The sequence below is a fragment of the Thalassophryne amazonica genome, chromosome 23 (assembly GCF_902500255.1).
Source record: "Thalassophryne amazonica chromosome 23, fThaAma1.1, whole genome shotgun sequence".
Classification (NCBI taxonomy): Eukaryota; Metazoa; Chordata; class Actinopteri; order Batrachoidiformes; family Batrachoididae; genus Thalassophryne; species Thalassophryne amazonica.
In genome coordinates, this window is record NC_047125.1 from 24,705,712 (window position 1) to 24,777,800 (window position 72,089).

General features: G+C 39.5%; 4 protein-coding genes across 6 annotated transcripts; 2 read left to right on the top strand and 2 right to left on the bottom strand.

The window, feature by feature from the left end:
• The first annotated feature begins 1,587 nt into the window (after positions 1–1,587).
• LOC117505219 (ubiquitin thioesterase OTUB1-like) lies at positions 1,588–22,307 on the top strand. The gene is made up of 7 exons (XM_034164805.1): positions 1,588–1,704; positions 8,899–8,960; positions 18,201–18,299; positions 18,399–18,517; positions 19,680–19,764; positions 19,940–20,134; positions 21,779–22,307. The coding sequence occupies exons 1-7, from the start codon at positions 1,662–1,664 to the stop codon at positions 21,974–21,976; spliced, it is 801 nt and encodes a 266-aa protein (XP_034020696.1). The 5' UTR covers positions 1,588–1,661; the 3' UTR covers positions 21,977–22,307.
• A 9,093-nt stretch (positions 22,308–31,400) lies between these two features.
• cskmt (citrate synthase lysine methyltransferase) lies at positions 31,401–32,115 on the top strand. Its single transcript, XM_034164482.1, is given in 2 exon segments — positions 31,401–31,497; positions 31,500–32,115. Coding segments are annotated over 2 exon segments (666 nt in total). The 5' UTR covers positions 31,401–31,416; the 3' UTR covers positions 32,085–32,115.
• An 11,532-nt stretch (positions 32,116–43,647) lies between these two features.
• Positions 43,648–50,133, bottom strand: LOC117504759 (ependymin-like). Of its 2 annotated transcripts, none has more exons than XM_034164257.1 (6): positions 49,978–50,133; positions 49,838–49,872; positions 49,618–49,752; positions 44,303–44,479; positions 43,970–44,064; positions 43,648–43,880 (listed from the first exon to the last, which is right to left on the bottom strand). In XM_034164257.1, exons 1-6 carry the CDS (start codon positions 50,045–50,047, stop codon positions 43,751–43,753), a joined length of 642 nt encoding a protein of 213 aa, XP_034020148.1. In that variant the 5' UTR covers positions 50,048–50,133; the 3' UTR covers positions 43,648–43,750. The 2 variants fall into 2 exon arrangements, with proteins under 2 accessions (XP_034020148.1, XP_034020147.1); XM_034164256.1 differs by having other exon boundaries at positions 43,970–44,057; positions 44,293–44,479.
• Positions 50,134–56,451: 6,318 nt separating this feature from the next.
• On the bottom strand, positions 56,452–69,425 carry alpk1 (alpha-kinase 1). 2 transcript variants are annotated; one of them, XM_034164254.1, is made up of 14 exons: positions 69,408–69,425; positions 66,885–67,038; positions 65,900–66,054; positions 65,584–65,782; positions 64,751–64,810; positions 64,578–64,664; positions 64,399–64,475; positions 64,202–64,297; positions 62,877–62,981; positions 60,672–62,760; positions 60,403–60,550; positions 60,013–60,175; positions 57,706–57,892; positions 56,452–56,644 (listed from the first exon to the last, which is right to left on the bottom strand). In XM_034164254.1, exons 2-14 carry the CDS (start codon positions 66,994–66,996, stop codon positions 56,460–56,462), a joined length of 3,663 nt encoding a protein of 1,220 aa, XP_034020145.1. In that variant the 5' UTR covers positions 66,997–67,038; positions 69,408–69,425; the 3' UTR covers positions 56,452–56,459. The 2 variants fall into 2 exon arrangements, with proteins under 2 accessions (XP_034020145.1, XP_034020146.1); XM_034164255.1 differs by lacking the exon at positions 69,408–69,425 and having other exon boundaries at positions 66,885–67,055.
• Positions 69,426–72,089: the final 2,664 nt, after the last annotated feature.

Genomic DNA, 72,089 nt, shown 5'->3' on the forward strand with positions numbered 1-72,089 from the left:
TTTTTTTTTTTTTTTTGTCCATTTTAAAGCACTGGAGATCATTGTAGATGAACAGCCTATAATTTTTTGCACCTGCGTATAAGTTTTCCCCTCTCCAATCAACTTTTTAATCAAACTACGCTGTTCTTCTGAACAATGTCTTGAACATCCCATTTTCCTCAGGCTTTCAAAGAGAAAAGCATGTTCAACAGGTGCTGGCTTCATCCTTAAATAGGGGACACCTGATTCACACCTGTTTGTTCCACAAAATTGACGAACTCACTGACTGAATGTCACACTACTATTATTGTGAACACCCCCTTTTCTACTTTTTTTTTACTAATAGCCCAATTTCATAGCCTTAAGAGTGTGCATATCATGAATGCTTGGTCTTGTTGGATTTGTGAGAATCTACTGAATCTACTGGTACCTTGTTTCCCATGTAACAATAAGAAATATACTCAAAACCTGGATTAATCTTTTTAGTCACATAGCACTACTATTATTCTGAACACAACTGTAGCTTACAGAGTCCATAAAGTCAGCTATTGACAGCTTTCCAGTGACAGATTTCTCCTGGAGATGCTTGATACGTCTATCTGCTTTTGCCACTTATTCCTTTTGGCCACTGTGTTGTCCTCCACTCAGCAGCTGCTGCGTCTTGAACCCTGAGATGCTCCTCTCCTTCGGGAGGAGTGTGCAATGAGTTGAAACAAGTTGGGGTCCCGGCCGGCAAGACAGCTAAGGTGACCAGATGTTCCACTTTATGCCACAAGTTGAGATGGTTTCTGGCATTGTTATTGACAGTCAGGCTTCAGTTTTGAAATGCTTGTTTAAAACATGCATTTTTAAAACACGCACTTCAAAACTGAATTATCAATTTGTGGCACAAAGTGGGACATGGCCACCCTAAGTACGGTTAAGCCTGTTATGCCAAACGTCCAGGTGGTTGTTGGTACGGTAGACAGTAGACTCAAAGTGGTTCCATCCTCACTTGAAAGTCCTTCATCCAGGTTGAGGAGAAGTATGCAGTGAAGTCTTTTGCAAATGAGGAGTTAGCCATGTTGAGCTTGATAGTACTCCAAGCGAGGCGAACAGTCTGCGGTGGATGGAAATCCAGGGCTGCTGAATGGTTGACGAGTGCTTTGAACTCTTCATCTTCCTGATACAGAACAACATGCCCGTTGTTCTGCACCCACCTCCAAAGGCACTGCAACCCATATTTAGAAATTCAACACTTTTGGGTAGTCGACAACCTAGGAGTAGAGGATATGGGAATAGTGGTCAAATGGAATATAGACGAAATGGGTGTAGACCAAACGGGAGTAGTAGACCAAACCAGAATTTTGCCTAGGATGACATGAGAGTCGACCAAATGGTAATAAACCACTGAAAAAGCAACAAGGGGATTTTTAAAGACTTGTTTTTGGCGTGCTGGGGACCCCAGCAGCTCGAGAGGGCCAAGGGGACACGTTGCCATAACGACAGCTGAAGAAACACAAATAAGTAATTCTCTCGCAAAGATATATTTAATTCACTTGAGGCAGAAACAAGGCCAATTCAAATAATAACAATAATAATAATAATAATAATAATAATAATAAGTCGCTTGACCGTGACGTCGCGCGTAAGGGTTGACGTCACACCGAAGGCGGAAACCCACATCCAAATCCAAAGCTAAGATGGCGGAGGAGCAGCAGGAGTCTTCGCAGGGAGAGATGGAGGGTGAGGGAAGCGCTTCTAATACCACAAATATAAAACGCACCTCACTTTAAGTTATGCGGGAAGCTGCGTGAGCGTCCGCTGACATTTGAAGCGTTTCCCTGTGTGCATAAAGCAGCGGGCGACAGAGGCCATAGCTGGGCTGCTAGCGTTAGCTGTGCTACACAAAAGAACACAACGCTTCTTTAGACTCTGACAAAACGTCAAGAAATGACAGTGCCGCACTTTTACACCTAAGACAATGTAGTAGGTTCTCACTGGTTTGTGACGTTGGCGCTTTCACCGGGCGAAAGTTGTGTTATTCGTCGTGACTAACCGTGTTGTTGTCGAGCTAGTCAAGTTTAGCTGACGCTAGCCTGTGTTGTGTGTTATCTGGTGACTGTTATATTTTAATACTGCTGCCTGTGTAAAGTTTTGACGCGTACAATGATGCTCTGTTTCCAGGTCACTGCAACACACTAAAATAATTCAGAATTTATGAAAATATTATCTATAGAGATTAAAATGTGGAAAAATTGTGAAAAATGGTCATGGCCTGAAGATGTTTTACTTTGTCTTTAACCTAAACACATTCTTTTAACAGCATGATAGGAGTAAAGAGACTAGTACAATAAACCAGAAAGTATTCACATAAAATAGAATTGGGATATTCTTTAAAAAAAGTGAAAACAATTAATCAGGCATGAAAGTAGTTGATTAATTTCATAGTTGATTAATAATCAATTTGTCATTTCAGCTCTCATGTGACAGAATTGTTAGGTGAACTTGTATCCCAAATATCTTGTGAGTATAATGATTTTGTGTCAAGATGTGATGCACCAAAAGTTTATTTTTACATATTGACCCAGTTGTGACTAGGAAAAGGTAGTGTGGTGTTTTTGTTGAATCCCGCTTAATTACTATAAATGATTGTGTGTTATGAATGAATGAGTGAGTGAGGGAGGCAGGGAACGAGGGAAGGAGCAGGCAGTCATGCAGATGAATTTGTATTTTCATGTTCTCTTTCTGGGAGTGTCATTTAAAGTATTTCTGCCAAACTATTTAACATTCTGTTAAGACACTTCTGTTATTGATATTAAGTGTTGATCGCTACTGTTTTGTTGCCTGGGCCTAACCAGTGGTGGGGAAAGATTTGCTGATCTTGACTTCACGGATGATTCTGTGATCTTTGTGAAATCAATGGATGTCATAATTGCAGCACTGAGAAGTGTATGGAATTGGAGTGTTTGGGTTTGTGATTGTCCCGGATTGAGACTAAGATCCAGGCTTTCAGTGACTTCTGCATTGTATGCCATGAAAGTCTCAGTGATGATGGTAGTGACATTCTTCTTTCTAGAAGTCAAGAGGTATTTAGTGATGCCAGTGCCTTTGCAGGGAAATGAAGGTCCAAATCTTAAGGGTCTTGGTCAGGTTAGAGAAATATTATTTGAGCCTACTGGTCATGACCAGTAGCACTAATTTTGTTACTGGTCCTCCTGGTCCAAGGTAGTGGCCCCAGGTATTTTGAAGCTCAGAGCATCTGACGGCAAGCCTCAGTATAGCATAAATCATCACATCATGCGCATGTACAACCCCTGGCAATAATTATGGAATCACCGGCCTTGGAGGATGTTCATTCAGTTGTTTAATTTTGTAGAAAAAAAGCAGATCACAGACATGACACAAAGCTAAAGTCATTTCAAATGGCAACTTTCTGGCTTTAAGAAACACTATAAGAAATCAGGAAAAATAATTGCGGCAGTCAGTAACGGTGACTTTTTTAGACCAAGCAGAGGGAAAAAAATATGGAATCACTCAATTCTGAGGAATAAATTATGGAATCACTCTGTAAATTTTCATCCCCAAAACTAACACCTGCATCAAATCAGATCTGCTCGTTAGTCTGCATCTAAAAAGGAGTGATCACACCTTGGAGAGCTGTTGCACCAAGTGGACTGACATGAATCATGGCTCCAACACAAGAGATGTCAATTGAAACAAAGGAGAGGATTATCAAACTCTTAAAAGAGGGTAAATCATGACGCAATGTTGCAGCTGTGTCTAAACTCTGGACCAAATACAAACAACATGGGAAGGTTATTAAAGGCAAACATACTGGTAGACCAAGGAAGACATCAAAGCGTCAAGACAGAAAACTTAAAGCAATATGTCTCAAAAATTGAAAATGCACAACAAAACAAATGAGGAACGAATGGGAGGAAACTGGAGTCAACGTCTGTGACTGAACTGTAAGAAACCGCCTAAAGGAAATGGGATTTACATACAGAAAAGCTAAACGAAAGCCATCATTAACACCTAAACAGAAAAAAACAAGGTTACAATGGGCTAAGGAAAAGCAATCGTGGACTGTGGATGACTGGATGAAAGTCATATTCAGTGATGAATCTCGAATCTGCATTGGGCAAGGTGATGATGCTGGAACTTTTGTTTGGTGCCGTTCCAATGAGATTTATCCTGAAGAGAACATGTAAATTTCCACAGTCATTGATGATATGGGGCTGCATGTCAGGTAAAGGCACTGGGGAGATGGCTGTCATTACATCATCAATAAATGCACACGTTTACGTTGATATTTTGGACACTTTTCTTATCCCATCAATTGAAAGGATGTTTGGGGATGATGAAATCATTTTTCAAGATGATAATGCATCTTGCCATAGAGCAAAAACTGTGAAAACATTCCTTGCAAAAAGACACATAGGGTCAATGTCATGGCCTGCAAATAGTCCAGATCTTAATCCAATTGAAAATCTTTGGTGGAAGTTGAAGAAAATGGTCCATGACAAGGCTCCAACCTGCAAAGCTGATCTGGCAACAGCAATCAGAGAAAGTTGGAGCCAGATTGATGAAGAGTACTGTTTGTCACTCATTAAGTCCATGCCTCAGAGACTGGAAGCTGTTATAAAAGCCAGAGGTGGTGCAACAAAATACTAGTGATGTGTTGGAGCGTTCTTTTGTTTTTCATGATTCCATAATTTTTTCCTCAGAATTGAGTGAGTCCATATTTTTTTCCCTCTGCTTGGTCTAAAAAAGTCACCGTTACTGACTGCCACAATTATTTTTCCTGATTTCTTATAGTGTTTCTTAAAGCCAGAAAGTTGCCATTTGAAATGACTTTAGTTTTGTGTCATGTCTGTGATCTGCTTTTTTTCTACAAAATTAAACAACTGAATGAACATCCTCCGAGGCCGGTGATTCAATAATTTTTGCCAGGGGTTGTATTCAATCAATATTGTATTTGCAAATCTACAGCATGATAGAATGTTTTCATTTGGTGTTGAATGTATGTAAAGTTATAAACATTTTCTTACATGGTCCTCTGCTTTCATGTGAATGTACTATGCACCTTGTACTTTGCTTTTCTGTAATTCTGGCCTTGTGCTTGTCTTATGCAGCCCAAACATAGAGCTTTTTAATCTTGTTCCTTAATCCACTTGTCTATTCTAGCTGTGTAAGTAGTGATTTTTTTTTTGGGGGGGGGGGGGCAATAATTAATTCTTGCTTCTCAAACTTGTATGATCAAAATTTTATGAATGGGTCAGGGTGTCTGCAACCTTTACTGTAAAAGCCATTTTTGTCCCGTCTTCCACAAATCAAATTTTTGTCAAGCCACAAAACATATTTGACCTTTAAAATGAATGAATAAAGGAAACACAGCTTACGACGTTTTCGTATATACAGTTCAAATGTGTTTTTAATTGTATTTTTTGGTTTTGTTGTTTATAACTCGAAATCAGAAAAGTTTGGATGATATGAAAAAAGTGGTGGTGGTGGTGGACCCATAATCATCCTCACATTTTCTTTAACTTCTATTTACTGCAGACTGTGAAACCAACATATTTCATGTGTTGTGAGGTCAGCTTGATTTTATTTAATATATGTCCATTCCTGCATTTAAGGCCTGCAGCATTTTACAAGGAAAAAAAAGGTCGGGACAGGGCAGTTTATTCTAAATGTAAGAATTAATCATTTTTCCAGTCAGTTTTCTTGAGAAATGTCAGGGGATGAAAACATGAACATTTCCAGCTCACTGAATATTTCTTAGACTTCATTTACATCAGTCATTCAGAAATACAAACAGTTTGGTACTTGATGGTAAATCTGTGTCAGGTAGGCAGTTCTCAAAAACTAAATGACCATGCTGGAAGGAGACAAGTGAGGGAAGCCACCAAGAAACAACTGTGGAAAAACTTTTTGCTTCTGTGGGTGTGAGTGGCGAAACTGGGAAAATGCAGCATTTTTATTTTCATCTTCATTTTACATATAGTCCCAACTATTTCTGATTTGTGGCTGTTTACTGAAGCATTTCTGAAATTACAGTACTGCTATAAAGAAATGTGTTAACATTTTTATTGTTTTTTCAAACTTTGTCGAACTGATGTAAACACCTTGATATAAACTGAACAGAAGAAAATAGGCTGATTTGAATCTCTATTCTTTTATTTTTTTATTTTGAAAATAAGAATAAAATAAGAGGTAACTCACTTTGAAATAAATAAAACATATAGCTGCAGCCGAATAACTTTGAAAAATAACATAAATTAGCTTGTATTTTTATTCTGGAGTTCATTTTAGTGTGATGATGGAATTCATATTTTTCTCCTCCTCAGTCATGTTTTGTGCTTGGACAAAACAACAGCAATGTTGTTAGAGGAGGTGATGGTCTTGTGGTTAAAGTGTTGGGCTTGAGACCAGAGGATTCCCTGTTCAAATCCCAGCCAAATCACTAAGGGCTCTTGGGCGAGCTCTTTAATCCCCTATTGCTCCTGGTGTGTAGTGAGTACCTTGTATGGCAGCACCCTCACATTGGGGTGAATGAGAGGCATTATTGTAAAGCGCTTTGAGCGTCTGATGCAGATGGAAAAGCGCTATATAAATGCAGTCCATTTACATTAACTAATGATCTAAAATAAATACGTTTAAAAAATAAAAGCTTTTTAAAGTTCAGAGTTCTCACCTGCTTAATGTGAGAACCTGTGCTTTGAGACAGTGCTCCGTTCAGCCCCCTTGCACTCTCCCTGCGTGTGTGTGTGTGTTCAATCACGCAAAGACTAGTAGTGGAGCAGATAACTAACAATTGTTCATTTCTGGAAAGAAGCACCAAAGTTGGCACAAATACTCCTTAGACATTACTCTCTTGAAAAAACTGAGTAGTCACTTGAATTTTCAGTAGGTGGCCAGGTAGGGGTCAATTGAAGAATTACACTGGGGTCAAAATTTAAAAATGCTCCAATCATATTGAAAGCTATACCACATTATTTGTCTGATCACAACGATACCAAAACGGTATATTTTGGACTATCTATGACTGAATGTTATGGAGTTATGGGGTAAAAACAACAAGAATGGTGACAAAGGTCAATTTCAGTTTGTACAGGGGTCAAAAGTTAAAGTTGCTCCCATTTTGGTAAAAAGTGGTGCTAAATTATTGGTTGAACTAATAGGATTAATAAATGAAATAGTTTTGACTGTGTCGAATGCTTGGTCTTCAAGGTAAAGATAGAGCAAGGTTGACGTCCATTGGATTCTATGACGTGACATATGCTACCCTGTAACATGATAACTAAGCATGCCACATAGTGCAAACTATTCCTTTTTAAAACCCTGTTAACCAATAATTTGCATCACATTTTACAATATTTAGAGCAACTTTAACATCTGACTCCTGTACAAACTAATGCTGACCTTTGTTACCATTCTTGCTGTTTTTACCCCATAACTCCATAACATTCAGTCATAGATAGTCCAAACTATACCTTTTTGGTATGGTTGTGATCAGACAAATAATGTGGTATAGTTTTCAATATGATTGAAACATTTTAAAATTTTGACCCCTGTGTAATTCTTCAATTGACCCCTGCCTGGCCGCCTACTGAAAATTCAAGTGGCTACTCAGTTTTTTCAAAAGAGTAATGTCTAAGGAGTATTTGTGCCAACTTTGGTGCTTCTTTCCAGATTTGAAGGATTCCTCTGTAAATATTCTGTTATCTGCTGCACTATGGGGAGAGCTGACATTTGCCGTTTGGGATGCATCTGGATTTTGGGTCAAGGATGAATGCTGTGAAAAGGAATGTTGACAGGAGATTTTTTTTTTTTTTTTTTGGAGAAAAGAGCAATGTTAACTAACCAAAAACAATGGATGCTGTGCTGCATTGCACCATGGGAGTTCAGGGTTTTGGGGTTTTAAATGTTATTATGGTTTGTGTTGGTTTAACAGCATTGTTTGTGGTATTGATTTGTGTTTTTGTACCTCAATTGGTTTTATCAGTTTAGATAAGTCTCATGTTGCTTGTGCCACGAGTTACTTAAGTTTCATGTTGGTATCTTGAGTGAAATGTGGTTTTAATGTCTTCAGCCACTGTCTTTGTCAAATTAAAACCACTTGCTTGCAGCAGCTGTGCATGTGTGCAACTTTGATCAGGAACAAACAGAGCATAGCTGATTTATGCTGTTTGGTGTGCTTATGTATTTTGAGTCAAGGATGAATGGTGCCAAATGGAGCACTGAATAGGTTTAATAGTTTTGGAGAAGCTATGAACATTATCTAATGATGATAATTACATTTTGGACTAACGCCTTTTCAGCAGGGGGCAGTAAATCATCTTTATATTAAAAATGTGAGTGTAAGTGCATATAATGGTAAATACGTTAAAAATACATGGATGGCACAAGAAATAACACTTATAAATGAGTGTTTTCGCTTTCTTCCCATTGTGGCCTTTTAAAAATCAAATGCCAAAAATAGAAGAAATAATAAAATAAAAATAATAATGTTGATGATATTAATAGTGTGTACATGATAACAACAACCTCAACAAAATTATTGAGGTTGTTGTAAAATACGTTACGTTAAATACGTTACGATAGTGAATTAACATTAAAAATTACATAATTAACAGGAAAAAAAAGGGTTTGGTTCCTCTACTGCTATAAATGGTTGAGGTTTAAGGTTCTAAAAACATTCTGGACTTGCATGCCATTCCAACTCATTGCTTTTATTTATTACCACCCTTGAAAAATGTCAGCTATCTATTTTATAAACACTATCCAATCTAGAGCCCATGGATCCCCATTGGCGAGATTGGTATACTACAGCATTTAATCTTATACTTTAAGTGTAAAAATAAATAGTAAGGAATAGAGTATGTTTTTGCAGTTTGAGTTTCTTGCAGTGATACATGATGTCTTCTCTTGCAGGAGTGAATTGTCTTGCATATGATGAGGCCATAATTGCTCAACAGGATAGAATTCAGCAGGAGGTGAGGTGTTTATTTTACTTTAACCTATAAACAGCTGCCATAAATTGCAGCTTTTTATTTGGGGTGGGGGGTAGGGGGTGGGTGGTCAACTAGTTTCAACGGGTAGCAATTTTTGGGTTGATTATAGATCCAGGGACCATCTGTCCACAAACTATCCTTGTAATCTGTTAACCACTTTTTGCCTTTTAGCAACAACATTCAGGGTGTTTTTCAGGCTTTTTACAGATTTCTTGGGACTAAAAGGATCCAAAATGGTTCCTGTTTCATTTTTACATTCATTTTTTGTAAAACATGCAAATTAGTGTGCAGCAGTAAGGGTTATATATAGCAGCCTTTGCCAAGGATGGTTCCAGTATCTGCCTCCTCAGTCCTTTGGCTTTCACTGGAGGACAAATTCAAATGCCTGGAGAATATGTGACCCAGTTCATTAAAATGCTACAGACATTACACACATTAAAGGAGGCAAAATACACAAAGATTTGATGAGGCTCTGATATCATACAGTATTTTGCGATAAACAGGTTTCCTCATCAAAAACTGTCTGTGTAAATAAAAATACAGCAGTAAGAATTAGGGATGCACCGATCCCGGTACCAGTATCGGGTATCGGCCCGATCCTGTATTCATTTACTCGTACTTGTAATCATAAAACCTCTCCAATACTATGACACCTGATACCCTTTTCCAGCAGCGTGATGTCAACCTCTTGATGGGGGATTTTCATGCACATGCTCCGTAATTTCCAGACTGTAAGCCACTACTTTTTCCATACATTTTGAACACTGCAGTTGAAACAATGCTGCAGCTAATTTATGGATTTTTACAGGCTTTCATGTCATTTACTCACAAGTCGAAATCTGTCTGTCACTGCAGTCCGTTGATTGGCTGAAAGCCGCAGTCCTCATGTGAAGTAAATTCACACACAGAGTAAATAAAAAGTCTTACCTGTTTGTGGACTTCATCATCACATAATCCTGCGTTTGGAAAACAACATCTGAAAATACTTTAATTCCTCGTGTGGCTGAAAAAAAAAGTTCCTCTGTGACACCGCACTTGGCGCCATAGTTCCTCCCTCAGAACTCAGATCACGGTTTCAGCGGTGGAGATGCTCTATCAGGTTGGTGAGTTTCAACCCTTGGTGTGGCTGTCTGGGAGACCCGGACAGCCTCACCAGGAGAACGGGTGTAATCTGTTTGTTGAATGTCCGTGGCGCTGCGTTCAGATCTGATTTGCTCCCCTCCATGGGGTGCACTTTGCCCCTCAAGTTCATTCATTAACATCTTATTTACCACAGGCTTCAGGCCATTCTGTGTGCACATGATGAAATGATTCCAAGATCTCCAAAGAAAAAATAAAATGTAAGAATTACTCTGTTTTGCCTCTGTATGGTGCGGAGATGCTGCGCAACACCGTTTGTGTGTGTGCGCCCACGCTGTGCTCCTCCAGTAGTTACATGTTCCACCTTTGGGGAACAAAACATTTACGGTATGTATTTGTGTATGTTACCTGTATGCATTTAATTAAAAGTAAAAAAAAAAAAGAATATATAGTGTGGACCGTAAACAGCTGTTTAGTTGAGTGTCGCACATTGTAGATAAAAACAAACAGGCTCATAGCTGATAACACAGAGAAGCTTCTTTTCATCAAAAAGAATCTGGCCCTCACATTTTCAAAAAAGGCTTGAGATGTCTGGCAGTGTCATGTTTGTTAAGAAACACACGGTTAATATTAAAGGAGAATTTGTTGTAGTCAAAAAGTGAAGTTACATGATTTAAGCGAAATGTTTGTAAATAAAAACTAATAGCTAAGCTAATGATATTGGTAGCAGTTACAGTCAAAAAGGAAGGAACAACTGATGAATAAAAACATGCTTTCAAAGTCATCATAAAACTGTAATGGTATCATTAAGTATTTGTATCGGTACTCTGTATCGACAAGTACTCGAATGTATGTACTTGTACTCAGTCTGGAAAGAAGTGGTATCGGTGCATCCCTAATAAGAATTTTTTATGCTCTACATCTTATATTTGGATTGTCCCAGTTCATCCAGCTGTAAATGGTTACAGGAAGTAACCTACAGTGGGCTAGTAGCCAGTCCAGGGGGACACGTGGAATCTAATCCGCCTCACGTATCCAGGGAGAAGCACTGATCCTCAGGGCCTGCATCTGGTTTACTTCCTTTTGAGTAATTTATTATTTAACAGTTAAAAAGTTGTAAGTACATGAAATGATACTTTGTCAATGTCCATCACTCAGGATATTTTTCTTTAGAGATGTTTATAAGCTGCATGTGGTGTACATGACCGTATATTAAAAGATATTTGTAAGCATGTGTAGATGTATGCTGGCAGTGTCGTCAGCTCTGTTGGCATGCTGCCAAAGGTGATATGTGGCAGACTTATTTAACAGTCGAAACACATTACATAACGTGCACAGAACCTACATGGTTAAGGGCCACAGTCGAGAGGCTTCAAACATACAAAGTGCAGGATGCTAAAGGTGATTTGTCAGACTTTTTTTTAATGAACTGAAAACTTTACATGATGTGCACAGAAGATGCACGGCTGTTGGCCATGCAGTTGAGTCTTCAAATGTATGGATGGCAGGCTGCTAAGGGTCATTTTTCACAGTTGTTTTTTTTTTTTTTTTTTTTTTTTAATGGATTAAAGATGTTCTGTCATGTGCGTAAACATGCATTACTGGAAAGTAAGGAGGCTTCAGAATTGCAAAGTGCAGGCTGCTTCGGCCAAAGTTACGTCCGCCAAGGAGGTTCTGTTTTCAGTCGTGTTTATTTGTTTGTTTGTCTGTCTGTTTGTCAGCAGGATAACTCAAAACGTTTTGAACGGATTTTGATGAAATTTTGTGGAGTGGTTGCTAATGACAAGAGGAACAAGTGATTAAATTTTAGTGGTGATCCAGATCACGATATGGATCCAGGATTTTTTTTTAAAGGATTCTTCACCATTGCGGGATAGGGGGAATTTTGACATTCTAGTTTCTAGCTCCACAAAAACAAGGCAGAAAGGCTTGAAAAAAATTAGGGTGTAACATAGTCAAATGTTCTATCAAACAACAAAGTTTGGTGATGATCGGATCCGGATTCCGGATCTGGTGATCCAGAATATGCAAAATTATAGGGAAAATAGAAAATGTGTCAGTGTGAGGTGATAAATGAAGCTAGAGATGCACAACTAACACCAAATTGTAGCTGAATCTGTACTGATTCAGTAAGGTGTCATCAGATTTGATGTAGCTTCAAATGTTGTGGAGCTCGATCCAGAAGAAAACCGCCATTACCGAAAAATCATTTTTATACAATAACTTTTGAACTAATAAAGACATAAAAGTGATTCCAAGTTCTAGTCGTATGTTTTCATGGTCAAGGATGTCAAATATAAAGGAAAATGGCAAAGGAATAATGGCAAAGCTTCTGGGGAAAACCTGGTCTTGTTAGGAGAGACGGCATCCATCCCACTTTAGATGGAGCAGTTCTCATTTCTAGAAATCTGGCCAATTTTCTTGGATCCTCCAAACTGTGACTGTCCAGCGTTGGGACCAGGAGGCAGAGCTGTGGTCTTATACACCTCTCTGCAGCTTCTCTCCCCCTGCCATCCCCTCATTACCCCATCCCCGTAGAGACGGTGCCTGCTCCCAGACCACCAATAACCAGCAAAAATCTATTTAAGCATAAAAATTCAAAAAGAAAAAATAATATAGCACCTTCAATTGCACCACAGACTAAAACAGTTAAATGTGGTCTATTAAACATTAGGTCTCTCTCTTCTAAGTCCCTGTTGGTAAATGATATAATAATTGATCAACGTATTGATTTATTCTGCCTAACAGAAACCTGGTTACAGCAGGATGAATATGTTAGTTTAAATGAGTCAACACCCCCGAGTCACACTAACTGTCAGAATGCTCGTAGCACGGGCCGGGGCGGAGGATTAGCAGCAATCTTCCATTCCAGCTTATTAATTAATCAAAAACCTAGACAGAGCTTTAATTCATTTGAAAGCTTGTCTCTTAGTCTTGTCCATCCAAATTGGAAGTCCCAAAACCAGTTTTATTTGTTATTATCTATCGTCCACCTGGTCGTTACTGTGAGTTTCTCTGTGAATTTTCAGACCTTTTGTCTGACTTAGTGCTTAGCTCAGATAAGATAATTATAGTGGGCGATTTTAATATCCACACAGATGCTGAGAATGACAGCCTCAGCACTGCATTTGGTCTATTATTGGACTCTATCGGCTTTGCTCAAAAAGTAAATGAGTCCACCCACCACTTTAATCATATCTTAGATCTTGTTCTGACTTATGGTATGGAAATAGAAGATTTAACAGTATTCCCTGAAAACTCCCTTCTGTCTGATCATTTTTTAATAACATTTACATTTACCCTGATGGACTACCCTGCAGTGGGGAATAAGTTTCATTACACTAGAAATCTTTCAGAAAGCGCTGTAACTAGGTTTAAGGATATGATTCCTTCGTTATGTTCTCTAATGTCATATACCAACACAGAGCAGAGTAGCTACCTAAACTCTGTAAGGGAGTTAGAGTATCTCGTCAATAGTTTTACATCCTCTTTGAAGACAACTTTGGATGCTGTAGCTCCTCTGAAAAAGAGAGCTTTAAATCAGAAGTGTCTGACTCCGTGGTATAACTCACAAACTCGTAGCTTAAAGCAGATAACCCGTAAGTTGGAGAGGAAATGGCGTCTCACTAACTTAGAAGATCTTCACTTAGCCTGGAAAAAGAGTTTGTTGCTCTATAAAAAAGCCCTCCGTAAAGCTAGGACATCTTTCTACTCATCACTAATTGAAGAAAATAAGAATAACCTCAGGTTTCTTTTCAGCACTGTAGCTAGGCTGACAAAGAGTCAGAGCTCTATTGAGCTGAGTATTCCATTAACTTTAACTAGTAATGACTTCATGACTTTCTTTGCTAACAAAATTTTGACTATTAGAGAAAAAATTACTCATAACCATCCCAAAGATGTATCGTTATCTTTGGCTGCTTTCAGTGATGCCGGTATTTGGTTAGACTCTTTCTCTCCGGTTGTTCTGTCTGAGTTATTTTCATTGGTTGCTTCGTCCAAACCATCGGCATGTTTATTGGACCCCATTCCTGCCAGGCTGCTCAAGGAAGTCCTACCATTATTTAATGCTTCAATCTTAAATATGATCAATCTATCTTTGTTAGTTGGTTATGTACCACAGGCCTTTAAGGCGGCAGTAATTAAACCATTACTTAAAAAGCCATCACTTGATCCAGCTATCTTAGCTAATTATAGGCCAATTTCCAACCTTCCTTTTCTCTCAAAGATTCTTGAGAGGGTAGTTGTAAAACAGTTAACTGATCACCTGCAGAGGAATGGTCTATTTGAAGAGTTTCAGTCAGGTTTTAGAATTCATCATAGTACAGAAACAGCATTAGTGAAGGTTACAAATGATCTTCTTATGGCTTCGGACAGTGGACTTATCTCTGTGCTTGTTCTGTTGGACCTCAGTGCTGCTTTTGATACTGTTGACCATAAAATTTTATTACAGAGATTAGAGCATGTCATAGGTATTAAAGGCACTGCGCTGCGGTGGTTTGAATCATATTTGTCTAATAGATTACAGTTTGTTCATGTAAATGGGGAATCTTCTTCACAGACTAAAGTTAATTATGGAGTTCCACAAGGTTCTGTGCTAGGACCAATTTTATTCACTTTATACATGCTTCCCTTAGGCAGTATTATTAGACGGTATTGCTTAAATTTTCATTGTTACGCAGATGATACCCAGCTTTATCTATCCATGAAGCCAGAGGATACACACCAATTAGCTAAACTGCAGGATTGTCTTACAGACATAAAGACATGGATGACCTCTAATTTCCTGCTTTTAAACTCAGATAAACTGAAGTTATTGTACTTGGCCCCACAAATCTTAGAAGCATGGTGTCTAACCAGATCGTTACTCTGGATGGCATTTCCCTGATCTCTAGTAATACTGTGAGAAATCTTGGAGTCATTTTTGATCAGGATATGTCATTCAAAGCGCATATTAAACAAATATGTAGGACTGCCTTTTTGCATTTACGCAATATCTCTAAAATTAGAAAGGTCTTGTCTCAGAGTGATGCTGAAAAACTAATTCATGCATTTATTTCCTCTAGGCTGGACTATTGTAATTCATTATTATCAGGTTGTCCTAAAAGTTCCCTAAAAAGCCTTCAGTTGGTTCAGAATGCTGCAGCTAGAGTACTGACGGGGACTAGCAGGAGAGAGCATATCTCACCCGTGTTGGCCTCTCTTCATTGGCTTCCTGTTAATTCTAGAATAGAATTTAAAATTCTTCTTCTTACTTATAAGGTTTTGAATAATCAGGTCCCATCTTATCTTAGGGACCTCGTAGTACCATATTACCCCATTAGAGCGCTTCGCTCTCAGACTGCGGGCTTACTTGTAGTTCCTAGGGTTTGTAAGAGTAGAATGGGAGGCAGAGCCTTCAGCTTTCAGGCTCCTCTCCTGTGGAACCAGCTCCCAATTCAGATCAGGGAGACAGATACCCTCTCTACTTTTAAGATTAGGCTTAAAACTTTCCTTTTCGCTAAGGCTTATAGTTAGGGCTGGATCGGGTGACCCTGGACCATCCCTTGGTTATGCTGCTTTAGACGTAGATTGTGGGGGGTTCCCATGATGCACTGTTTCTTTCTCTTTTTGCTCCGTATGCATCACTCTGCATTTAATCATTAGTGATCGATCTCTGCCCCCCTTCACGGCATGTCTTTTTCCTGGTTTTTTCCCTCAGCCCCAACCAGTCTCAGCAGAAGACTGCCCCTCCCTGAGCCTGGTTCTGCTGGAGGTTTCTTCCTGTTAAAAGGGAGTTTTTCCTTCCCACTGTTGCCAAGTGCTTGCTCACAGGGGGTCGTTTTGACCGTTGGGGTTTTTCATAATTATTGTATGGCCTTGCCTTACAATATGGAGCGCCTTGGGGCAACTGTTTGTTGTGATTTGGCGCTATATAAGAAAAAAGTTGATTGATTGATTGATTGAAAGAAAAGTGTATGTATCATAGTTTTGGTTGTAACACTGAATTGTTGAATAGATCACTGTGCCAAGGAGGGAATCTCTTTAGGGTCAGTGACCCTATGGCCTTGTTTAGAGAAGTGTTTCATAAATGTTAAAAAATTCATATATTTGCAGTTTAGTTGAATAATAAATTGAATTTTGTCTCTTATTTGTTTTTGTCTATAAGCACGTGCAATATCAATATCAGTGCTCAGATGACAGTAGCTTCTGGGAAAGGTGCAAGTTGCAATAAACTGTGATGTCAAGTGCTAAGGATACATGCTATCCAGTCACAGCAGATGAAACTTTTTTTTACTACTGAACAAACATCACTGTTAGACTTTTTTAGGTTCAGTGATTCCACGGCGTGTAGACGTTATGGCGTCAGTGACCCCATGGCCTTGGCAGAGGTTTGCCCTCTCTGAGTGCTTCTAGTTATCGGATGTATTGGTTTACGGATCCGACAACAGCTCAAGAAATTGCAAACTCCGTGAAAAAAAATTGCCCTTTTTGGTGTGCTGGCCCAAAATTTCAAGACTCAACAGTGGTGTTGTGTCCTGTGTCTGTGAGCTTCAGCTGATATCCTACATTATGGATTAAACTGAATTTTTATCTGGGTGTTTCCAAAGGATCACAGTACCTGTACGTCCTGCGCGGCCATCAAATGGAATTAAGTTTTGTGTGTGGACCAGCTGTGCACGCAATCTGGACGTGTCCTGCCACAGAGGGCTCGCACAAACGGAATTGATTGTTTTATTTATTTTTCTGAGGACCGCTGTTTTATTTATTTTTCTGAGCACCGCTGTGGAAGTAAGTCTCATGCTTCCGGGCCTGCAGCGACCCTGTGCCCACAGTGACAGTGGGCTTCACCTGTGCGGACAATGTGGACGAGGTGATCGGGAATTCTTATTTTTATTTTCGTTGTCGGTGAGGATGTCAGTGGAGGTTGAGAGATGCAGCTCCTGGACATCATCAGACATGTAAGTTTTTGTTCTGACCTCTTGCGTGTCGAAAAGCCACATCGACACATTAATGTTGAAATCAGTTGCCCACATTTTTTCCACGGTGTGAAATCCAGAGTAATTGCAAGTGTGATTTTGTGTCACGGTGACTTAAGTTTAAAATCTGCCAAAAAACAAACAAACAAAAAATAATCGCAGTTTGTTTGGAAGAAATGCCGCAGCTCTGCAGCAGATTTATTTGTTTGTTCACGAGATTCTGTACAGTAAAAAGTCTCAAACTTTGGTCCTCATCCATAATTTTTCATTAAAAAGTTGAACTCATCAATTCCTGAAAACAATTATCATTGTAACTATCGATTTTATTATTATTTTTTTGAACCTACTGACCCATTAAACAGTTTTATTCTTTATTTTGACCAACCCTGGCTTTTGAGTCCCTGAAACAGTGATGGTTCTACACTGAATTACACCCCACCCTCCCCACCCCCAAAAAGAAAAAGAAGAGGTGCCCCTGAAATTTCAGGTGAAATTGACATCAAAAAGACTGCAGTCTACAATATAACTCTTAGGATTTGTTTGTTTGTTTTTGCTGTCCCCCGTGTGTCATGAAAAAATGCCGGTCCCTGTACCAAAAAACAGCGTCTGGGCAGAAAAATCTGTAAACCAATAAATCCCATAACTATGTTATGGACAAAAGAGCACATGGTGTGAACAGAACATATACGCCTGCCGTCCATACAATATAGAGGCTTCAAATGTATGGATGCCAGGCTGCTAAGGGTCATTTTTCATATATCTTTTTTTAAATGGATGAAAGATGTTCCATCGTGTGCACAGAACATACATGACCACCAGCTATGTGACCAGGAAGTTTCAAATGTACAGACACAGGGTTGTTGCGGTTAAAAACATGTTTATTTAGGGTCTGTTCCTTTCTGTGCCCCTGACCAAGGTAGCGTCTCTCCATCTGGAGTTGGTCCCCGGGTGCCGGACTGTGGCTGCCCTGCTCCTAGTGGTTGGATTGTGTCTAACTGTAATTAGGATGGTAAAATTCAGAGGACAAATTTCATTGTACGTGTATATGTACAGTGACAATAAAGACTCTATTCTTCTATTTTATTAATAATGTATAGATAGATATGTCATATTTTACTACCTGTGTGGTTATGAAGTAATGAAAACAGTTGTTTTAATAATAACAGCCTTTTTGTGTGTGTAGATAGCAAACAGCAACCCTTTAGTGTCAGACACACAGGGCCTGTCTGTGCTGCAGCAGGAGTACGCCGAGGACGATACAGTTTATCAGCTCAAGATCAAGGTCAGTGGCACCGTACCTGCAGCTCTAAGGTTACGGCACCCTCAGCTTTGAAAAGTCTTTGAACGTATGTCTTTGTCTTGTTGTTGTGCTCTTTGACAGGACCTACACAAAAAATACTCATACATTCGTAAGACACGGCCAGACGGGAACTGTTTTTACAGAGCCTTCGGCTTCGCACACCTCGAGTCTCTGCTGGACGACAGCAAAGAGCTTCAGAAGTGAGTGTGTCACAGTGATTCTCGCTGGATTCACGCGGCTAACATTTAACCAGTATGACCTGAGTCACATCCTGTCATTTCTGGACAGTTTATTCCTCTGGTATTGTCAAGCTTTTTTCTTATGATTAACCAGGCATGGTGTGGTTTACTGGAAGTTAATGTGAAATTAGATTTATTTTGGCTCCATTTCTGTGTGTGAGCATGAACTCAAGTCAGTTAGAAATTTTAAAATTACCAGAAAGAAGTAATAAATACTGAAAATTCTGAAATCAAATCTGCAGCCCAGTGCTCTGTCTTCCAAAAGTATATATATTCAAGCATAAGTTTAGGTTTTTTTTTTTTTTTTTTAAGTAGTCATATTAAGCAATCAAGAAATTCTATTTTGGCAATGATGTTATTCAAATAACTTTTCTAATCATTCACGTATCATACAAAATATCTTAGATTAGATTAAACTTTGATTCCTTGGGAAGGCTCCCTCTGGGAAATTAGAGGTTCCAACAGCATTTTATAGCAGCACACAGGGTAAGAAGCACACAGAGTATCCAACGTGAGATGAAACAAAAACAATTTGCAAATATAAATACCAGAAATACTGCTTGCTACTGGTTTACTGTGTAGTACCGTTCCGCTCATTCCCGTCATCTGTCTTCCTGTTACTTGTCCTCCCCCTGAGTGAGAAGAAATATGTCATCAAAGAATCCACGTTAATAGTTACGCTATGTAATTACAGATTTAGGGGGAAAAAATGAGTTTGACTTAATTTAGTAACTTTATATCACCTGAATTCCAGCTAATTTTATAGATGGTATTTGTTGTGGGAGGATTTGCTCAGTGGGATTTTACAGCTGGCATGAAGGGTTCAAAGTTCACGCTGCGTGTTCGGTGATTAGCTTGCAATAAATGTCTCCCTACCGACTCATTTTGGTAAGTGATGTAAAACTGTAACTATTGTTACAGCGAATGTGCAATATTTTTTTTTCCCATTTATCATTTTATCACGAGTCCACTAGATGGCGGTAAACACTAGATTTTGGCAGAGATGTTCTCTGCCCAAGTTATTAGTTATTTTTGTTTATTTTGTATTGTTGCTTTGAGATCTACCTGCCAGTTGTCAGCGTGTAATATTCACATCGCTCACCTATATTTTATGTTTGTTCAGGTTCAAAGCAGTTGCGGCTAAAAGCAAACTGGACCTGGTTAACGAGGGTTTCACCGAGTTTACCATTGAAGACTTCCACAACACTGTGAGTGTCCTGTCTGTGGACACAATACTTAGTGTCATACTTGTAAAGAAGATCAGATTGCTGGTGTTGTGATGGCCATAAATGTTTATCGTTAATTTGTGAAGAAACAAATAATCAGCGTCTGTTGTTTGACTTCTTGAGCTCAGCAGCGACTTGTGGTTTGCTCTTTTCACAGTTCATGGATCTGATCGAGCTGTGTGAGAAGCAGCCGAGCCTGCAGGAGTTGCTCAGCTCCTTCAATGACCAGAACGTGTCAGACTACGTGGTGGTGTACTTACGGCTCCTGACCTCGGGTTACCTGCAGCGAGAGCACGGCTTCTTTCAGCACTTCATCGAGGGAGGGCGCTCGGTCAAAGAGTTCTGTCAGCAGGTGGGCTTCAGAAAGTAATTAAACGGACAGATAGACTGTGTGCTTTATGTTCAGCTGAAGCTCATTATTATTTTATGTTAGAAGTTAATCTGATGGTACAGTCAGGTCCAGTTTTAGAAATTTTGCTGTCTCACCAAAATCCAGTGGAAGAACCAATATGTGCTTGAAATGTAGAATTTCACCCTTAAATACAGAGTTCAACAAAAATACTGCATTAAGAATTACAAGTATACGAGGTCTGTCCATAAAGTATAGGTCCTTTTAATTTTTTTCAAAAACTATAGATTTCATTCATATGTTTTAACGTCAGACATGCTTGAACCCTCGTGCGCATGCGTGAGTTTTTCCACGCCTGTTGGTGACGTCATTCGCCTGTGAGCACTCCTTGTGGGAGGAGTCGTCCAGCCCCTCGTCGGAATTCCTTTGTCTGAGAAGTTGCTGAGAGACTGGCGCTTTGTTTGATCAAAATTTTTTCTAAACCTGTGAGACACATCTAAGTGGACACGGTTCGAAAAATTAAGCTGGTTTTCAGTGAAAATTTTAACGGCTGATGAGAGATTTTGAGGTGATACTGTCGCTTTAAGGACTTCCCACGGTGCAAGACGTCGCGCAGCGCTCTCAGGCGCCGTCGTCAGCCTGTTTCAAGCTGAAAACCTCCACATTTCAGGCTCTATTGATCCAGGACGTCGTGAGAGAACAGAGAAGTTTCAGAAGAAGTCGGTTTCAGCATTTTATCCGGATATTCCACTGTTAAAGGAGATTTTTTTTTAATGAAAGACGTGTGGGCGGATTGCAGCGTCGGCTCGCAGCCGCTGCGACGCTCCGCCACAGGAAAAACACCTCTGTTGGAAGCCTTAAGGACAAGTTGGAACATGTCCAACTGTTAAACAATTTCTCAGATACTCACTCCACTGAAAGCCATCAAAAGCCGCCTGGATTTTACAAATGGTTATCAACACGGAGGTGTTTTTCCTGTGCCGCCGCACCGCGCCGTCCGCACATCTTTCATTAAAAAAATCTCCTTTAACAGTGGAATATCCGGATAAAATGCTGAAACCGACTTCTTCTGAAACGTCTCTGTTCTCTCATGACGTCCTGGATCAATAGAGCCTGAAATGTGGAGGTTTTCAGCTTGAAACAGGCTGATGATGGCGCCTGAGAGCGCTGCACGACGTCTCGCACCGTGGGAAGTCCTTAAAGCGACAGTATCACCTCAAAATCTCTCATCAGCCGTTAAAATTTTCACTGAAAACCAGCTTAATTTTTCGAACCGTGTCCACTTCGATGTGTCTCACAGGTTTAGAAAACATTTTGATCAAACAAAGCGCCAGTCTCTCAGCAACTTCTCAGACAAAGGAATTCCGATGAGGGGCTGGACGACTCATCCCACAAGGAGTGCTCACAGGCGAATGATGGCACCGACAGGCCTGGAAAAACCCACGCATGCGCACGAGGGTTCAAGCATGTCTGACGTAAAAACATATGAATGAAATCCATATAGTTTTTGAAAAAATTACAAAGGACCTATACTTTATGGACAGCCCTCGTATGTATTTGGTTTGAAAAATCCCAAGTAGGTTTTATATAAACAAAGCGGAAGAGGTGGATTGATTTATCTGTTTATTCACTCCATTTATCTTGAAGGAGGTGGAGCCCATGTCCAAAGAAAGTGACCACATCCACATCATTGCCTTAGCCCAGGCTCTCAACGTCTCCATCCTGGTGGAATACATGGACAGAGGAGAAGGCGGGACAGTCAATCACCACGTCTTCCCCGAAGGCGGTGATCCACGCATCTTCCTCCTCTATAGACCCGGCCACTATGACATCCTGTACAAATAGCACCGCCCTGGTCGGTGGTCCCGTCCTGCTGCAACAGACAACAGCCGGTTAGAAATAACTGCCGCAGCCACGTCCAGACATCTGTGTATGAAGATTACACTCATGTATGTGAGGAAAATAATGTCACAGTACATACACAACCCCCCCCCCCCCCGAAATGATCACAACACAGCTCATTAAAGAAATATCGTTGGAAAAACAGAAGTGACTCCAGACATTTAGAGTTGTACAGTTTTCTTTTGTGGTTGTAAATGTTATCTACTTGCTCTGTTGGATTCTTTTCCTTTGTTACACTGTTTCATTGAGTTTTATTAAAGGGATTTCCATCTTACTTGGTGTGGGCCTTGACTTGACAGATACGCTCTCATATGAGGGGCGGCTGAGAGGTTTGGAGGCCATCATTCACCTTTAGCATTCTCAGACACCAACATTCAATCAAAACTTGACATTTTCATGAAACTGTGAAGTTTTGATTCTGTACAATCATGAGAAATGTTGGTTTCTCAGAATACAAAAGGTGGAGGAGAAGATGCCAGAGAGGATTCAAAGACTTGGGTCATCTTATGTCCGTCTGTAAGTTAACGAACACACATGAAGGTATTATGTACAGAATCCAAGAGCAGTCATCGGTGAAATGTAGGAATAATGTTCTTAAAATCAGAAAAGAGCATGAATCCCCATCATCAAGAAGCCAAAAAATGAAAAACACCACTTATTCAGCTACACTTTCACTCATTGCCATGAGCTCCTTTACCTGTATGTCTAAGCAGAAAACCACATGACATACATCTCATCTCATTCCATATATTAATCTGTCTCACCACGTGACCTACTTTGACCTTGACCATCTACAAATGCTCAAAGGAAACAATTGAAGGACTAAAGTAGAAGAAAGACATACCTAGAAAACACTAAACTCCAAATAGTCCAGCAGTTAAGGGATAGAATCGTGCACTTTTTTACAAAAGCGCCAAACTTTGTCCAGGGACTCTTTAGGTTATATTAAGTCATGTCAAAGCAGGAGACATTTGATTTTAGCCCTGTATCCTGCTTTTTTTAAAAGGGTGTTTGCATGGTTATAATACAGTGTATATTTTGCTATTCATATGACAATACAATCATATGGTTATCATGTAGGGGGCCAGCGATCAAGATTGGACATTGTTAAGCTGTCGAGAATGCCTACTGCAACTAGTGCAAAGCTATACTGAGCTTATGTGATCGTGCAGCGTCATACGTCGACGTAGATCCTTATACATTAGCAGGGTGGTATGTGTCAAAATGGAAAGAGGTGCAGGACTCGTTTCAGGCCTCAGGCCTATAGGGATCTTTAACAGGCCTCTACCTGTGAGACATAAAATTAGGTCACTGTGATCTTCCTAGCATGAAAGCTGTAGAGAGTAGTTCATTAAAAATATTCATGAAACATTTGTGCATATCTAGGAAGTTTGCCAACCAGATATTTAATGTTTTCTGTTACAAAATATGGTGATAATCGCCTTAATACCAATAATATAAAATAATAATGGTTATGGCCATAAAAACAAAATTGATTTCTTGTCATTAATAATAAAGCATTTCTTACGTTCAAACACTGTTGTTATTTTAGAGTGTAAATACGTATGTGAGAGTGCATGAGTAGCATCTTTCCTTTGCCCAATGCTCGCAAACAGCTATATTGATATTCACAATGAGTTATACAATATTTGGGTGATTCTTAGACTACGGGCACTTTTATGTCCCTTGATCATATTTTATGAAAAAAAGAAAAAGGGAAATTTCACACTTTTATAGTTATCTTTACAATGAAAGTGTTTTAAGAAATTTGTCCTAGTAGTCTATGATGACTTTTTCACCTTTTTTCAGCATCATTATATGCAAATATTGCCGTTTTGTGCTTGTCCCACACCCAGACTTATGATCTTGAATGATAAAAATGAATAGTAAACAAATGTTTTTTCTAATGTTTTAAAATATCTCTGAATAAAATATCAGTAAAATAATCAAAACATAATTATATATTCAATGTCATACAACTGTTGTGATTTTTTTTTAAACGAAATGTAGTTGTCCTACACTATTGCTGTAATTTCCACCACAACAATAATCTCCCTTTAAAAAGTTTGTATGAAAGATTGTGTGGGTAGTTTCTATGGAGATAAACAGTAACATCAGAGCACATGTATATAGCGCCAAATCACAACAAACAGTTGCCCCAAGGCGCTTTATATTGTAAGGCAATGGTGTGGTGGAAATTACATTTACAAGGCCAATAGTGCCCGTAGTTAAAGAATCACCCATTTAGTCACTTTCCCTAGATTAACGCTTTTTCAAAGCGGGTAAGCACACTGAAGTACATTCAAAGCATCCCTACTTAATACATTTTTCATAACCTTCAAGTTTATATTATGAACTTAAAAAGACATTTGGATAAGAGTTTGTCTTGAATTATATGCTGTAGAAGGCTGAAAATGGTTACTCCCTTAAACCCAAGTTTTTAGAGTGTAGACGTTTATGGATTCAATGTCTCCCAATCTTATATACTTCAGGACACTATAAAGTACCTCTGATAAAGTTTTGGTGCTTTTGTATAAAAGTGCTGGATTCCCTTAAAATTTGTCCCTCAGCCGCCAGACTAAAAGATCGAGAAGGAAAAAAAAAAAAAAAGTAGGACAAATCTTGACAAGACTAAAGGAAGGAAATCAGACAGAAAAGACAGAACAGAGAGACTCTACAGAGTGTTAAATCCATCACAGACAAGCAACACACTAACGTCAATACATAAAGGCAGACCGACAACAAGCTGCCACAACACCCAAATAAAGACCTGACAATCTACACAAGGCCACACGGGGAATATAACATACAAAGAGGAACAAAATACTCAAACTATTTGTGACAGGTGAACAACACAGCTGAAGGACTGCAGATTTCACAAGAAAGTGAGGATGCACACAGGAAAGAAGGAAAGGAGAAACCTGAAAAGAATGCACAGCAGGGACAATTTGAAAAACAAAACAGAGACATTAGAAATGGAGCTAGAATCACAAACAATAACAAACAAGGACACACGGGCAAAGAAGAAAACAAAGACATTGTTTCTATTTTATCACCATCTGACTCCATCCATGGATTTGACTCAAGACACAGTGACAGCACACAAACCCGCTGAACATCTTACTACTCTGATTTGGAGCTGCAAATATATAAATGATGCAATATAATGTTGGAGTCAACAGGGTTCTACAAAGGAATCGTTTTGACCATCTGTCATGCTTAGTTATGTTACATTAGACATGTCAGAAGTCATAGAATCCAGTGGATGCTGACCTTGTTTGACCTTTACTTTGGAGACCACAAATTCTAAACAGTAAAAACTACTCCAGTTATCAATCCTTTTCTTTATGTACATCTGTGCCATCCTGTCCATGTTAGAGTCTTACCTTAGCCACCTGCCTGTTTTGGAAATGCTGCTCTGCATTAACTTGTCTACCACTGAAAGACTCCTCCTTCTGCTTTGTTGGAAAACAACAGCAACGAGTCCCTCGTGGACAATCTTCTTGCAACTTCAGACAAAGCAGTGCACCTGCAACCAGAAGAAGACGAAGGTAAGACAATAACAGAAAAAATGGTGGCAGATGTACATGTTATCAGAGACTTTAGATTTTCCACTGACATCTCTAATGCCATATACCAACACAGTGCAGAGTAGCTACCTAAACTCTGTAAGTGAGATAGAGTATCTCGTCAGTAGTTTTACATCCTCATTGAAGACAACTTTGGATGCTGTAGCTCCTCTAAAAAAGAGAGCTTTAAATCAGAAGTGCCTGACTCCGTGGTATAACTCACAAACTCGTAGCTTAAAGCAGATAACCCGTAAGTTGGAGAGGAAATGGCGTCTCACTAATTTAGAAGATCTTCACTTAGCCTGGAAAAAGAGTCTGTTGCTCTATAAAAAAGCCCTCCGTAAAGCTAGGACATCTTTCTACTCATCACCAATTGAAGAAAATAAGAACAACCCCAGGTTTCTTTTCAGCACTGTAGCCAGGCTGACAAGGACATAGTCAGAGCTCTATTGAGCTGAGTATTCCATTAACTTTAACTAGTAATGACTTCATGACTTTCTTTGCTAACAAAATTTTAACTATTAGAGAAAAAATTACTCATAACCATCCCAAAGACGTATCGTTATCTTTGGCTGCTTTCAGTGATGCCGGTATTTGGTTAGACTCTTTCTCTCCGATTGTTCTGTCTGAGTTATTTTCATTAGTTACTTCATCCAAACCATCAACATGTTTATTAGACCCCATTCCTACCAGGCTGCTCAAGGAAGCCCTACCATTATTTAATGCTTCGATCTTAAATATGATCAATCTATCTTTGTTAGTTGGCTATGTACCACAGGCTTTTAAGGTGGCAGTAATTAAACCATTACTTAAAAAGCCATCACTTGACCCAGCTATCTTAGCTAATTATAGGCCAATCTCCAACCTTCCTTTTCTCTCAAAAATTCTTGAAAGGGTAGTTGTAAAACAGCTAACTGATCATCTGCAGAGGAATGGTCTATTTGAAGAGTTTCAGTCAGGTTTTAGAATTCATCATAGTACAGAAACAGCATTAGTGAAGGTTACAAATGATCTTCTTATGGCCTCGGACAGTGGACTCATCTCTGTGCTTGTTCTGTTAGACCTCAGTGCTGCTTTTGATACTGTTGACCATAAAATTTTATTACAGAGATTAGAGCATGCCATAGGTATTAAAGGCACTGCGCTGCGGTGGTTTGAATCATATTTGTCTAATAGATTACAATTTGTTCATGTAAATGGGGAATCTTCGTCACAGACTAAAGTTAATTATGGAGTTCCACAAGGTTCTGTGCTAGGACCAATTTTATTCACTTTATACATGCTTCCCTTAGGCAGTATTATTAGACGGTATTGCTTAAATTTTCATTGTTACGCAGATGATACCCAGCTTTATCTATCCATGAAGCCAGAGGACACACACCAATTAGCTAAACTGCAGGATTGTCTTACAGACATAAAGACATGGATGACCTCTAATTTCCTGCTTTTAAACTCAGATAAAACTGAAGTTATTGTACTTGGCCCCACAAATCTTAGAAACATGGTGTCTAACCAGATCCTTACTCTGGATGGCATTACCCTGACCTCTAGTAATACTGTGAGAAATCTTGGAGTCATTTTTGATCAGGATATGTCATTCAAAGCGCATATTAAACAAATATGTAGGACTGCTTTTTTGCATTTACGCAATATCTCTAAAATCAGAAAGGTCTTGTCTCAGAGTGATGCTGAAAAACTAATTCATGCATTTATTTCCTCTAGGCTGGACTATTGTAATTCATTATTATCAGGTTGTCCTAAAAGTTCCCTAAAAAGCCTTCAGTTAATTCAAAATGCTGCAGCTAGAGTACTGACGGGGACTAGAAGGAGAGAGCATATCTCACCCATATTGGCCTCTCTTCATTGGCTTCCTGTTAATTCTAGAATAGAATTTAAAATTCTTCTTCTTACTTATAAGGTTTTGAATAATCAGGTCCCATCTTATCTTAGGGACCTCGTAGTACCATATCACCCCAATAGAGCGCTTCGCTCTCAGACTGCAGGCTTACTTGTAGTTCCTAGGGTTTGTAAGAGTAGAATGGGAGGCAGAGCCTTCAGCTTTCAGGCTCCTCTCCTGTGGAACCAGCTCCCAATTCAGATCAGGGAGACAGACACCCTCTCTACTTTTAAGATTAGGCTTAAAACTTTCCTTTTTGCTAAGCTTATAGTTAGGGCTGGATCAGGTGACCCTGAACCATCCCTTAGTTATGCTGCTATAGACGTAGACTGCTGGGGGGTTCCCATGATGCACTGTTTCTTTCTCTTTTTGCTCTGTATGCACCACTCTGCATTTAATCATTAGTGATTGATCTCTGCTCCCCTCCACAGCATGTCTTTTTCCTGGTTCTCTCCCTCAGCCCCAACCAGTCCCAGCAGAAGACTGCCCCTCCCTGAGCCTGGTTCTGCTGGAGGTTTCTTCCTGTTAAAAGGGAGTTTTTCCTTCCCACTGTAGCCAAGTGCTTGCTCACAGGGGGTCGTTTTGACCGTTGGGGTTTTACATAATTATTGTATGGCCTTGCCTTACAATATAAAGCGCCTTGGGGCAACTGTTTGTTGTGATTTGGCGCTATATAAAAAAATTGATTGATCGATTGATTGATTGACATTCAAATTCGATTCAGGACCAACAGCAAAGTTTGGGTTGAAACTTCCAAAGTAGGTTTTACAGCGACAAAGTGGAAGAAATGGACTCATTTATCTGTTTATTCGCTCCATTTGTCCATTTGTGTCAAAACAAAGTGACCACATCCACATCATCGCCTTAGCCCAGCCTCTCAACGTCCCCATCCACGCATCTTCCTCATCTAGAAACCCGGGGAAAATTTAGACTTGTACACCCTTTTGTGGTTGTAAATGTCATCGACTTGCTCTGTCGGATTCTTTGCCTTTGTTACACTGTTTCATTGAGTTCTATTAAAGTGATTTACATCTTACTTGGTGTCAGCCTTGACTTCACCCATACGCTCTCATACGAGGGGCGACAGACAGGTTTGGAGCCTGGCCCAGGGAAAAGGAGGCCATGGTTCTTCTTTAGCATTCTGACACACCTATATTGATTCACAACTTGACATTCTGCATAAACTCTGTGAAGTTTGCACCGCGTGTGCACAATCATGAGAAATGTTGGTTTCTCAGAATGCAAAAGCTGGACAACCGCGCACACACTCACAACTTCTCAATCGTCCCTCAAACATATGAGCAATCCTTAGATTGAGTTCAATTAGCGAAAGGCTCAAGAACTTAATGTGGTATTTTTGCTAAACCCCTTGAATTTAAGGCTACCAGTCTACACTAAACCAAATACAATCCCCATTTATTCAATTATGTACAACAATGATTTCTTTTGGAAAACAAGTGCTTTCTGTAGACTATGAAATATTTGAAACATGACTACTTTGTCTTTTCAAGACACAAGAGAGATAAAAACATAAGAGGCACAGGCAGACAAGCGATATGACTAACATACCACATGGCTAACAAACAGGCATCACAACACAAGACATTATACAACACAGACATCAGCATAAGCAAAGACTGACCCAAACTGAAGTACTTTACGAGCTTTATTGTCTTCATTGCTTTTTTGTTTGGTAGGTTACTGAATAAAGTTTTAAGGTAAGTGTCAATTTCAATTATCCTGAATTTGAGAAGAGGTTTAGACTGACTGACTTTAGCTTTGTGTATATGATATTTGACAAGTAAGATATATAGGTTCACTAAATATTGTATATTTACATTTTTAGGTTCAAAGGCGGTTATTAGATTATGATTGGCTATTTTAATTCAATGATTGGGTTTATTATAAATGAATAACTCCACATTAAGCCAAACATCTCTTGTGAACTTACACTCTGAATACATACATCTGTAAATTTGGATATAAGCAGATTTGTCAGGTAAATACATGATTAAATTTTCCTGTGTAGTTCTCTAATTTATTTATAAATACAATTTTAAAGCCATATGACCCAGCGCTTGGATCAGGAAGTTGGCACAAAGTGAGACGTCTGTCGTGGAATAGATGTCTCCGTTTTTAACGGCGGCCAGGCGGCTGTTTGCACGGCAACATTCTTCATTTACAGGTAAATAATTATTAACACTACAACGACCTTTACCGCACGTCATTGTGAAAGAACAAGGATCGTTGTTTAGCCGGCTAGCTTAGCTACACTAAACTAAGCTAAGCTAAGCTACAATGCAGAACTTAACACTTTTCCCGAGTTTCACTGATTTTCTCCACCAATAGCAGGAGTAAATTTTTAATTATTATTATTTGGCTATTTCGTTTTTACTCAGGGTGGTTCGGACACGATTCTACATCAAAGTTTTTAACATTTTGCAGTCAGGTTCAGAAATACTTTGAATTCGCCATCTAACATCTGGACATCACCACAAAACCATCCGGATCTGAAGGGGTTTAACGAAAATCATCACATTAACCATTTAGGAACTACAGCCACACAATCCCTTTTATAGTACAAAAATCACTTTTACAGCCACTTTTCTTTACACAAGCCTATTAATAAGTCTTGGACTTAGTTTACATTAGTTGTAAAAACAGACAAGTTTCCTCACTTGCATCCTAGCTACAAATAGGTTGTTAAATTCATCACCAGCTATTTTCATAATTAAATGATCAGAGTCATAACAACAAATCAAATATCTCCAGTTTCAGTTCTGGATTATTGTGGACAAAATGACAAATTTGAGGCCGTCATCTGATATTTTGTGAACCTAACTACGAATCCATTTTGGTTTTACCAACACTGTCCTTCATGGTTGGGATGGACGTATAAAAAAATGTCCAAAGTTTGCCTCCAACACGCTGATGATTCTTTCTTGTGATAACACAAAACTGATCATAATGTCTGTGTTTTTAGCCATAAACACTTTCTTGATATACTTTGTTTAGTTGGTAGATTATGATATTTTAATTTATTTATTACCAAGTGCATGATTTAAAAATGTAGGACAACAACAGTTACATTGTGTATTTACTACATTAAGGTTACAGCCCCTGTACTTTTTGGCACATCAATTATTACAATTTTGATCCGTCACAAGATTTTAAAAGCATATTGATGAGAATTAGCATCTGCCCGCACAGCAAATAGGGTCGGCGGTCACTCTACCTGTCTTGTGTCCACCTGGATGTAGATGGTCCTGGCTGGGGAATCGGACACTCTCACCCACTCCACGCCACCGTCTCTGCAGCCCAGAGCCTCACCTGACAATTAGATGAAAAGAGAAGAAATGCTGAAATAATTTCTTATATTTAAAGCTTTATCATCCAAAACTTTCTGATCTATATTATAATGACAATAAAGTTGAGTCAGAGTAAAAAACAATCTCATAAAGGGATCGTGTGAGTTGCTAAATGGGTCAAACTTGACCCATGTGGGCTTGATTAGAATTTCTTTCTCTTTTTGCTCCGTATGCATCACTCTGCATTTAATCATTAGTGATCGATCTCTGCCCCCCTTCTTGGCATGTCTTTTTCCTGGTTTTTTCCCTCAGCCCCAACCAGTCCCAGCAGAAGACTGCCCCTCCCTGAGCCTGGTTCTGCTGGAGGTTTCTTCCTGTTAAAAGGGAGTTTTTCCTTCCCACTGTAGCCAAGTGCTTGCTCATAGGGGGTCGTTTTGACCGTTGGGGTTTTTCATAATTATTGTATGGCCTTGCCTTACAATGTGGAGCGCCTTGGGGCAACTGTTTGTTGTGATTTGGCGCTATATAAGAAAAAAGTTGATTGATTGATTGATTGTTTGGTCTAATTGAACACTTTTGTCTTTTTGTGTAGCTGAACTGCTCGAAAACATGGATAAGAAAACCACTTGGGACCGTTTCTACACAGAGACCAGCAGCAGGACGTCCACCTTCAAGAACTTTGAGTGGTTTGTTTTGGCTTTTCCTCTGTCAAAGACTTTTTGATGCCTCTCCTGCACCTCAGCACCAACCCAGATGGTCCGTTTCACGTCCTGGACATGTGCTGTGGTACGTCTGCGCTGGGTGCTTGTATTTATAAGCACTCTCCGCTCCCTGTCCGCGTCACGTGTGCCGACATTTCTCCCGTGGCCATACATCTAATGCGGTAACACGTCTGAGCCAACGTGATCCGGCCTCCCCACCCGTTGTCCAGGCTTGAGTTTTTGGAACTGGACTGCGTGCAGCTTCACAGCCGCTTTGGATCCGACAGTCTGGACGTGACAGTTGACAAAGGAACCGCCGATGCCTTGTTGAGGTCTAAGGACGGGGAAGGGAAGGCTGGTCGGGTGCTCAGGCAGAGCCTGAAGGCGTTGAGGAACTCTGGGTTTCTGATTCAGTTCTCAGATGAGGACCCAGATGCCAGGCTGCCGTGGCTGGAGACCGAGGTGTGGGACTCGGGCGGGAGAGCGGTAAACGTGGGGGTGCGGGAGGTTGGGGAGCTACAGGGAGTATGTTACTACTGCTACCAGGTGACCCCTCATCCTGCTGGATGCCTCTAACAGTGGTCCCTCTGAACGGGACATAAACACTGACACACCATCAGATTCATATCTCTGCTGACGATGTTGTTGGCATCATTTTGTTGCCATCGTGAGCACACGGTGACTGATTCCTCCCAATTGAACTGTCAAAGGTGACAACAGCACACAGAGCCTTGACTGCTATGAATGGTTGGAATAAAAATTTGCTTCACTTGATTAATTTATGTGTGCGTGTGTGTACATTTTACATTTGTGGTAAAAGCAGTGAGCGTTTGAGTTTTTGCTTCTGCCCACATCCTTTCAGTCACACAGCTTCACTGTTAAATTGTCCTATTTAATAAATTCATTTATTCTAAAGTTGAAGTTTTGTTGTCTTTATTTCTGAATAAATACGACTTCACATTCAGGTTTTGTCATTTTGATGTAAAGAAACCAGACATTTGTTCTCTCCCTGTCTGCAAAACAGGGCTCGTGTGTTATGTTGTCTACTGCCATCTAGTGGCAGCTGTTTAACCAAACAGGTCATGTGTGGCACTAAATTTGAGAGGGAAAAGATACAGAAATAAGTATCTTACAAGGAGTGAGTGGGGCGTCTTCATCGTCTTTGTCCAGCCAGACCTCCAGCCAGAATAGAGGAGGGACAAATTGTTGGCAAACCTGAAAACAAAAAATTGACATGCGAAACTTCCCATTTGACATAACAGAAAACAATCCTCATGAACATTTCTGTTATGACCAGTGGAGGATAACAGTTAATATAAATTATTATACATTTTTATTTATATTATGACCCAAATGAAAAAGATGCTTCAGAAAAAAAAAAAAAAAGACATTGCTTTGAATCAGTCAACACAAATACATCTGGAGTAAATGCGACAGCGACATCTAATGGTCAGTTGGCGTTATTGCATCAGAACGCGAACAAATGCTCGAACAGGTGACGTCGGAATCAAAAATTGCTTCAAACCTCCGAAACAATTGTGATCATTCGCGAAAACATTTCAATGAAATCAAATCAAATCAATTTTATTTATATAGCGCCAAATCACAACAAACAGTTGCCCCAAGGCGCTTTATATTGTAAGGCAAAGCCATACAATAATTATGGAAAAACCCCAACGGTCAAAACGACCCCCTATGAGCAAGCACTTGGCAACAGTGGGAAGGAAAAACTCCCTTTTAACAGGAAGAAACCTCCAGCAGAACCAGGCTCAGGGAGGGGCAGTCTTATGCTGGGACTGGTTGGGGCTGAAGGGGGAGAACCAGGAAAAAGACATGCTGTGGAGGGAAGCAGAGATCAATCACTAATGATTAAATGCAGAGTGGTGCATACAGAGCAAAAAGAGAAAGAAACACTCAGTGCATTATGGGAACCCCCCAGCAGTCTAAGTCTATAGCAGCATAACTAAGGGATGGTTCAGGGTCACCCGATCCAGCCCTAACTATAAGCTTTAGCAAAAAGGAAAGTTTTAAGCCTAATCTTAAAAGTAGAGAGGGTGTCTGTCTCCCTGATCTGAATTGGGAGCTGGTTCCACAGGAGAGGAGCCTGAAAGCTGAAGGCTCTGCCTCCCATTCTACTCTTACAAGCCCTAGGAACTACAAGTAAGCCTGCAGTCTGAGAGCGAAGCGCTCTATTGGGGTGATATGGTACTATGAGGTCCCTAAGATAAGAAGGGACCTGACTATTCAAAACCTTATAAGTAAGAAGAAGAATTTTAAATTCTATTCTAGAATTAACAGGAAGCCAATGAAGAGAGGCCAATATGGGTGAGATATGCTCTCTCCTTCTAGTCCCCGTCAGTACTCTAGCTGCAGCATTTTGAATTAACTGAAGGCTTTTCAGGGAACTTTTAGGACAACCTGATAATAATGAATTACAATAGTCCAGCCTAGAGGAAATAAATGCATGAATTAGTTTTTCAGCATCACTCTGAGACAAGACCTTTCTAATTTTAGAGATATTGCGTAAATGCAAAAAAGCAGTCTTACATATTTGTTTAATATGCACTTTGAATGACATATCCTGATCAAAAATGACTCCAAGATTTCTCACAGTATTACTAGAGGTCAGGGTAATGCCATCCAGAGTAAGGATCTGGTTAGACACCATGTTTCTAAGATTTGTGGGGCCAAGTACAATAACTTCAGTTTTATCCGAGTTTAAAAGCAGGAAATTAGAGGTCATCCATGTCCTTATGTCTGTAAGACAATCCTGCAGTTTAGCTAATTGGTGTGTGTCCTCTGGCTTCATGGATAGATAAAGCTGGGTATCATCTGCGTAACAATGAAAATTTAAGCAATACCGTCTAATAATACTGCCTAAGGGAAGCATGTATAAAGTGAATAAAATTGGTCCTAGCACAGAACCTTGTGGAACTCCATAATTAACCTTAGTCTGTGAAGAAGATTCCCCATTTACATGAACAAATTGTAATCTATTAGATAAATATGATTCAAACCACCGCAGCGCAGTGCCTTTAATACCTATGGCATGCTCTAATCTCTGTAATAAAATTTTATGGTCAACAGTATCAAAAGCAGCACTGAGATCTAACAGAACAAGCACAGAGATGAGTCCACTGTCTGAGGCCATAAGAAGATCATTTGTAACCTTCACTAATGCTGTTTCTGTACTATGATGAATTCTAAAACCTGACTGAAACTCTTCAAATAGACCATTCCTCTGCAGATGATCAGTTAGCTGTTTAACAACTACCCTTTCAAGAATTTTTGAGAGAAAAGGAAGGTTGGAGATTGGCCTATAATTAGCTAAGATAGCTGGGTCAAGTGATGGCGTTTTAAGTAATGGTTTAATTACTGCCACCTTAAAAGCCTGTGGTACATAGCCAACTAATAAAGATAGATTGATCATATTTAAGATCAAAGCATTAAATAATGGTAGGGCTTCCTTGAGCAGCCTGGTAGGAATGGGGTCTAATAGACATGTTGATGGTTTGGATGAAGTAACTAATGAAAATAACTCAGACAGAACAATCTGAGAGAAAGAGTCTAACCAAATACCGGCATCACTGAAAGCAGCCAAAGATAACGATACGTCTTTGGGATGGTTATGAGTAATTTTTTCTCTAATAGTTAAAATTTTATTAGCAAAGAAAGTCATGAAGTCATTACTAGTTAAAGTTAAAGGAATACTCGGCTCAATAGAGCTCTGACTCTGTCAGCCTGGCTACAGTGCTGAAAAGATACCTGGGGTTGTTCTTATTTTCTTCAATTAGTGATGAGTAGTAAGATGTCCTAGCTTTACGGAGGGCTTTTTTATAGAGCAACAGACTCTTTTTCCAGGCTAAGTGAAGATCTTCTAAATTAGTGAGACGCCATTTCCTCTCCAACTTACAGGTTATCTGCTTTAAGCTGCGAGTTTGTGAGTTATACCACGGAGTCAGACACTTCTGATTTAAAGCTCTCTTTTTCAGAGGAGCTACAGCATCCAAAGTTGTCTTCAATGAGGATGTAAAACTATTGACGAGATACTCTATCTCACTTACAGAGTTTAGGTAGCTACTCTGCACTGTGTTGCTATATGGCATTAGGGAACATAAAGAAGGAAACATATCCTTAAACCTAGTTACAGCGCTTTCTGAAAGACTTCTAGTGTAATGAAACTTATTCCCCACTGCTGGGTAGTCCATCAGAGTAAATGTAAATGTTATTAAGAAATGATCAGACAGAAGGGAGTTTTCAGGGAATACTGTTAAGTCTTCAATTTCCATACCATATAGTCAGAACAAGATCTAAGATATGATTAAAGTGGTGGGTGGACTCATTTACATTTTGAGCAAAGCCAATTGAGTCTAATAATAGATTAAATGCAGTGTTGATGCTGTTCATTCTCAGCATCTGTGTGGATGTTAAAATCGCCCACTATAATTATCTTATCTGAGCTAAGCACTAAGTCAGACAAAAGTTCTGAAAATTCACAGAGAAACTCACAGTAACGACCAGGTGGACGATAGATAATAACAAATAAAACTGTTTTTTGGGACTTCCAATTTGGATGGACAAGACTAAGAGTCAAGCTTTCAAATGAATTAAAGCTCTGCCTGGGTTTTTGATTAATTAATAAGCTGGAATGGAAGATTGCTGCTAATCCTCCGCCTCGGCCCGTGCTACGAGCGTTCTGGCAGTTAGTGTGACTCGGGGGTGTTGACTCATTTAAACTAACATAATCATCCTGCTCTATCCAGGTTTCTGTAAGGCAGAATAAATCAATATGTTGATCAATTATTATATCATTTTACTAACAGGGACTTAGAAGAGAGAGACCTAATGTTTAATAGACCACATTTAACTGTTTTAGTCTGTGGTGCAGTTGAAGGTGCTATATTATTTTTTCTTTTTGAATTTTTATGCTTAAATAGATTTTTGCTGGTTATTGGTAGTCTGGGAGCAGGCACCGTCTCTACGGGGATGGGGTAATGAGGGGATGGCAGGGGGAGAGAAGCTGCAGAGAGGTGTGTAAGACTACAACTCTGCTTCCTGGTCCCAACCCTGGATAGTCATGGTTTGGAGGATTTAAGAAAATTGGCCAGATTTCTAGAAATGAGAGCTGCTCCCTCTAAAGTGGGATGGATGCCGTCTCTCCTAACAAGACCAGGTTTTCCCCAGAAGCTTTGCCAATTATCTATGAAGCCCACCTCATTTTTGGACACCACTCAGACAGCCAGCAATTCAAGGAGAACATGTGGCTAAACATGTCACTCCCGGTCCGATTGGGGAGGGGCCCAGAGAAAACTACAGAGTCCGACATTGTTTTTGCAAAGTTACACACCGATTCAATGTTAATTTTAGTGACCTCCGATTGGCGTAACCGGGTGTCATTACTGCCGATGTGAATTACAATCTTACCAAATTTACGATTAGCCTTAGCCAGCAGTTTCAAATTTCCATCAATGTCGCCTGCTCTGGCCCCCGGAAGACAATTGACTATGGTTGCTGGTGATGCTAACTTCACATTTCTCAAAACAGAGTCGCCAATAACCAGAGTTTGATCCTCGGCGGGTGTGTCGTCGAGTGGGGAAAAACGGTTAGAAATGTGAACGGGTTGGCGGTGTACACGGGACAAAACGAGATTTACATTCCACTCTCAATAACAAAAAGACATTTGCACCACCTGTTCCACTTTGGGGTCAAATTTTATGCATTAAAACGTCACAGCGTGAAGGGACATCCAACCTGTTTGCTTTCTAAAGAGTCAAAACCATTGCATTAAAATAAATACACCCCATCAACTCAGCCAATCATTTACACCTTTTTAGGTTTCGTCACCATTTCCATTCTACAAGGTAAATAACTTTACATCACAGATGGGAGCAACAACATGTTTTTAGTGTAATGTTAAACTGTTTGATGGATTTCAACAAAACCTCACACAATTGTCGTCCACTATATCAAGACGTGAAAATTGTGCATAAAGGAAAATAACTCATGTATTCAAGAGGAGGCATCATACACTCACTGGCCACTTCAACTCAATGCAGTTAGACGTTTAGATGTGGTGAAGATGACTTGTGGAAGTACAAAACAAGCATCGGATTGAGGAAGAAAGGGGATCGGAGTGACTTTCCACAAGGCATGGTTGTTGGTGCCAGATGGGCTCATCTGAGTATTTCAGAAAATGCTGATCTAATGACATTTTCATGCATGACCATCTCAGAATGGTCCAAAAAGGACAACAGATCCAGTGGCAGTTATGTGGTTGAACGTTGAATGTGTGATTGCATTTTGCTATCACGTCAATATGGACCAACATCTCTGAGGAATGTCTCCAACACCTTGCTCAATCTATGCCACCGAGAATTACCAAAGTGTACCTAATAAAATGGCAGGGTAAGTGGATTTCTCAACATTTTGCATCACAAAACATTTACCGTCACTACAATTTATGCAACACAGTGCTCAGACGACAGCCAGATCCCGTGACAGCGGTCGTGTACGTCACAGCGGAAAGGGAGTTCAACCAGACAAGCAGGTTTAGATGGTGGAGACAACAAAATACATACCTTCATCTTACCGCTGCACTTCTTGTCCAACACCCTGTACGGTACCGGACGAGTTGTCCTGCACCGCCGCATGGCTGGAACCCCACTGCTGCTCGCTGCTCAGCACGTGCACATAATCATGGCTATTGATAATCGTGCACATGACACTCTGGAGGAGATCATAAAAATAAATACATAGAAATCAAGAAAGTGCTATGTACATATGATTCCTGTTATTATTATTATTATTAATTTACATCAGCAGTGGCACAATGCAATTAGCATCAGGAGCATAAAACTAATAATAAGCCCCCATAAAAACAAACAGGAAAACCTCTAACTTACATCAATGATTTAATGTGACCAAGTGAAAGGACAGACTGTGCATTCATCCACATTTTATGTTACTGAGTGCAGATGCCTGTGTGACACACTGCTGACACACAATCCTGCAGTTTTGTCCAGAGTGTGAACATCTTCATTCTGGCTTTGGTGTCACATGCAAACACAAACTGCTCAGATTTGTATCTACAGGGTGGACAGATTGATGAATTCTGTCAGGTTTGCAGTAACCTCAAAGGCTCTTATTTTGAAACACAGACTCTTATTGTGAAAGTGATACATAAAACAGGCGTGTTATTCTCTAAAAATGACCAATTTCTCTTAAAAATATCGGTCTCATCACCTTTCCGTTTTCACAGTTTGAATCCTCATTAAAAAATACATAAGTATGCCAAAGGATGAAAGTCAGCTTCAGCTTTCACTTGAGGCTCCACATACACAAACACACACAGAGGCCAAGTCCCCTTTATTATATAGATCATTATTATTATTATTTATGACAAAGATAATCTCCTAAAGTCAAATATTGTAAAGTTTCCAATGAAAAGGAATGTTAAATGGTATCAAAAACCCTTAATAAAATAAAGAATAACATAAATCAAGATATAACACAAAACTGTCAGTAGTGATTAAATACTGTTAGTCTATAGCTAAGGTTATGTATATTCACACCATCTTCCTAAAACCCTCACTTAATATCCTAGTGCCATATTGATTATGCAATGTGCATATATATATATATATATATATATATATATATATATATATGTACACACACATTGTACAACAATATGTAAAATTACACAAAGTGTGACCCCTGTTAGACCTACGCAAATCTTGATTTTACATTCCCTGTTTCTCAAATTTATTTATTTTGATTTTAAATATCTAATTCAACTTATTGATTTAGTTAAAAATATAAAACACGGCGCATGCGCTTTAAACTTTGTGTGTGTGTGTGTGTGTGTGTGTGTGTGTGTGTGTGTGTGTTCTCCCACTGCGCAAATACAGAAGTGCGCAAAGACAACTTCCAGAATTATTAATCAAATAACCTACGGTTTTAGAGGCACTCACAAAAATTAGAAAGTAATGTTTGACCCAGCGGTGTACATGACATAATAAAACACATAAATTAGCGACGTGCACAGTGTAACCAGCTGGTTAACTTAACTTACCCGTCAAACTCAGCATCAACTCCACTCTTGGATGAACTTAAAAAAACAAACAAACAAACAAACAAAAAAAAAAAAAAACAGCGCCACTACCATTTCCAAAATACTTCATAATTACATGAAATTAAATGAAATGAAATAAATAAAATGCTAAACAAAACATCAAGTCACGGCCCGACTCGAACCGGAAACCCGCTCGGTTCTGCGCATGTTCGGAAGAATGATTACTTCCTCTTAATCTGCGCATCTGCCAAAAAAAAAAAAAAATCCGTCATAAAGTATATGTTTTCATATGGTCTTTGCTTATTCGTGGGTCTAAAATATGGTACGAATGAAACATATATATATTATATATAGACTTTGTAAACGCTTTTAAAACATGTTTAACAAAAAAGTCTCATTTAATGGAGCGCATTTCTGGATCCATCATAAAAAAAAGTTGATACAACACTTGTGTTGCTTTTGAATAAAGTAAACGTTCACTCAGTTATGAAAATTATACACTTATTTTTAAACACATTTTCCCATTGATCACATTTAAGTGGACTAATGTAATACTGTAAAAGTGAGACTAAATATATGTATTTCAAAGAATATGTATTTTTAAAATGTACTTTCACGAGATTATTCTGTCACTTGTGTGGTTCACAAAATGTAAGAAAATGTTGATGGGTCTCTCCCAAAACCAACAACCACCTCCACAACCCAAAGATATTTTTTTTTTTTATTGCCCGAAAGCAGTAAAGAAAGAAGATTTGGACTACACAAAACAATTAATTGACATTGGCCAACAACATTTTATTAATGAACAATTATTCTATTATTTTTTGCAACTCGAGTTTCAATTAAAGCTTTTGTTCAGTTACTGAATTTGTTAACTTTTAATGAAAAGCAAAATCTTGTTAAAATCCACAAGATAATAAAACTAGAGCACAGTGGCGGCGCCAGGAAATTTGTTGGGGGGGCTGATGGGGAGCTGGGGTAAAAGTTGGAGGGGCTCCACACAATGTCGTCGAAATGAACAATATATAGTAAATTGCTTTAGAAATACCACGGTATATGTTTTAGGCACTGTGGTATCAGTGCACACACACACATCACTTAGAATGATTTTGCCAAACAGCAATATACAGCTTCTGTATATTCTGTGTTCGTGCGCGGCTGCTGGCCGACGTACTTGATGAATTCCTGCGCAAAAAGTAGTTCCCAGATAATTGTGATATATTTCTGCGAGATAATAAGTATATCTCATTTAAATCAATTCTAAAATTTACCAGTAATACAATTATAAAGATAAGTGAAGTTTTAAGAGTGGCCATAATAAATATTTAGGAAACCTACATTTTTGGAGTATGGAGTTTAATTTGTCTCATTAATACTTGCAAATGCACATTTGGTGATTTACAAATTTCCTTTGATTTGTACACGCACTTTGTGATCCACAGACACACATTTCTGATTTGTAACTTGCCAAACTGAAAATTCTGTTTGTGAAGAGTGATTCAGCATTGGTGGATCACCCAACACACACATTCACCACTTTGCTCAGTTACACAACCAGTCCCAGCAGAAGACTGCCCCTCCCTGAGCCTGGTTCTGCTGGAGGTTTCTTCCTGTTAAAAGGGAGTTTTTCCTTCCCACTGTAGCCAAGTGCTTGCTCACAGGGGGTTGTTTTGACCGTTGGGGTTTTACATAATTATTGTATGGCCATGCCTTACAATATAAAGCGCCTTGGGGCAACTGTTTGTTGTGATTTGGTGCTATATAAAAAAAATTGATTGAAAAAATTGATTGATTGACAATATTGAGACATTCTCAACGCAAAACTGCAGTTGAGATCCACAAATATGTCAGTCGCTATTCACATTATTGGCAGAATTATTGGGGGGGGCTTAAACCCCCCCCTGGCGCCGCCACTGCTAGAGCATCCCTCCATCCAACACTAGTTCCCAACTCCACACATTTTTACCTTGAAAAAATTTTCAAGGTCTAACTCCTGTTAGAAGTAGCTTTTCTTAAGCTAAAATATAATACAAACAATAGATAAAAAAGGGCCTTTCAATGTTAAAATCAAATATCCACTAAATCTTTGTCTCTTCATTCAGAGTGCCAGTTTGCACCTCACTGTCACAAATGAGAATGATTGAAATATAGCGCTAAATGTACATTAAATGGGCTTTTTAACATTAAATTCTAATTACTAATTCTAAGTCCACAAAATCCACAGTCCGGCTCACATCCAGATCAAACTTTGTCAGACGATAGTGAGTGTCAGTCTGCACCCCACTTTAAAATATGAGCGTGATTGGGGCACATTTGATTAAAATACAATGTAAAATATACATTAAATGGGGTTTTCTATGTTAAACTAAAATGGCCACAAATTCTGGAATCTGGATCAGATCCAGATCTAGATTTGTCAGTTGATAAAGGATGCCATCCAACATAACACTCTCAAATCTGAAAGGAATTTGATCTTTTAACAGAGGTACGAATTTTTTTTTTTTATATTCGTTCAGTGTTAAAGGACAGGAATTTGCCAAGATTTTTGCAGACTTTGACCTTGAACAATGAGTCACTTCTTGCTCATCAGGATATGATTCTTGAGTAAAAATTTCATAATATATAAAAAAAAATTGTGGCCTCCAGGTTGTTCACAAAGAACCAGCCAAATAGAGATGAAAAGATAACCTCATCTAACTTTGTTTGCGGAGATAAAACATGTTAACAGTTAGATGAAAGAATGTTGTGTTGATTTGTACAAATCTGATGAAAATTAATTCATTCTTGAATCAAACACAAAAATGCTTTATTGTTCTAATTTCATGGTGCATGGAATAAGAATCAACACACACATCCACACACAAACCCTGAGTGTATAACAAGATAAAACAGAATCAAAAATGATTACAGAAGCTTCAACAATCAACAACTTCCAAGATGCATCATGAAAAGATTGGAAAAAATGAAATAAAACTGAAAACAAGATACTGACACAAATCAGGGGATGGATACTTCAACAATTAACAAGTCCCTGAACATGTTTATGACTTAATTTCCATCAGTCTCAACGACTTACTAACAGTATGTTACGGTGTGGTTAATACGTCTGCACGAGGGAGTTCTCAAAAAACAGAGGGATGGGTGAGGGAAGCCACCAAGACAACCATACAACTCTGAAGGAATTATAGGCTTCTGTGACTGAACAGACAAACAGTGTGTAGTATAGCAGCCACCTGTTCCATCACCACTCACAGCTTCATGGTGGAGTAGAACAGAGGACTTTTTTTTTGTTGTAAAAAACTAAACAAACAAACAAAATAACATGAAATTTCCACTACAGTTTTCCTGAAGACATATCAATCAATCAATCAACTTTTTTTTTTTATATAGCGCCAAATCACAACAAACAGTTGCCCCAAGGCGCTTTATATTGTAAGGCAAGGCCGTACAATAATTATGAAAAACCCCAACGGTCAAAACGACCCCCTGTGAGCAAGCACTTGGCTACAGTGGGAAGGAAAAACTCCCTTTTAACAGGAAGAAACCTCCAGCAGAACCAGGCTCAGGGAGGGGCAGTCTTCTGCTGAGACTGGTTGGGGCTGAGGGAAAGAACCAGGAAAAAGACATGCTGTGGAAGGGGGCAGAGATCGATCACTAATGATTAAATGCGGAGTGATGCATACAGAGCAAAAAGAGAAAGAAACAGTGCATCATGGGAACCCCCCCACAGTCTACGTCTAAAGCAGCATAACCAAGGGATAGTCCAGGGTCACCTGATAGAAGACTGTAGCTTAGGCATGATCTGTTTTTTTTATTTTGTGTGTGTCTGACAATCCCCCAGTGTTCCACTCCACCATCAAGCTGCAACTGGTGATTTTGCAGACAAAACTTCTACAAGTGAGTTTGTCAAGACATCTTGGAATCTTGGTGGCTTCCCTCACTCATCTCCTTTCACAGTCACTCATTTTTTGAGAAAGCCTACTCCAGACACATTCAACATACAGTACCGTACTGTATCTATTATTTTCAGCTCACTGAACACACAGTAAAAGTAAATATGTTCTGTTGAACCATAAACTGAAAGCAGAATTGCATCACAGGAATCCCACACCAACATTATTCAGAAGCTCCACTTTTTTGGAGTCCCAAAGCAGTTGACAGGAGGCGCTCAGCGCTTGTTCATCAACAAGGTGATCAGGTCTACGGGCTCCTCCTTCAAGTGCGTGTTGGATTTCGGGCAAAACGCCGGAGGGTTGAGCTTCTGAGGGTCAGTGATCCCAATGACGTTGTTGAAGAAGCTGGTGAGCAGAAGGACACGGGCGTCACTTCACAGTACGTTAGAAAACCTCTGAAACCTCTCTGTTCTGGAAGATTCGGGTCAACTTACGTTATCAATATCCATCCAAATTTGTCAATGTGAATGGCAGAAGAGACGGGAACGCACGCGTATTCAGTAACGGTACTGAAGTACTTAACTGGAGGCAAAGACATGAGAAAATGACAATTATATGGAAGCCTGGAGGGAGTCGTGGCCCATGTTGAAGTTACAGCGTGCGGGATTCCAACATGGAATACAGCATTGATCTGTCCATTACTGGATAATTAACAACCTGCAGTAACAAATCAATATCTGCAGCCTCACCACTAGATGGCACTAAATCCAACACACTGTAGCTTTAAGAGGATTAGAATCATTATTTGCTTTCTCACCACCAGACTTGGAGTCTGTTCCATACCAGCTGTTGATCAGGAGTCCGGCTCCAGGTTGGGATGAGGTGCCCAAGACGGACTGAGCCACAAAACTTGCATTTTGGGGGATCTGCCAGGGAACAAAGCTGCCCTGCAAAGGCTTCTTTTGGCAGGTTTGCGCTTTATCATCTATCTCAAACATGACACCCTGATGGACACAAAGGGTTTTTGTTTTAGTTAAAAAACATTTGGATTCATCAACCTTCACATGCAGTCTTTCAAACAAACAAACAACAACAACAAACAAGCAGCGCAAACCTCCACCAACACAAGTTTCCAATTCCACAATTTTTTTTTACCTTAGATAAAATTTTCAAGGTCAAAGTCCTGTTAGAAGTGACTTTTCATAAGCTAAAAGAGACGTCATCAAATATCAGGAGTATGTATTTAGTCTGTGCACTTGAAAGGAAGTTTTTTTTTTTGCCACTTTTTCCGTTTCTTTTTTCAGAAAAATTTTCACAGAACATTGGTTATCTCTGCTGTGTCATTGCTTTTTGGCACTTGGTTTCCAACAGGCAGAAAATTGGAACCTCTATCCAATTTTGGTGCTGTAGGTAAATCAGTTACAGAAAAATGAGAGTGACTGAGGCACTTTCAGTTGAGATATAATGCAAAGCGCACACAAAATGGGCTTTTCAATGTTAAATTCAAATGGCAACAAAATCCACAATCCAAATCGGATCGAGATCAAACTTTGTCAGGTCATAGTGAGTGCCAGTCTGCACCTCACTTTCAAATATGAGAGTGATTGGGGTAGTTTGGATCAAGATATAATATAAAATATTCATTAAATGGGCTTTTCAATGTTAAATTCAAATGGCCACAAAATCCACAATCCAAATCGGATCCACATCAAACTTTGTCAGGTCATAGTGAGTGCCAGTCTGCGCCTCACTTTCAAATATGAGAGTGATTGGGGTAGTTTGGATCAAGATATAACATAAAATATACATTAAATGGGCTTTTCTATGTTACATTTAAATGGCCACACAATCTGTAATCTGGATGAAATCCGGATCAAACTTTGTTAGTCGATAAAAGATGCCATCCAACATAATGCTGCCAGATACAACCCCTGGCAAAAATTATGGAATCACCGGCCTCGGAGGATTTTCATTCAGTTGTTTAATTTTGTAGAAAAAAAGAAGATCACAGACATGACACAAAACTAAAGTCATTTCAAATGGCAACTTTCTGGCTTTAAGAAACACTATAAGAAATCAAGAAAAAAGATTGTGACAGTCAGTAACGGTTACTTTTTTAGACCAAGCAGAGGAAAAAAATATGGAATCACTCAATTCTGAGGAAAAAATTATGGAATCACCCTGTAAATTTTCATCCCCCAAATTAACACCTGCATCAAATCAGATCTGCTCATTGACATTGACCCTATGTGTCTTTTTGCAAGGAATGTTTTTGCAGTTTTTGCTCTATGGCAAGATGCATTATCATCTTGAAAAATGATTTCATCATCCCCAAACATCCTTTCAATTGTCCAAAATATCAACATAAACTTGTGCATTTATTGATGATGTAATGACAGCCATCTCCCCAGTGCCTTTACCTGACATGCAGCCCCATATCATCAATGACTGTGGAAATTTACATGTTCTCTTCAGGCAGTCATCTTTATAAATCTCATTGGAAAGGCACCAAACAAAAGTTCCAGCATCATCACCTTGCCCAATGCAGATTCGAGATTCATCACTGAATATGACTTTCATCCAGTCATCCACAGTCCACAATTGCTTTTCCTTAGCCCATTGTAACCTTGTTTTTTTCTGTTTAGGTGTTAATGATGCCTTTCATTTAGCTTTTCTGTATGTAAATCCCATTTCCTTTAGGCGGTTTCTTACAGTTCGGTCACAGACCTTGACTCCAGTTTCCTCCCATTCGTTCTTCATTTGTTTTGTTGTACATTTTTCGATTTTTGAGACATATTGCTTTAAGTTTTCTGTCTTGACGCTTTGATGTCTTCCTTGGTCTACCAGTATGTTTGCCTTTAACAACATTCCCATGTTGTTTGTATTTAGTCCAGAGTTTAGACACAGCTGACTGTGAACAACCAACATCTTTTGCAACATTGCGTGATGATTTACTCTCTTTTAAGAGTTTGATAATCCTCTCCTTTGTTTCAATTGACATCTCTCATGTTGGAGCCATGATTCATGTCAGTCCACTTGGTGCAACAGCTCTCCAAGGTGTGTTCACTCCTTTTTAGATGCAGACTAACGAGCAGATCTGATATGATGCAGGTGTTAGTTTTGGGGATGAAAATTTACAGGGTGATTCCATAATTTTTTCTCAGAATTGAGTGATTCCATATTTTTTTCCTCTGCTTGGTCTAAAAAAGTAACCGTTACTGACTGCCACAATCTTTTTTTCCTGATTTCTTATAGGGTTTCTTAAAGCCAGAAAGTTGCCATTTGAAATGACTTTAGTTTTGTGTCATGTCTGTGATCTGCTTTTTTTCTACAAAATTGAACAACTGAATGAACATCCTCCGAGGCCAGTGATTCCATAATTTTTGCCAGGGGTTGTATGAAAGTAAATTGATTTGTTTTCAAAGAGTTATGAATTTTTGAAATTCGTTCAATGTTAAAGATAGGGATTTTTTTTCAGACTTTGATCTATGACATTGAAAATTGAATCATTGTTGCCTATCAGGATATGAATCTTCAGTCAAACTTTCAGGACAATATTTGAAAAACTGTGGCCTCCAGTTGAACTGCAAACCTTTAGGTTAACAGTTCAACCTCTTAACTACTGACAAGCCGATGTTACCATGAGCCGCCATCGTGAGCAAAGGCGCTAACATTAGCATGAAACCTTGCTAGTGTCACATAACGCATCACCTGCTCAGCATGCCACTCTTTTTGGACTGACATCTCTGCTATTTTGGCATTGTGGGATAGCTCGCGCAAACAGGTTGAGCTCGCCGGACTACTTTCGCGAAACTGCTCAGCGTGCCACTCTCGTTGGCGCGACAACACACAGAATGTGTCTCTTCCCACATAGATCTCTTTCAGTGCAGCTTCTTGTTCTGACTTTAACACAAAGTTAACACACACGTCTTTCACTGCCAACTGTAAATGGTCATCAAAACAATCCAAACGTATATTTCTGAACCCCTCCACATTAAACTCCACAATGTGCTTGAGCAATAATAGATGAAGGTGCTTAAATATTTCTTACAGCCACTGTTAAAACTTCTGTTATCTTTCTAATTATATTACTGGTAAATTTTAGAATTAATTTAGATGAGATATACTCATTATCTCACAGGAATATATCACTATTATCTGGGAACTACTTTTTGCGCAGGAATTTATCAAACACGTCGGCCGCGGGCGCCTACTAACACAGAATCCCCAGAAACTGGCTAGAAGTTCAGTCAAAATGAGAGCGTCCACTTTTAGCTTACCATAAACTAAGCTAGTGGGGCTCGTGAGAGTGTGAAAGCGCCCTGCTAACAAGCTAACATTAGCATGAGCTGAATACCTCCATTTTGAGCAATGGGATTTAAAATGTGGTTATACCCTCATCAGCCAGAGTCATGCAGAATGGTGTTAGAATGACAAACTGGAGCACATTCGAAAGTGTCGGATTTCAGTTCCAAAATGTTCTGACAGCCATCTGCGAAAGTCCACACAACTGGTCAAAATCGGCCAGCGGGCCCGAGTGTGATGCTTTAAAGTTACAGTTTTACTGAGATAAATCTGCACACCTTCAGCTCATTTTACATGTTGCCAGAAATAATGCATTTTTTGAGTTTTTCGCCAGACAAATACAGACACATATGACAGACACAGATTTGGGCCTTGCAGAATTATGATATAGATCCTGGAACTACGTGATCGGTTGCATCCCAGAAGTTTTGATCATGCTCCCCCTCAGCAAAAAAAGAAGTTGATTCAAGTGTACTATGAGTATACTTATTTTTTCTTAAAATTGAGAAAGTAGACTTGAAGTTGACGTTTTATAAACTATATTTTATATATTTCATATATATATATATATATATATATATATATATATATATATATATATATATATATATATATATATATTAGTCCAAATAAGTATTAAATTTGTGTACTTTCTAGTATACTAACAGTACACAGTCTGTAGTATACTTGCTATACTTATACCGAAGCGTACTTAATAAAATGAACTTTATGTATACTACTTTTTGCAAAGGGCCAGGTGCTGCGTTGTGGTCAAGTCTCACCAAGACACGACTGTAACGCAGATCCTGCGCACACCTTAGAATAGGACTTGCGTTTCTGTACAATTGTAGCAAAACATGCATTTGTATTGCATCTTCGTGTTGTGAGTATGCTTCACAGTACTTTATGCTATGCTTCTTACTTTACACATAGATTACACACTGTAAATAGTAAAGTGGAGCTGCACTTGTGTTATGCGCTTTTGACTGTCGGGCCGGGGAGGGGGGTTATTTGGGAACTCCCCACTAGTCCTGAAGTCCACTAGTCTTAGTTCTATAAGGAGAGCATGTTGAAGTTGTTTTGACATTTATGGTAAAAAAAAAAAAGAAAAAAAAAAAGACATTAATTATGGTGAATTACCATTATTTGTTAATTTTCAATTCTACACATTTATTGCCATCAGGACAAATAAAGATGATTAATGTGTATATCAACAGAATCATAGGTTTTATTTTTTTTTGGAAATTTAACAAAACTGGACCAGGTTTGTTAGTTATTTGAAAGTATTACATTTATTTGTCAACTTTAACATCAATTTGGGGTTATAATATACATCATCAAACAATATAAGGAGCTTAGGACTAATGGACCCTCCCCAGTAGATTTGCACTTGTGTCTCGCATTCCAAACTGCTCAGTGCAAGAGGTGCTGAGCTACTCTGGTAGATCTGGTTTTAGTTCCTGGTCACGCAACCTGAGTTTTTCCTTGAACAAGGCACTTAATTGGCATTCTTCCAGTAAAAACACCTTGAAACCGCTACCGGCCGTAATAATGGGGGAAGTAACCTGCGATGGACTGGCGTTGGAAACTCTAACCTCCATCAGGCAACAGAATGGGGAGCTCAGCGCTGGAACCAGTTGGACTCTGACACCTATAGAACAACTTGCATTTTCATTGTGACGGGTGTCTTTTGTGCACCTGTCTCTTTTTTAGCCCAACAGCACGATGGCATCAGGGTTTAAGTCCGATACCTTATCTGTCGTATTTGGATGTTTTATGGCCATTTGTCAAGTTAGTCGAGCGACATATGGAAAATAGAGACCAAGCGCACAGTCACCTGTTTGAAGAGCAGGAGAACATCGTAGGTGAACGTCTTGTTATCATAGGTGCCCATCTGTAGCAGGCGGATGCGCTGTCCCAGTCCGTCATATATGTATTTGGCGAACTCCTGCAGCTTCTCATTCTGGGTGGACTGCACAAAAACAGAGCAACGAGAGCCGACTTTATGACCTCCGTTCACAAATAGTAGGAATCAGGAAAAATAAAGTAACACTCACCACGGTGAAGTCTCCAGTCATTAGAGGAGGAGTCCCTGTGTGACACAAGGATTCAGTTATTACTCTACGTTATTGACCAAACACAGTTCATAACCACAGATTAAGAACAACCACCACATGTGAAATGGTTTGAGACTTACTGCACGGGTGAGGTTTCTGGGCCTCGCAGGCCAACACCAGCAGGCAGCTCAACACCACAAACACTCTCATGTTCTGATTCCTGCTCTGGCACAGCCAATCTGGTGTCTGAGGACACGCAGACGTCCTTATAAACAACCGCGTCCAGACGCCAGGTTTTGTTTGTGACCCTGCGAGCCTGCTGAGGTCAAAGTCCTCAGGTAAAGAACACTGTGAGGAGAGAGCAAAACGCAGTACTGGATTTAGCCAAAGTGAACCGGAGGAGAACAGCTGGGTGACGACATCACCCTCATGTGATCTCTGAAGGTGTGGCAGTGCAATCACAGCACCTGACTGTCACGAGAGGCTCACCTCACCTCAGGCAGTCGGCAACAACAAAACAAAGCCACAAAGGTAGCAGCTCGCTTTCAAATTCCCCCAAAATCTGTACAAACATGAACAAATTCTGTTCAAATGATTGTCACGATCGTGACTTTAAACAGCTCATTGAGATTTACGGTAACATGAAGCTCGCCGTTACTTCAAGAGGAAGTAAAACTTAAAAAGCAGAAGTTACGTCACATAGGTTTTAACTGACAAATGCAAAAACAGAAATGATCCATTGATCAGCAGATCGTCAGGTCAGTCAAAAGTTGCTCCATCTTTGATTTCTCCACAACCACACAAGACCATGACCTATTCATTGTTGTTGGGGATGTCTTGGTGGCTTCCCTCACCATTTTTTTTTTTTTTTTATTGCACAGAGTCTGGAGAAATGCCTTCTCTAGACAGATGGACCTCACCTCAGAGTAAAGTGCTGTTTGTATCGATTATAACCGAACTCAGGAGGGCTGGAGCCTATCTGAGCGCTCACTGGGTGAGAGGTTCGACATCCTGGACAAGCAAGAGATATTCAGTAACTTGAAAATATATTCTTGGATCCATTGTCCGACTAAGTTCATGAAAGTGATTTCTTTTTTTAAAGTTCTAAATTAAGGATATTAATAAATGTGTCACACGTTAGTGCACACAGAGTGTAACTTGAGGATTTAGAACTCTGTGATTTAGAACATACGTCGCTGCAGATGTGCAGAGACTTTCACCTGCTGACCATCATTAGTTACGACATCAAAACCAGTGTGTTGTTTTTTTGAAAACTGATGAAAATGTTTGGGGGAAAAATAGGAGAGAAAATAGAGGCAAAAAAAAACTAATTCCACAGCTGCATCTCTTGAACTATGTGAGTGAACAACAACCAAGAAGCGTGATGATGAATGTTTGATTTATTTCTTTTCTTGACTCCACAAACAAATATTAATCAATCAATCAATTCAATCAATCAATTTTATTTATATAGCGCCAAATCACAACAAACAGTTGCCCCAAGGCGCTTTATATTGTAAGGCAAGGCCATACAATAATTACGGAAAAACCCCAACAGTCAAAACGACCCCCTGTGAGCAAGCACTTGGTGACAGTGGTAAGGAAAAACTCCCTTTTAACAGGAAGAAACCTCCAGCAGAACCAGGCTCAGGGAGGGGCAGTCTTCTGCTGGGACTGGTTGGGGCTGAGGGAGAGAACCAGGAAAAAGACATGCTGTGGAGGGGAGCAGAGATCAATCACTAATGATTAAATGCAGAGTGGTGCATACAGAGCAAAAAGAGAAAGAAACACTCAGTGCATCATGGGAACCCCCCAGCAGTCTAAGTCTATAGCAGCATAACTAAGGGATGGTTCAGGGTCACCTGATCCAGCCCTAACTATAAGCTTTAGCAAAAAGGAAAGTTTTAAGCCTAATCTTAAAAGTAGAGAGGGTGTCTGTCTCCCTGATCTGAATTGGGAGCTGGTTCCACAGGAGAGGAGCCTGAAAGCTGAAGGCTCTGCCTCCCATTCTACTCTTACAAACCCTAGGAACTACAAGTAAGCCTGCAGTCTGAGAGCGAAGCGCTCTATTGGGGTGATATGGTACTATGAGGTCCCTAAGATAAGATGGGACCTGATTATTCAAAACCTTATAACTAAGAAGAAGAATTTTAAATTCTATTCTAGAATTAACAGGAAGCCAATGAAGAGAGGCCAATATGAACAAATTGTAATCTATTAGATAAATATGATTCAAACCACCGCAGCGCAGTGCCTTTAATACCTATGGCATGCTCTAATCTCTGTAATAAAATTTTATGGTCAACAGTATCAAAAGCAGCACTGAGGTCTAACAGAACAAGCACAGAGATGAGTCCACTGTCTGAGGCCATAAGATCATTTGTAACCTTCACTAATGCTGTTTCTGTACTATGATGAATTCTAAAACCTGACAAACTCTTCAAATAGACCATTCCTCTGCAGATGATCAGTTAGCTGTTTTACAACTACCCTTTTAAGAATTTTTGAGAGAAAAGGAAGGTTGGAGATTGGCCTATAATTAGCTAAGATAGCTGGGTCAAGTGATGGCTTTTTAAGTAATGGTTTAATTACTGCCACCTTAAAAGCCTGTGGTACATAGCCAACTAACAAAGATAGATTGATCATATTTAAGATCGAAGCATTAATTAATGGTAGGGCTTCCTTGAGCAGCCTGGTAGGAATGGGGTCTAATAGACATGTTGATGGTTTGGAGGAAGTAACTAATGAAAATAACTCAGACAGAACAATCGGAGAGAAAGCGTCTAACCAAATACCGGCATCACTGAAAGCAGCCAAAGATAACGATACGTCTTTGGGATGGTTATGAGTAATTTTTTCTCTAATAGTTAAAATTTTATTAGCAAAGAAAGTCATGAAGTCATTACTAGTTAAAGTTAAAGGAATACTCGGCTCAATAGAGCTCTGACTCTTTGTCAGCCTGGCTACAGTGCTGAAAAGAAACCTGGGGTTGTTATTTTCTTCAATTAGTGATGAGTAGTAAGATGTCCTAGCTTTACGGAGGGCTTTTTTATAGAGCAACAGACTCTTTTTCCAGGCTAAGTGAAGATCTTCTAAATTAGTGAGACGCCATTTCCTCTCCAACTTACGGGTTATCTGCTTTAAGCTGCGAGTTTGTGAGTTATACCACGGAGTCAGGCACTTCTGATTTAAGGCTCTCTTTTTCAGAGGAGCTACAGCATCCAAAGTTGTCTTCAATGAGGATGTAAAACTATTGATGAGATACTCTATCTCACTTACAGAGTTTAGGTAGCTACTCTGCACTGTGTTGGTATATGGCATTAGAGAACATAAAGAAAGAATCATATCCTTAAACCTAGTTACAGCGCTTTCTGAAAGACTTCTAGTGTAATGAAACTTATTCCCCACTGCTGGGTAGTCCATCAGAGTAAATGTAAATGTTATTAAGAAATGATCAGACAGAAGGGAGTTTTCAGGGAATACTGTTAAGTCTTCAATTTCCATACCATAAGTCAGAACAAGATCTAAGATATGATTAAAGTGGTGGGTGGACTCATTTACATTTTGAGCAAAGCCAACTGAGTCTAATAATAGATTAAATGCAGTGTTGAGGCTGTCATTCTCAGCATCTGTGTGGATGTTAAAATCGCCCACTATAATTATCTTATCTGAGCTAAGCACTAAGTCAGACAAAAGGTCTGAAAATTCACAGAGAAAGTCACAGTAACGACCAGGTGGACGATAGATAATAACAAATAAAACTGTTTTTTGGGACTTCCAATTTGGATGGACAAGACTAAGAGTCAAGCTTTCAAATTAATTAAAGCTCTGTCTGGGTTTTTGATTAATTAATAACCTGGAATGGAAGATTGCTGCTAATCCTCCGCCCCGGCCCGTGCTACGAGCATTCTGACAGTTAGTGTGACTCGGGGGTGTTGACTCATTTAAACTAACATATTCATCCTGCTGTAACCAGGTTTCTGTTAGGCAGAATAAATCAATATGTTGATCAATTATTATATCATTTAATAACAGTGACTTAGAAGAGAGAGACCTAATGTTTAATAGACCACATTTAACTGTTTTAGTCTGTGGTGCAGTTGAAGGTGCTATATTATTTTTTCTTTTTGAATTTTTATGCTTAAATAGATTTTTGCTGGTTATTGGTGGTCTGGGAGCAGGCACCGTCTCTACGGGGATGGGGTAATGAGGGGATGGCAGGGGGAGAGAAGCTGCAGAGAGGTGTGTAAGACTACAACTCTGCTTCCTGGTCCCAACCCTGGATAGTCACGGTTTGGAGGATTTAAGAAAATTGGCCAGATTTCTAGAAATGAGAGCTGCTCCATCCAAAGTGGGATGGATGCCGTCTCTCCTAACAAGACCAGGTTTTCCCCACAAGCTTTGCCAATTATCTATGAAGCCCACCTCATTTTTTTATATTACCATATTACCAAATATATTTGTGTAATTTCTATTCAATCAATAAAATTCAAGTAAGATTTAAGGACTTTTTTTTAAATATATCTGAAAAATCTTACGTAAACATCTGCGATGAAAGGAGCTCTTTTGAATTATTATAAGATTTTTAAACTGCTATGTTGTTTCTAAAAGATGCAACTCAGATCTCACATTTCAAGATCTTATTTCAACAAATCTGCAGTGAATTTTTACAGAACCCGGGATACGTCACTTAAAGTAATATGGCCGTGAAAATTTGTGAGCATGTTTTCCTTTAATTGAGCCTTCAATGTGCACACATTACATTATAGGCCTAAACCGAGCTCTCAAAATATGTATTTCATGCTCATAGTCATTTCTGACATTTTCTCACCATTTGCTGTCACAAGCTATTGTACAAAGATTTTGGCTATTAGTAGTTAAATAAAGTTGGAGAGATATTCAAACATTCAATTTTCCAGAATCTATAACTTCAAAGCGAATCCCTGTTTTAAATTAAATGACACATCTTTCCAAACGTTGTAATACAGATAACAAACTACAACCAACCAACACCGTTTTTCCCACAAGATGCGACGTCCTCCGTTCTTTATGAATTACACTGAACTTGACATGTAGCAGAGACTGGACCTCAGGGACCTTGGACAAATTACCACGACGAAAGGAAATACTTTGATAAAAACTCAACAACATACATTTATGGTTTGTAGTGCCACCAAACTGACGTCACACATCAATAAACTCCAGCTTTAAATAAAAAGCTATTGAGATTTTATTGAAATTTATTACATTAAAACTTCAAAATGTATATAAGGGCTCTGTAGAATTTATACTTTTCAATGTCAGATTTTTGGTTTTACATTTCTGTTAAGATTTTTAAGAAGTATTATCTAAAAACATTTTAGATCTTACATTATTGTGTGTTATGTGTAATTCGATAGTTTGACAAGAAATTACCACAGATCTGGTAAGATTTTTAATAAGTATTATCTAAAAACTGCTTAGATCTTACATTATTGTGTGTTATATTATGTGTAATTCGATAGTTTGACTAGAAATGACACAGATCTGTTAAGATTTTTAAGAAGTATTATCTAAAAACAGTTTATATCTTACATTATTGTGTGTTATATTATGTGTAATTCGATAGTTTGACTAGAAATTACACAGATCTGGTAAGATTTTTCCTTTTTTTTTGTGCAAATGTCTGTCTAAATCTAATAATTGGCATAGAGGTGTCTCCATCACTTGATGGATGTCATATACGTAACATACATAAAACATGATTTCTTCCAGCAATTAAAATAACATTTACGTATTTATAAGAAAAAGCTAAAGACTAGGCACCTAAGTGGCTCTACTCTACTCTTTTCTACTCTCCTATTTTACTCTTCCTTTTTAGATATTTATATATACCTTTATATACTAGCATAGTTCCATCTTAGAATTGGAATATAAGATATACCTTACTGAATTTTCATGAAGCAACAAACACTGAACATCAGAGGCAAAATGGACACAGTGACAGTTAAACATCAGACATCTCGAATATAAATTCTGAATCTTCACATCACTCATGTTCCTCAAAGGAAAAACAAATTTATGCCTTGAAATGATTGCCACGTTGGACACGCCCACTTCTGCATCAATATACACTCTGATTTTCAATGTCATATGATCGGTCATCATAACAAAAACAAGGAATAAGGTTTGTTCAGTAAGTCATCTGATTCAAGGCCCAACATTATCAACTGATCTGACTCACCGGAACTCAGACAGAAAAGAAAGGGTGTCACAACTCCTTCTGCTAATCTGTGGAAAAGACACTGGGGTTGGTTCCACAGATAAGAGGTGCAAGAAGGCAAATAAGAAAACTCACACAAACTATTTCACATTTGCAAATTATACGTCATTTGGCTCCACTTTTGGTTACGTACTTGCTTTCATGCTTCTCTCAATATGTAGAAAATGAAAGTTCAAAAAAACAAATAAAGAAAAAAAAACAAAAAAAACAAATCAGAAGTACAATTCCAGTTGTCGTCAGGAATTCTGATCTACTAAACAACTCTCAAACATTTAATTTCGCAGGATTCTTGACTAAACAAGCAGCAGACACCATTCAAAATTTTGATTTTCTTCGTCAAAGGAGTGAAGAAGAACGTGGTTATCTGGTCACCGGAGGCAGGTTGAGCAGCTGACAGATGCTGTTGCATTCTGGTCCGTGTTGCTTGTCTACAAAGTCCCTTATGCCCCTGTCCGCAAAGTTGGACCGGTCTTTGGGAGTTTTTTTGGAGTGGATCTGTGGATCAGTCAAGTAGGTCAACCCTTTGCCATTGGCTGTTACCCATCCTACAAACAAACAAACAAACAAGAAAAGGAGATAATGAAGCTTTCACAGCTTCAAACAAACTCACCAGAATAAGAGCATCAAATTGGAGACTTTTACTCCTGTTGAATTGACTTAACATTAGCTAATACCTTACAACTTGGCATCAATTTAATCATGAGTACACATTAAGTCAACTCTTCTAATCTGCTAGCGATGCCAGTATCAGTCAAACCAAATTCCTTCCCGGATGCGTCCCTCGACATCGGGACAGTGATACACCCACAAATGTTTACGTCAAAGGTCGTCATTGAGTATTACGCTAATGGTTGAGCATGAAAATGGTGGAATTTAAAAAGTCCAAACCGGTATTGTCATAGGTCAAAATAGGACAAATTCTTCTGCTCCTATTTTCCTGGGTCTAGTATTGTAAACAGGGCACTGACAAAGGAACAATTCAATACCTTCGTGATGACGCCTGTCTGTGGCATCATGTAGTCTTCTAGAAACTGCCACTGGACATCAACTAAAATCTAGTCACTCATTTCAGAGGAGCAAAACCAAAGAAAAATATTCATAATTTTTTTTCCCATAACTTTCTGATATGTAGTCAGGATGCTACCCAAAGGGAAATAAAAGCTGATCCCCAAAAGGCAACGCTTCATTCATATTTAAAGAATTCAAATGGGCCTGGTAATCTCAGTTTTAGCCTCTTTCTCCATATAATGTGAAGTTGCGTCACAAAGAGCATCCAAACTAAAACTTGTACCAATTCAACATACAGATACACCTCAAATCTGCTGTTGCGACCCTGAGTGAAATAAAACAAGGGTGTAGCTGAAGGGACTTACTAATCTCAGTTTGAGCTCCTGATGAGGCCTAACATAGGAAATTATTCCTTGCACATATTTATTATTGGGAATAATTTCAACTTTCCTAAGCGTCAATGATCTTACCGTTCAGCCACACCTTCAGAATGAACTTGTACCTTCCATGCGAACATTTTCCAACTGAATACTGATAAATCGTGTATTCTTAAGTCGGAAATTGGAGTCCATCCGTATAGTACTGAGCACATACACACCTTGCAGATCAACCACAACTTCCTGGCAGCCAGAAAACAGGTAGGTGAAGTGGCCAAAGGCAATGCCATATTTTGTCATTTCATAACGCTGGTCCTTTTTAGTGGTGTTGTTGGTCAGTTTGACAAACTCTCCAAGCATGTAGGGTTCCACCGTTATGCATCCCATGATTTCGTCACCGTTCAAGAGCTGTTTACAAGTACAGGTGAACAAGGGACATTAATTATATTGAAAACCTGCTTTGAACTGAACCCAAATTCTTAAAACGGCAACAATACAAACTCTTTAGTGAAATTATGACACCAATACATGTGGTGGAAGGGTAGGTTCTCTACTTTATCTAGTGGCCTGATTAAGCCAGAACAAAACAAAAATCGGCTGAAAAAGGGCCAAAATTCGCACAGTGTAAGCCCATCTTAAGGTAACCTTAGCCTAATGTGCTGGACAGCTGCAGCTGCATCACTGTCTCTGCTTAACAATACTCCTTTCCTTCCGAGCAGAAGCTGTGATAACATTCATTATTCAGTGAGAGTTTTCATGGGAAAATTGAAGTTTCATGTGTACGTGACTGTGTGCAGCAGCGCTGCCTTTCTCTGAATGTACAAAACAGCACCCTCAGAAATGCTCTGGCCACACATTTATTCAATATCCAGCTGTTCCGATATTGACTTTACGTGTGTTTTCGAGGCCTCGAAATAAAATCTGTCAATTTGCTTGACTTTATTTCCACAAACAGCCTCAGACACTTCCGTCAGACGTCTGCCGTGCAGCTGCTGTGCTCCGATCGGTCCAGCGTCTTTTATTATGAAATAAGGCTGAATTTATGTGGAAATGATTGTTGTACAATAGATAGATGATAACTGGAATGCAGTTTTAAGCAGAAACGAGGTGGTAATCCGTGGATCGCAGCTGACGCTTAGACATGACAATGCTGACGCTCTGAAATGACGCATGTGCAGTGACGGCAGGGCAGACCGATTTTTAAGGGGACCGTTCAGTCGGTGACACCGGGACTCTTGTCAATTGTTGCGGGCAAGAAACACCAGACAGTTTTTTTTTGTTCCTCACTAACGTGTCTTTTTCACGGGGCAGGTGTGGTCTGGACCATTAACTCATTGAGTGCCAGCCATTTTCAAAGTTCAGAACATCCCAGTGCCAGGATTTTTTCAGCATTTGAGTGTTTTTCAAGACCCATAGAAAATTGACTTCTATGTCCATGTCAACAACAAACATACCAAAAGAAACTTCAGACTTTCCTTTATCATTAGAAAAAAAAACAAAAAAAAAAACGTTTGTTTGTACCTCTTTCCATTCTAGTAATTGTCTGCAGAACATGGGTGGGTATCACTAAAAATGCTGATTTCTGACAAAACTGATAAAATTGGCTTTTCAAGCAGAAAATGTCTTTGATTCTAATTGTTTTTGCTTCAGTGACATCTTAAACATTATGAAAAGTGATCCTGTTGTATAATGCACCAAAAACCGTCCGATGAGTACACATTAAGTCAACTCTTCCGGCACCAATCCGAACCGTCAGGGGAGGGACTCCGTCTGTCTCTTCTCTCGGCGGTGCGTCTTTACACATATCCACACTCACACTGCTACCACCCACAGAATGGGTTCCCTTGTGATTACAACTCTAATTTTTTTTACACAAGCTAGATCAGCTGATTTACCCCCCCCCCCCCATAAAAAAAACGTAATTGGCTCGATGACGCGTCTTTGGCGTGGAGCGTTACTATCGGAAAAGACGCGTTTAAGAGCCAATGGCATTGAGTGAGTCAATATCTCCCATTTCGCCACTTTGTAAACTGAAGTTACAGTCCCGCATATAAAGAGGAAAAAATAAAAATAAAATAATAATAATAATAATAATAATAATAATAATATGTAACAATGCGTTGTTTTGTGGGATTTATTTTATAATTACCCCTCAGGGGAACTTTTTATTTTTATTTTTTTCTGTGAATTTTGATCGTATTGGTCATGTCATATTATGAATCCCCCACTTAAAGGCTAATAAATAAAATTATAGTGGTGCCAGTGAAAATTCTTTTTATGCCTTAAATCTTAAAAAGCTCAGTGGCCCTCTACATTTAAGGATTCAGACATGATCAGGATACTCTTCAAACTGGCAGCATTATTGAATAATACATTGTCATAAATATTGATATCAATCAATCAATCAATCTGGGGTCAGAAATAAAAAATACAGTGATAACATTTTTTGCCCTATCGCCCAGCCTTAATGGGAACTTGATCTCTTCATTATGGGTTATGAGGATTCTGTCTTTGGACTGTATTCTTACCAGTAGTGCCTCTGAGGGAATAAAAAATATCTGAGCCATGACTTCCTTGTCGTACAGACTCTTATTGAATTCAGTCACATAGTACTGGGCTGTCATCTGTCGCTCCACATCTTTCAGGTGAAACTGGATCTCCTTTGGCTTCTTGTAATCTTTCCCCACATAACTAAGGACATAAACAAACACATAATGGGGATGTGAGTCAATTTTCTTCTCCATTTAATTCTCAATTCCTCAATTTCTGCTTAAACCTTCCTATTTTCACAATCTGTGCCACCATGAAAATACCAAAAAGATGCTCAAAGGGGATTTCAGAAAAAGGAACACAACTTCTTGAGACTTGTGCTGGGTTTTGCACCTCAATAAAAATACAACTCTTGAAGTTCTGCTTACCTGCTTAACCGTTCCTCCTGGTGTAGAAACTGGACCCATATTGCTTCTCTCTGTGCACCCTTCTTCTTCATTGACTTGCCAATGTAAACACATGTCTCTCTAGCTGTCCACAGGCCCGTGGCCTTGGAGAACTTCAAATGAAGAGCACCTGGAAGAAATGACAAACAGATTAACTCAGTCAAACTGCATTCTCTCTGGTGAAAAGTTGCAAACACAATATGTTTGCTCTGGTTTGGTGCAGTCCAGCAAACATCTGTCAAAGAACTTACAGTAAGAAATTTTGTGTTCCTTGAGTCTGAACTTTGTCTCGTTGCTCTGCAACCTTCTCAGCAGACATTCATGGCAAACACCTGCTAGGAGAGCACGGTAATCCTCCTGTGACAGAAAGTACTGTCGCTCAGGTTGGAATTGAGCTACACCGCTGTGGTGTTGGCAGCTGTAGCACAATGGATTCTTTTTTTGAAGGATATTATCTTTGTCAGTATTGTCGGATTCGGTGTTGGGGTATCGACCATGATTCATATCAAGGTTCTCAAATGAGCTTTGTGTTGATGCATCAGTGGAGGCGTACTGCTCCGGGGTACATTTCTCAAGGTTTGGGTGTGGGTTTGAGTAAGACGTCTCAGGAGAAGACTTTATAGGAATTGCATTGACTACTGGGGAATCATCTGTCTCAGAAGGATCAGTCTCCAACAGACAGAAACTGCCATCAGAGTCTGATGAATTCTTATTTTGTCCAGTTTGCACTTTTGATAGGTTAGGTGGCTGAGGGCTTCTACTTGTGGGGAAATTAAGGTCAGATGAGAATTTTTCCCATGACGACTGGGAACTAAAACTATCGCTGAGCGAACTTGAAGATGTTCTAAGTGTAAGCTGAGACAGTGAGTGCAACGATTCCCCAAAAGGAGATGGTTTTGATTTGGCACAAACAAGATCAGCGATCCCATCTTCCTCGGTGTTTAGTGTCTCTACGGCAGCTTCTGGTACTTCCATCTTCTTTGGGATCCCATCTTCCTCGGTGTTTAGTGTCTCTACGGCAGCTTCTGGTACTTCCATCTTCTTTGGGATCCCATCTTCCTCGGTGTTTAGTGTCTCTACGGCAGCTTCTGGTACTTCCATCTTCTTTGGGATCCCATCTTCCTCGGTGTTTAGTGTCTCTACGGCAGCTTCTGGTACTTCCATCTTCTTTGGAATCCCATCTTCCTCGGTGTTTAGTGTCTCTACAGCAGCTTCTGGTACTTCCATCTTCTTTGGGATCCCATCTTCTTCGGTGTTTAGTGTCTCTACGGCAGCTTTTGGTACTTCCATCTTCTTTGGGATCCCATCTTCCTCGGTGTTTAGTGTCTCTACGGCAGCTTCTGATACTTCCGTCTTCTTTGCTCTCAAGAAAGAATGTGGTACAGTCGTGATACTGACCGGGTCATACCTCAGTAAGTCTGCATTTGTTAATGCAATCATGTTGTTCGACTGGTCGTCATCATTCTCCGTGGTAGGACAGCTTTGGTTACTTGCATTTGGTTGTTCAAAGGCAGAAATACTGCTTCCCGTATAACTGTTGCCACTAAGCTGAGGTGAACCAGAACTACTCCAGTGGAATGTCTGCCATGAAGAGCTCAGGCTATGGGCACTTCCAACAGAGGTGCACGATTTAGATGTCCGAGAAGGATGCGCAGCAGCGGCATTAGCAATTCCCCGCTTGGGCTGTCCTAGTCTCAGTAGATCCGTCTCCTTTGAAATGTTGCAAGGTTCAGTGCTACAGTCTGTGATGAGTGTATCAAAAGTTGTTCCTAGTGCAGTTATACACAGCCTGGGCCCGTTGGTCTTCTCATTACTGCCTTTACAGCTCGCGTTGGTGGTCTTGCACAGTGACTCGTGATATGTCTGGAATCTCTGCATCACCTTTGAGAAACTTTCCAGAGTGAAATGTATGGATCGGTCTGCGATGTTTCTGTAGCTGTCCGGAATAAAAGACCCCTTGTCGGAATTAAGGAAAGGTTCCACTCGCAGCAGCAGCTTAACTTGTGCAATCAGACGCATGATTTTAGAACACAGGCCATCCTTGTCTTGGTTTTTGGCATTACAGTAATCGTAAAAACAGGCAAGAGCTTTCTGGCAAGCTTGTGTCACCTGCGACAAAACGTCAGCCGGTGTGCCCAACCACTTATGAGTGACGGTCAGGGAATAAGCAGCCTTAAGGAAAGTATGGAGCTCCTGTATGCTGGTGACCAGCTCGCCCTCTGCTTTGGTGAGGAGGCCAATTTCAAATGCCTCTTTGGCCTGAAGGAGGAAGGACTGCCTTTGAGGGGGAGGGCAGTCTGCTGACAAACTGTGTGACAACAAACAGGTCCCTTGAGTTGCCTAAAGAGAGGAAGATGAATAATTAAAAGTGATTTGTCCTCCCACTGACTATTTCTGCTGTTTTCTTTTCTTCTAGTCTCATTGTGAAATTGAGCCAAATAACTGTGTCACCTCACCACATTGGTCAAAACGTAAAGCGACGCATACTGGCTGTACACCACCGCCAGCTTAGCTGCCTCAGCCGCAGAAAGGAGACGATGACTTCTGTCCACGAGCAGAGACTGCACCACAATAAACAAATAAAGAAAAAGTCAAGAGACCCAGACTATAATTAATAATGCAGCAACTTAAACACTGGGCTGATTTCAGCGCAGAGATCAGCACAAGATGGGGAAGGTCAGACCAGTTTTGAACAAGACCAAAACTCCAGGAGCACCATGCAGCCTGGTGCTGGCTCGAGGTGCTTTGGCGTACAATTGCCATGCTGAGCAAGGAAAGAATTATTCAGTATTCAATATCAAGAGTTGAGGATGGATTGCACAAAGACCCAACTTGGGGTCCTTGAATGGCCACTTGAGGCTGTTTCCAAAACTAAATCACTTCCCATTGAACCCCCATGTTAAATTCCCTAACTTTAGAGCAGAAAAACATGTTTACAGCCTGGTATTAAAAAAAAAAAAAAAAAAAAAAAAAAAGATTCTGGTCTCTAGAGCTACCCCATTCATGACGACTGCATGGGGTGAAATTTACATATATATATACACACACACACACACACACACACACACAACTCATCAGTTTAAGATATTTTAAGCCATAAATTTGTGATTAATTAGGTTTGTAGTTGCGCTGAATGACAACTGTGCATTAGCGAGAGGAATCCCACCAGACTCCAGGGTTTAGCTAACACTGGGCGCTATCAGCTGTGGGCCAACCGCATTTGTCCTTTCTGAGCATTTCATTACAAATATCTGAGATAACATGGCTTGTTTGTGGGCTTAATTGTCTGTGAGGTTTGGGCTCCAGGATTTCCACGTTAACACTGCTAGCAGGTATTAGTACCTTGGTGACATTAGGTCCACTAATGGTACAACTGTTACTTAGGCAATATGCCAGTCGTACATTGTTATACCTGCTCTCATCCACCTTTTATGAAAAGGAAAAAAAGGTGTTAAACTACCATGCAAATTAGCTTGTAAGCCTTAGCGTGTTTGGGAACTTGAAGATGGGGGACGTGTCCCACCCAGGTGTGTTGGTCGGGTGTTCGGCAAAATTAAACATGATCAAGATGGCAACATCTTGAGCCACCCCATTTGAGCTTCAAACCCCTTCTTCTGAAAATCTATGAGTCCATTCCAACTTTGCCCAGAGTTACATCATACTGCGGTGCACCTTTCCTGGGCCACCCTACCTTTTATGGTTCCATCCTATCTTATGTAAAACATTTCAAAGCAAATGGGACAATAATTTGCATAAATGTTTAAACAACTGATCGACTTACCAGATCAACATCTGGATTAGCATTTAAAGCATGGAAGTCCTTATCATTCATAGATACCAATATGTTCGCCAGTAAACCGAGCGAAGTTCCAATTCCCTGACGATACATAGAGCAAAGGTTTATAGCTGAGTGCAAAGTATTTACAGGCTGATAATGTTGCCACCGTTATAACAGTAACAAGGTGGCGTCTGTCCTACCTTTTTATCGGGTTTGGGGAGGGCGTAGAAGCCAACCAGAGAAGCCCAGATCAGTTCTGCAGCTTGAAGCCACAAACCTAAAACAAAGCACGCAAAATTAAGACAAATGAAACCCCGGAGTTGTCGTGATAACCGATTAGTGGAATTATTTGTTCTCATTCAGAATATAATGATCTCACCTAACTTTTGCAAAATCATTCCACGTACTTGCACACTAACAGCCTGCACGAGAGCTCTGTCACTTTTGGAGTGGTACACCCAACAACCTGCATGTAAAAAAAAAAAGGTTTCAGGCTTGTTCAGAACGGAGAACATAATCCATCAGTGAAACAGCAAAAGCAGTAGATCCGACCTGTGGCACCGCTGTTGTTAATCAGGCTGCTCAGTATGTATTCTGCCTTTTGCAATTTCCCTGTAGGAAAGATAATGATGAGTTTTGCACTTTCAATTTGCACACAACTGAACCAAGCCACCAAAAAGACGTGCATCATAATGAGTATTTTGCCACAGACAGTCGAGTTTGACCTCTGATCTTGACATGTTTGTGTTGTGAGAAGATGGTCTAGTGAGTTTAACTGCCAAGTTTGGTTGAAAGTACTATTTGCCTTTTTAAGAAATGGCCCCACAAATCAGACAATGACCTCTGATTTGGCCTTGAACTTTAACCTGATAATTACATGACCAGTGTTGCAAGAGGATGGTCCAATGAGTTCTTGCAAAGCGCTTTGCATTTTGAAAATATGGTTATTGGAAAGTAGGTGTTTGAGTTGACCTCTGACTTGACATTGACGTGACTTGTGTTGCGATAAAACGATCCACTGAGTTTATCCACCAAGTATGGATGAAGATGTTCTTTGGGTTTTAAAGGCTCAAACTCTTGGTGGAACATTCTTGTGCCTGCGTTAATAGTAAATGTCCACCAGGTGGAGATATTGCTCCATTTCAAGAACCTCAAGAATAGGCAGCTGTGGGACTCGACCACAACCTGTTGCTTATGTTAGCAGATATCACCCCCCTGCCTCAAAACCTAAACCAAAGCAACTGTTTTAGGTTCCTTAGATGCAAAAGGGGCGACAAATTTACTTTTCTACCCCAAGGTGCCATACAAAAGCGTCATCATGGGTTTATGAAATTTACACACATTACTATGGCAAACCCTTCGTGAAAATCAACAACACCTCATACCAGAGTTTAGGTAGACCCTGGCCTGTCGTATGACAAGTTGCGGGGCTACAGGAGCATCACGTTGGTGTTTGTGGACCAGCTTGGTGATCTTGAGCAGCCGGCTGGACTCATCTATCCAGTAAAGGAAGCGGTCCACAAGGAAGACCACTGCCAGAGCCCGGCGTGCTTCCTGAGCCATAATGGATGCCTTCAGAAGAGCCTGGCAACACAACAAACACATTACAAGAATGACTACGGCACATTAAAACATTTTCAAATTTAGTCACGCCATAACCGTTTCAACTGTAGGAAATTACAGCAGGTATGGGTTTAGTACCAGGAGCTGAGGTAGGTGTTTGCTAATGAGGTCACTGAGGTTGGTTTTGTCCTTGGCACTGACTGATTCCTTATACTGCCACTTCTCAGGAACAAAAGGCCACTTCATCTCCATCGCCTCCTGCAGGAGAGAGGCCAGCTCTGCAGACAGAGAGTCTAGAGAAAACCGTCAGGAGTGGAATTACATTTAACCAAACTCTAACTCAGACTCACTTGCAGAAGTCATGACACAGAAGTCAGAAATCATGATACTGGACAGCAAGATTACATTTGGCCAAAATAATGTCAATTCTTCATTTCAGGATTTCACGCTACTTCCTGTAATATAAAGTATGCATCATTCCAGAATATCATGTGCTGTAGAAGTGCTTCAGCATCTTAAGATGGAACAGAGCACTGATAAGGATCAAGTTAGTTATTTTTTGGAGGTCAACATTTTACATGTGAAATTGTGGTGGTGGTAATGGGGGGTGGGGGTGGCTAGAGTTACCAAATATGCTAGTTTTACAAACATGTACATCACTGACCCAGGTGGCACCATTAAAAAGATGAAGAAAACCCATTGGTGCCAATGATTATCTCTGGATTCTGTAGCTTGAAGGAGTTGAGAGTCGACCATTTCCCCCTGGTTGGGACACCAGTCTATCACAGATTACTTCTCCAACCAAGGCTGGTACAAAGTTCCAGCTAGGTGGACTGGGACAATGCCGGGTAAGATTCCAGGTCAAGTAGCGTGACCGGGAGGGAACTAAACCCAGGTCTACATATTACATAAGCCCAATATATTATAAGTCCAAGTCCTGTCTCCTTGAGCAGGTAGCTCAAGGGTGATAGGATAGATACCAGTGCAAATAACAGGCTAAAATTAAACCCACTCAAATGTATGACGGATTGTACAGATGACTCAAATCCTCAGCCCCCCAACCCCCTCAATAAAACTTGCTCTAAAATGAAAATTAATGAAACAGCGCCACACGGTGTCTGACCTGTATGCTTGCAGTAGTTCAGTCGGTCCTCCTCAGTCGGTGCCTTGTCCTGTTGAGTGGCTGCTGCATTGACACAGTCCTCCAGCCACATGCCCACCTCCCCACTGTCCATTCTGATTCAACGCGCAGGAATTCAGATCACTCTTCCCACTTCCTGTAAATACGGTGATTTAAGAAGGGAGACTCCAAAGAACAACAAAACTGGAAAGGCAACTGGAATAACTAAACTAATCCCTGATTAGTTGGATCTGTATTGTTCCAACTGGTTCAGTGTTTCAATGGTCCAGATCTCCCCTGCTTATATATATATTATTACACAGGCTGCAACACATTATTATTTTCCTAATCAAATAACAAACCAATTATTCATTTAATTTTTGGTCCAGAAAATGGCAGAAAAATATCAATCAGTATTTTCCAGAGCCCAAGTTGACGTCTTCAAATGTCTTGATTGATTGACAATCCAGATATACAACCCCTGGCAAAAATGATGGAATCACCGGCCTCGGAGGATGTTTATTCAGTTGTTTAATTTTGTAGAAAAAAAGCAGATCACAGACATGACACAAAACTAAAGTCATTTCAAATGGCAACTTTCTGGCTTTAAGAAACACTATAAGAAATCAGGAAACAAAAATTGTGGCAGTCAGTAACGGTTACTTTTTTTAGACCAAGCACAGGGAAAAAAATATGGAATCACTCAATTCTGAGGAAAAAATTATGGAATCATGAAAAACAAAAGAACGCTCCAACACATCACTAGTATTTTGTTGCACCACCTCTGGCTTTTATAACAGCTTGCAGTCTCTAAGACATGGACTTAATGAGTGACAAACAGTACTCTTCATCAATCTGGCTCCAACTTTCTCTGATTGCTGTTGCCAGATCAGCTTTGCAGGTTGGAGCCTGGTCATGGACCATTTTCTTCAACTTCCACCAAAGATTTTCAACTGGATTAAGATCCGGACTATTTGCAGGCCATGACATTGACCCTATGTGTCTTTTTGCAAGGAATGTTTTCACAGTTTTTGCTCTATGGCAAGATGCATTATCATCTTGAAAAATGATTTCATCATCCCCAAACATCCTTCCAATTGATGGGATAAGAAAAGTGTCCAAAATATCAACGTAAACTTGTGCATTTATTGATGATGTAATGACAGCCATCTCCCCAGTGCCTTTACCTGACATGCAGCCCCATATCATCAATGACTGTGGAAATTTACATGTTCTCTTTAGGCAGTCATCTTTATAAATCTCATTGGAACGGCACCAAACAAAAGTTCCAGCATCATCACCTTGCCCAATGCAGATTTGAGATTCATCACTGAATATGACTTTCATCCAGTCATCCACAGTCCACGATTGCTTTTCCTTAGCCCACTGTAACCTTGTTTTTTTCTGTTTAGGTGTTGATGGCTTTCATTTCGCTTTTCTGTATGTAAATCCCATTTCCTTTAGGCGGTTTCTTACAGTTCGGTCACAGACGTTGACTCCAGTTTCCTCCCATTCGTTCCTCATTTGTTCTGTTGTGCATTTTCGATTTTTGAGACATATTGCTTTAAGTTTTCTGTCTTGACGCTTTGATGTCTTCCTTGGTCTACCAGTATGTTTGCCTTTAACAACCTTCCCATGTTTGTATTTGGTCCAGAGTTTAGACACAGCTGACTGTGAACAACCAACATCTTTTGCAACATTGCGTGATGATTTACCCTCTTTTAAGAGTTTGATAATCCTCTCCATTGTTTCAATTGACATCTCTCGTGTTGGAGCCATGATTCATGTCAGTCCACTTGGTGCAACAGCTCTCCAAGGTGTGATCACTCCTTTTTAGATGCAGACTAACGAGCAGATCTGATTTGATGCAGGTGTTAGTTTTGGGAATGAAAATTTACAGGGTGATTCCATAATTTATTCCTCAGAATTGAGTGAGTCCATATTTTTTCCCCTCTGCTTGGTCTAAAAAAGTAACCGTTACTGACTGATTAAATGCAGAGTGGTGCATACAGAGCAAAAGAGAAAGAAACAGTGCATCATGGGAACCCCCCAGCAGTCTACGTCTATAGCAGCATAACTAAGGGATGGTTCAGGGTCACCTGATCCAGCCCTAACTATAAGCTTTAGCAAAAAGGAAAGTTTTAAGCCTAATCTTAAAAGTAGAGAGGGTGTCTGTCTCCCTGATCTGAATTGGGAGCTGGTTCCACAGGAGAGGAGCCCGAAAGCTGAAGGCTCTGCCTCCCATTCTACTCTTACAAACCCTAGGAACTACAAGTAAGCCTGCAGTCTGAGAGCGAAGCGCTCTATTGGGGTGATATGGTACTACGAGGTCCCTAAGATAAGATGGGACCTGATTATTCAAAACCTTATAAGTAAGAAGAAAATTTTTAAATTCTATTCTAGAGTTAACAGGAAGCCAATGAAGAGAGGCCAATATGGGTGAGATAATACCATCAAAATACAAACACCAAATAACTAAAAGTGCTGCTTTTATTTCAGAACAATTAAAAAACAAAACAAACTTACTGAGGCTTCTTCCGGGTTTGTGCGTCTTCCTTGTGGGCGGGAGAACAATGCTGCCTTCAATGACAGTCGGAAATTATAATATCAGTGTTTTTGTGATCATGTGGCGCTGCTACAGAGCGCTGTAAAGGCGCCACCTATCAGCAACAACACGTAACTTCAGATCACAGGGTAAAATTATGCCTGGCAAACGTCCACCTTTTCGGTGGCATAAATTAAAATAAATAAATACATCGACCAGGGTGGGCAGTACTTAAATTAACCAGCAGAATGTCAATCATGTGCAGAGTACAACATTTTATCCGTTATGTCATAAATAAATACAGCTTAGAGTTCATTATAATGTATTTTTATTGTCATTTATGACTGGATTATCCACCCTCTTGAAATACCAGGATACATTTTAAATACTCATTTTTTCCCTTTTCCTTTTATTGTTGTTGATGCACCTATTACTTCTTACAGAAGTATGTCAGAAGTATTATTCTTTTGTTGTTATTTATGCACCAATGACACCAAATCAAATTCCTTGTATGTGAGAACTTACTTGGCAATAAATTCGATTCTGATTCTGAAATCAACAACTGATTCAAAACTGCTGAAGAGACACAATGAAACTGGAGCAGTTCTTTGAAAACATGTTTTAGTTTTGTGTGGTCAACATATTCAAAAATAAATAACTAACTACTTGGAATATAGTGATATAAATGTTTTTGAAAACAGTTTACTATTTTGACACACTGAAAGCAGGGCCGACCCAGCCTATAGGCAGCATAGGCAATTGCTAAGGGTGCCATCCATCCAGGGGGTGCCACAAATAAAGGTAAAAAAAAAAAAAAAGTCAATTTTAACTATGCTTATGCAAAAAGGAGTTAATACTATTTATCTTTTAATATAAAATAAATATAAGCCCATATTGATTTAACTGTGTAGCAAAGCCTATTAAATAATAATGATGATAATAGTTTCCTAGTTTCTTAGTTCTAGTCCCCCCCCCCCCACGAAAAGTATCTGATGAGCCCTTTTGGGTCAATACATCATTGGGGCATAACAACGTCAAAATTGCCCAAACTGTCGGGGTATCAGGTTGCGATTTACGTGATTTCACAACAATGTCAAACAGCCCAAACTGTCTGATGCCCAGGGGAGGAAAGAAGAAAAAAAGGGGAAACGGGACTAAAACAGAGGTACAGTATAAATAGTATGATGAATTATTATTTTTTCCGTTGCACTGCATCTGGTAGTTAGCAGTGTTAGCATTCCTTCATCTGTGGTTTGCTAATTCCTAAAGTGTTTTGGGGTGAGGTTCGCCTAAACAGGGGTGGGAGTAATTGGTAAAGGATTTGAGCGGAGTTTCTCCCCGTCATTTTGACATATATTAATCGTCAATGTCAGCAGCTGTTTAAAGTTTTATTGAAATGTCGCAAGCAAAGCTAACGTTTTCCCTGTTTGTAATAGCTACAAATGCTATAACATATTTATTTGTGTTACAGTTCATGTTGTCTGTGTTTATAGTTTTACCATTTACACACATCATTAACCGCCTGAAATCTGCTACGGTGCCAGCGCCACCTAATGTCACATACTTCTCTTTTCAGATATTGACTTGTTTGACATTTTATTCTATTAAAAAATACAGATTGATTAAGTTTATTGTGTGAGTGTGAATGTAAATGTGGGTGGAATTTTCTGTAACTGTACATGAGTGTGAGTGTGTGTGTGTGTGTGTGGGGGGGGGGGGGGGGGGGCTTGAGCCCCAAATTAGGTAGGGCCGTCACTGACTGAGAAGCACTATAAGACTAAATTAAAATGACAATTGCTTTAGAAAATGATGCACTGATCCAAAACACCGGGAACACACAATGAAGATTAAACAGTTGCTTCAGAACAAACCTGATTTCAAAACACCAGGAAAGCTCAATAAAACATTTCACTGTGTACAAACACTCAACAGAGGTGAAATAATTGATTCAGAAGACTAATTTTACAATGTTAAAGTAGACAAAGCAGTTGATAAAAAAAATTCAAATTCAAATTCCAATAAATAAATAAAAAAAATAAATAAATAAAAAAAATGATAAAAAAAATTCAAATTCAAATTCCAATAAATAAATAAAAAAAATAAATAAATAAAAAATAACAATCCAACCATGAAAAATGCAATAAAGCAAATTGCCTCTGGAAAAAAATGACTTTGTATTTAAATAAAATTTCAAACATTTAATTGTGTCACAAAACAGTTCACTCAAAAACAAAGCCGTTGCTTGAGATAAATAATTTCAAAACACCAAAAATTCTCAATATGTATTTGCATCAGAAAATTTGACTACAAAAATGAAGTTCATTCAGCAAAATTATTTAATGTGCCACCCCCCCCCCCCCAGCCCTTCAAAACAGAGAAAACACTCAATAAAACAATGGAGTGGTTATATGCCAACCGTTGGTTCAATAAAGTAAATACGCGATCATATACGCCCAACCACAACCGACCAATGAGCGCGCTTGTAAGTTCACTTCCAGTTTCAACGTGGGGAAAAAGGGCTGATATTTTCTGCGGGAGGGTTTGCAACCCGCGGAGGGGCTGTGATCTAAAGCGGTTCCGTTTGGCTCATCACACCCAGGGAACTGTGTCAAACTAACACCATCTTACAGGCAACAAGCAGCATTTTGTTCATAAAAACTGTT

Bases quoted from the DNA above. Each gene is read 5' to 3' on its own strand.
- alpk1 (XM_034164254.1), bottom strand. From the start codon at position 66,996: ATGGACAGTGGGGAGGTGGGCATGTGGCTGGAGGACTGTGTCAATGCA. The intron at 64,476-64,577 runs GTGAGATCATTA...GCTTTGTTTTAG, and splicing joins AATGATTTTGCAAAAGTTAG to GTTTGTGGCTTCAAGCTGCA. The intron at 62,761-62,876 runs GTGAGGTGACAC...TCCTCTCTTTAG, and splicing joins TTTACGTTTTGACCAATGTG to GCAACTCAAGGGACCTGTTT.
- LOC117505219 (XM_034164805.1), top strand. From the start codon at position 1,662: ATGGCGGAGGAGCAGCAGGAGTCTTCGCAGGGAGAGATGGAGG. The intron at 8,961-18,200 runs GTGAGGTGTTTA...TTGTGTGTGTAG, and splicing joins AGGATAGAATTCAGCAGGAG to ATAGCAAACAGCAACCCTTT. The intron at 18,300-18,398 runs GTCAGTGGCACC...GCTCTTTGACAG, and splicing joins TTTATCAGCTCAAGATCAAG to GACCTACACAAAAAATACTC.
- LOC117504759 (XM_034164256.1), bottom strand. From the start codon at position 50,047: ATGAGAGTGTTTGTGGTGTTGAGCTGCCTGCTGGTGTTGGCCTGCGAG. The intron at 44,058-44,292 runs GTGAGAAAGCAA...CTTTGCCTCCAG, and splicing joins AACAGACTCCAAGTCTGGTG to TTAAGTACTTCAGTACCGTT. The intron at 43,881-43,969 runs GTAAGTTGACCC...TCTGCTCACCAG, and splicing joins TTTGGATGGATATTGATAAC to CTTCTTCAACAACGTCATTG.